At 48.1% G+C, this 70,530-nt stretch overlaps 3 protein-coding genes across 3 annotated transcripts; 1 reads left to right on the top strand and 2 right to left on the bottom strand.

Annotated features, from left to right (window-relative positions):
* Window positions 1–26,128: 26,128 nt before the first annotated feature.
* IGF2 (insulin like growth factor 2) lies at window positions 26,129–44,594 on the bottom strand. Its single transcript, XM_058863103.1, has 4 exons — window positions 43,819–44,594; window positions 36,066–36,228; window positions 29,160–29,326; window positions 26,129–28,712 (listed from the first exon to the last, which is right to left on the bottom strand). Exons 1-4 carry the CDS (start codon window positions 43,921–43,923, stop codon window positions 28,470–28,472), a joined length of 678 nt encoding a protein of 225 aa, XP_058719086.1. The 5' UTR covers window positions 43,924–44,594; the 3' UTR covers window positions 26,129–28,469.
* On the top strand, window positions 43,922–47,234 carry LOC131583434 (uncharacterized). The gene is made up of 4 exons (XM_058847546.1): window positions 43,922–44,005; window positions 44,481–44,614; window positions 44,773–45,471; window positions 47,159–47,234. Exons 1-4 carry the CDS (start codon window positions 43,922–43,924, stop codon window positions 47,232–47,234), a joined length of 993 nt encoding a protein of 330 aa, XP_058703529.1.
* Window positions 47,235–64,013: 16,779 nt separating this feature from the next.
* Window positions 64,014–67,189, bottom strand: INS (insulin). The gene is given in 4 exon segments (XM_058828528.1): window positions 64,014–64,150; window positions 66,401–66,610; window positions 67,122–67,168; window positions 67,170–67,189. Coding segments are annotated over 4 exon segments (414 nt in total).
* Window positions 67,190–70,530: the final 3,341 nt, after the last annotated feature.

The raw sequence follows: 70,530 nt of genomic DNA, 5'->3' as shown, positions 1-70,530 counted from the left end.
TTGTGTAAACAGATTTTGACAGAATGTGGGAAACTTAAATAAATATGGTTATAATATGGTATAAAAATCAACTTCAAATTTGAAGCAAACTGAAAGTGCATGGGTAAAGAGCCTTGTCACTCATCTTCAAAAAATATCCAAACCCAAATATATCCCGAGATATATTAAAACAGGTAAATATCATCTCTGAGTCTCCCAGCTGCGTCATATGTTTGAAGGCATATTTACACGAGAACTGTGTAAATACACAATGTTAAGTAAAACAGTTGCTCCAAAATGTCCTTTCACATAGAACATGCTCTCGTATGTGTTATTCCGCTCCAAGAAAAATGAGCATCCTACCAGTGGTGTTTTCCTCAGCTGGCCAGAGGTGTGGGGCGTAGCTCTTCCTTTGGGGTGGGCAATGATGTCATAGGACTGATGGAAACTAAGGATATTTTGAAACATTTACATGGCTTATTTAAGTTAGGGGGGGGAAAAAAAGGGTTCTTACTCCAGAAAGCACAACTGGCCACAAAGACGTTCTATGAGATTGGATACCCTGGGTGGTTTTCTGAGGCATGAGGCCAAAGGCCAAAAGAGCAAAGCCGCCCAGAAAGTGCCATAATTACCCTTTGGGGCAATGGCTGCATGAAATGGAACTTATGAATGAAGACAAGGAAAACCCATTAAGTAATATTATTGACATGTGTCTGACATCGCCAGTAGCCAATCAGCACTTGCCACTTGTGCTCTGGATTTCTGAAATAATTTCTTAATGGAGTAAGGGGTTTCCAATTCATAATGCCTTTCTACAGATGCTAGAGGATGCAGGTTTGCCAGCTATTCACGTTCCCAGCCTACATGCTGTTAGTAAATTCAAAATTTAGTTGAAGCAGGGCAGTAGTTTTTTGTTATATCAGTATTGCAAACAAGTTTCAGCTTCATGCAATAACATAAAATTGCCATATATCAGCATTTCCTAAGCACCTGTCCCTGACAGTGCCAAGCCACTCTGAGAATTACAGGGGGAAGAAATGAGAGAGACCATTTTCCATGTGAGATGTAGTGCTGCGGCAACAAATATACCTTTTGATTACATAGTGCAAACAGACTTCAGTGCCAATTTCAGACGCAAAATGAAGGAAAATAGGGTTCAGACGATGCTACAAGCCTGAAAAATGTGTCTGGACCACATAAGAAAGACATAAATGGAAGATTTGTGACTCCTGAGCTTTAGGGTCCAAACAGCTGCTGTACTTCCATGTTTAATAGCAAAGCTCTTTTACAGAGAAGTGGAATCAGAGTTGAAAGGGGATCAGCTGAGCAATGCAGCTGTAGAACCAAAGCTGGATGCCTCTTTACTGGAGTGTGATATTGTGGTCATGCAGAGTGAGGTAGTCCTGAAACCAAGTAATATCTCCCCTCCAAAAGCCCTTCTCCTCACCTGCGTCATGACATGAACACAGATCCTGTTGGGCTGCATGTGGAGAAAACATTTTTCTAAAGGACAGTGTATAAGCAAAGTACACTCCCGCTGCCTGGGCTTAGGGAGGAAATGGACTTCTCTCTCTTTGTCTGCACAGTGAGATGTGAAGATGCTGATGGCTCTAAAGAGTTGATTCTTTCATTTGAATTTTTTTTTCAACTCTGGGACTCTTCACCTTTAAAAGTATTTCTTTTCAGAGTTCAGAGCAAATCACTAATTTGCTCAATTTAAGGACATTGACTCTGCTTTTGAGAAGCAATAGAGTATTAGTAACTCCAAAACTCTGATATTAATCACAGCTAAAAATGACACCTCAGAATGTGTGTGACTGTTAATCTTTAGGAGGTATTTTGGGTGTGCATCTGCTGGATGAGTTGTACTTTACAACTTGAGATGGGATGGCCAGTGAATCACAGATGCTATTTCTGAGACTTTTACTTAGCCTTCCTTATAGATATGTTGCACCCATCTTAGCACATATCCCGATGGCTTTACTGTGTCTTTTTGATCACGGAATAAGGCTGAATGATCTGATGATGTGTTATGCACTAGGAGCAGCTCAAGCACAACCTTTCTGTCTTGCCTACACAGTTGTGGTTGGTGAGATGGCTGCAGATTGAGTTGCATGATATCTGGCGTTATTTGTGGGAGTTTCTGCTCTTCTCCGTGTGCCAAGCAAGACAAGCTAAGGTCTCCTTCGTGTAGTCAGTCATGAAAGGACCCAAGGAGGGACACAGCCCTTCAGAGCAAAGGGGATGTGGGTGTGAGACCTTCTCATTTGTTCCATAGGGATGCCCAAACAGACATGGACCCCAGATTTTCATGCCAAAACCCTTCTCTACCTTGCAGGGGCTACACAGTGAAGGGTGGCAGCTGCTCACCCTTCAGTACCCCAAAACCATCCTTCCACAGGGTTTCATGGAAGGGAAGGGTCCCTTGAGGGAGTAGGCTAGGGCTGACTGGCAAGGTGAGGAAAGCCAGCTCTCAGACCACCTCATGGTGGGAGGTGGACTTGTTTATCAGGAGAGCTTGCCTGGTGCCACCCCTTTTCATTTTGGACTGAGTCAACCCCCCAGACACCAATGAATGTGCTCTTGTAAACAAACACCATGGGTTATTCAGTTTTTGTTGTTGTTGCTGCTGCTGCTGTTAAATGTTTTTCTTCCTTTTCCAGATAAAACTGCCTTGCCTTCAGAAAACAGGACAACATAACCTTTGCAGACACTTGAGCAACTTTTGAATGTTCTCGGTTGGGATGGGAGCCTTTGCTTTCCTGGTGAAAGAGGCATGACCATGGGCAGTAAACAGCTCTGGGGCGGTGGAGAGGACACAGTGAAAGTGCATGAAAAATATAAAGACAGACTCAAAACTCTTCCTTTACCTCACCACCTTTGAGAAGAGGTGCAACAAGGCTGTCTAGTGGACTTCACAATGTCTTGTCTGTCTCTTTCATGTTCCCGCTCTATTTTCCTCTTTGTTAAGTGAATTTTTTCCTAATCATTATTCTTCTCTTCTCATGCTTGTGGAGCCCTGGTTGTACTGATAGCTTCCCTTTGCCCATGGCTGAGCATTAGTGGTTAACAGCAGAGCGTGTCCCACCAGCTGGCATATGGTTGGCCCTGGAACTAATGGATTTTGAGGGATGTAGTGTCCCCTTCGCTGTCACCAGAGTGTATAGGATGCCTCTGGCAGCAACACTAAATGCAAGTCTTTGGTTCCATTTTGTCTTTTCCTGCTCCCTCTGTTAGATCTGGTGGCCCAGGAAAAGTAAGCTGTGTCTTGCTCAGATGCCGGATGCTGTTCTGCATTGTGAAGAACTTAGCTCTTTTTCCCAAAATGCCTGTGCATGTCCTTTGTTTGCTTGGCCACAACATCAAATTGGAAGTGGTAAGGCCATGTCAAAAATCAGAGGGGATTTTGCCTTTTCACATCAAAGTTTGGGGGTTGAGGGTTATGAAACTGCAGATGACTAAACTGATCTCATGGGATATTGCCTTCCCTTGGGTGAACATGCTCCCAGAGGTCTGTTTCATTCATGCATTAAATTGAGTGATTTCACTGTCATTAACTGCAAAAATACAAATTTTTCTGTGCTTACTACCATAGCTCTGCCACACACTGGGAATTTTGGTAAAGAATAAATTACACTTTGCTTTAGGGTTAGCCAGAAAAGCTTCTTTGCCACCAGCTTTCCTTTTTTTCTTTTTCCAGGTTTTCCCCTCGAAGCCACTGAAGACCAAGAACCCCAGTTCACACAATGCTTTTGGCATCAGTGGACTCCTCCTTGCCACACATCGAGCAACTCTGCAGCAGCATGGCAGCTCTGCATCCTGGCACAATCAAGCGTGAAGGTGTAGGGACATCAAGAAAAGCAAGCTGCATGTTCCTCCCCTTTGGCTTGCCTCTCCTAGTACTGTGAGGCACAGAAGTTGAAAGTTAAGCTTTTGAGTTACCAGCAATTTCCACTTTGGTGCATTATTGACTTTGCTGCAGTGCTTTTATAAGCCTGTTTATAAGACAATAGACAATGGGAGAAGTTGCTGGGGTTCCCAGTGGACATATGTTGACAATAAACCCCTGTAACAGAGGTCAAATGTGTGTTCCCAGAATAACAGAGGGTAACTTGCTGCCTGAGGAGCGTCACACTGCAAACGAACCGATACAGAAGAGAAGTCTGATTGTTTAAACCACTGAGTCAGCTTGGCCCAAGAAGACTAATTTTCCAGAAGATCTGATCTCTTTACTTACTGCAAGGATGTGACAACATGTCTCTCCCACTGGCATTGCTTATGTGTATGCAAAGGTCCCTGTAGTCATAGATATAAAGCTGTTTGAAATGATTTGAAGTGTAAAGAGGCAGCACCACCCTGAACGTCATGTTCTTGACCAGGTGCCCCCGCTGGTGGAAAGCCTCTCTCCAAGTGAGACATGAGAGTGAATCAGACAACAGTTTCATGTGCGTGGGGTGGCTCTGCACAATATTGGTGGAGTGAAGAAAATATAAAATGCTGTGTCCTATTTTTAAGAAGTTGTAACTTGGCTTTACTTTTCCCTCGTATGAAGTCTCTTTGGGCGGGAAAGCATTTTTAACACATGGTTTGCAAAAAAGATAAAAAAAAAAAAAAGACTGACCTAGTGGAGATTTCATCTTCTGCCGGCCACTCCATCTCCTTGCAGCTGCTGGAAAGAATTCAGAGCTTCTTTTTTTCAGTGGCTGCAGATACACTGGTTGTGCTCTGATAGCCAGAGGATGGTAGGATGGCTGACTGAATTGGACAACCCATAGTCATTTGTGCCAAAGATGGGCTGCTCAAATTGTGCTTCATGTTTTGGGAGCCTGTCACACCAAGCTCTCCCTGGTGTTACAGGAGCTGTGCTGTCTGCAAGGTTTTGAATAGCAATGTGAACACATATGTGAGCACAGGGAGGACAGGATGGTCTGCACAGGCTCCAGAAGCATTTTGGCAAACAGAAACTCTCTCCTTGAAAAAACATGGGTGTCAATCTACAGAAAATACATCTATCAACAAAGTGATCCAAAACTGGCTGTGGGACAGTCCAAGTCTCCTCCATGGGCCATCTCCACAGCAGCAGGGAAGTTGCTAATGTGCAGTGACAACAACTGTCCTATGTTTAATGCTTATTTTTACTCTTCTTGCCTCAATTTTTCCTGGCACATGAATGGCTGAAAGCAAAGGCACCGCACCCTGGTGTGGTGAGGGATATTACAGTAGGAACACGTGCCAGGGTTACAATTAGATTCTAGGTCTCCCTTGATTTGCAGTGCAACAATTTTGTGACAAACTTTGTCTTGTGAACATCCAAAGCTCTGGGACAAGAAACAGGTGTTGGTTTCCTTTCATTCTGGAGCCCTTTAGTGAGCAGCAAGCAGTGGAGATTGGAAGCAGCTGCACTGCAAAGGTCATGTTGGTGGGCTAAATACATTTTATTTTTCAGAAGATTGTATTGCTAAAGCCAGTCACTTAAAGACCCTGAGACATGTAAACTAGGACCACATGGCCAAGCTAGCAGAGGACACAGCATCCTGGCCAATCCCTCACGCTATGCTCCATTCAGCTTGCAGACTTGGCCTCCAGTTCAAATGGCCACGGACCGGGGTTTGAAGAGTGACGAGGTTAACGGTACGTAGCAGAAAAACTGGGGGGATAGTGTTGCCAACCAAACATGTGACTTCAATATTTCCCAACCAAAATATTGGTTCTTCTTGGTTATTGAATCTCTGCAGCCAAATTCACAGCTCACCCATCCAGCCCAGTACATTGACATCTTCACAGCAGCTGGCTCATTTTGAGCAAAGTTCCTTGGGGGTTTGTTTTTTTATTATTATTTTCAACTGTCTGGCCTAGAATATATAGGTGGCAAAATAATTATTGCATCCCTGGAAAGATGTATTTGTTTGTGGAAATCCTCTTCTACTTTCATGAATTCCACTGCTAGTGGTAAGTTTTGCCTAATAAAAAGGAAGTTAGAAGTGACAATCATGACCTGGACATTCCTTTGCTGGTATGGTAGTGCCCTGAAGGTCTTGCTGAAGGAACACTTTATTTAGGTCTTTTAAATTATCTGCATGTCTGTTTGATGGGAATATTCACTTTCTTGAAGATTTTGCTGTCCAGCCACATAACACACTTCTCCACTCTGTGCAATCCATGGGAGAGGAAAATTTCTGCGATGCTATGCAGTCTAGTTATAGCAGGTAGCTGATGAGTCTTCACATCTTCCTTAGTTTTTATGTCAAATCCTTCACAAAAATTCCAGAATTCTAAGAGGAGTGGGTAAAGTACCTGTTAGAAGGTCAAACAAAGCAAGCAAATTAGCATAGAAGGTAAATACCATCTGAAGACCCAGCTAAAATACTGTCTTGAAAAGGGGTTACCCATTTTCATCTTGTCTGAGTTGGAAATAATATTGAGATGTCTCTTCTCCATTCCCTAGTAAAAAGGTAGAAATGAAAATGTTTTGAAGGTATTTAGGCATTAATAACCTAGGGAATAATAGAATCATAGAATGGTTTGTGTTGAAAGACACCTTGAATATCATCAGTTCCAAACCCCCCTGCTGTGGACAGGGACTCTTTCCACTAGAGCAGGTTGCTCAGAATCTGTCCAACCCAGCCTTAAGCACTTCTAGAGATGAGGCTGGAAGTGAAGCCCCATCGACTACTTCTCTACAACTTCTCTGTGCAGCCTGTTCCAGTGTCTCACCATCCTCCAAGTAAACAAACTTTTTTTAATATTTAATGTAAACCTGCTCTCTTTAAGTCTGAAGCCATTTTCCCTTGTCCTGTCTCTGCATTTGCCTCTAGGAAATCCTTTTCTGTCTTTCTTGTAGGCTTTCTTCAAATACTGGAAGGCTGAAATTAGCTCAACCCAAAGCATTCTCCCTTACAGGTTGAACAACCCAACATTTCTCAGCCTTTCCTCATAGGAGAGGTGCTCCATCCCTCTAATAAACTTGGTGGCCCTCCTTTGGACTTGTTCCAGTAAGTCCATGTCTTTCCTGTGCTGGGGACCCCAGAGCTGGATGCAGCACTCCAGGTGGTGTCTCACCAGAGTGGAGGGGAAGAATCACCTGCCTCAGCCTCCTGACTACGATTCTCTTGTTGCATCCCAGAACACAATCCCTTCACCTGCATCATTAATGAAGATATTAAATAACACTTGTCCTCATACAGATTCCTGAGGGACACTACTTGCCACTATGTCCATGGGGACTCTGAGCCATTGGTGCAACCATACAATCATCTTCTTATCCATCTAACAGTCCACTCATCAAATCCAGTTTAAAGAGAAGGATGTTGTGGGGGACTGTGTCAAAGGCATTACAGAAGTCCAGATAAATGACACCTGTATCCCTTCCCCTGTCCATTTCTGTAGTCACTCCATCATAGAAGGCCACTGTGTTTGAAAGGCAGGAGAAGCCTTGGAGAAGCCATGCTGGCTGTTTTGAATCACCTCCCCACTCCCCATGTGCCTTAGCATTTTCAGCAAGGAGTTTGGAACCTCTTTGCTACCATCTTGGAGGGGAGAGGTGGGCGAAGAAAAAAAATGAGTTAGGTCAGCACTGCATCATCTACTTTAGCCACAAGCATTACACTCACAGGTCTCTCTTCTCACATCCAAAATGGACTCCACAGATATTTTTGTTTCTGGGACACTGCTTTGGGCAGCAAGTGTGCTACCAAAGCCACTGATTCCACTGCCTTGTTGGATGAGCTGTCCTGTAAATGAGAAAAACAAAATCTTCCTCTACCCCACTAATGCTTTACAAAGTTGCTCGGGAAAATTTGAAATGCAAGAGGCAGCAGAAGTCTCATGTTAACTCACAGACTCCAGATATTATACAACCTGAAGCTTTCCTCACTGTCCTCAATAATTCCTGCCTACACTCACACATCCAAACACATGTGCAAAATCCAGGGTGATTTAACCTTTATTTTATCAAAATGGAATGTTTGATTTGCAATCAGCTAGGAAAAAAGTAGTTGCTCCTGATGGTAGCAATTACTTCAAACTCATATCATGGGACTGATATTCAGCCTCTTAGAGAAGAGGCAGAGGGGTCTGGTTTTGGATGACACCTTGCTGAAAACCACCCTTGGTCAAGACTCAGTTGTAAGGATGCCGCTCAGCAGTGACCAGTGACCTGACCTTCAGATGTCTATTTGAATTTTGCTTAAGAAAACACAAACCTTGGCTTGCTCAGCTTAGATGCCCCATTACTTTTAATGTAAATTAGCTGATTTGTACCCATCTATGGTATATTATCCCTGTAGCTGGTCATGATATGGTGATCCCCCTCCAGCTGATCAGACTATGCTGTTCCTCTTCTCTTCTATTAGTAGTGGAGAAAGTGAGGAAGACAATGGGTAAGGCTTTCTTGCACATATCAAATGAATATGAAATACTGTTTCTTGAGGAATTTTGCAGTTACTTTGAACTTCCCAAGTTCTGGCCTAAGCTGGTTCTGCACTGCCTGCCATGGGAGTAGCTAAACCTCGGTTAAAGCAGACCCTCCTTCCAGAAAACGGTGCTGGCAGCAAGGTTTCCACAGATGGAAACTGGATTGCTTCGTGGTCCATGATCCGTGAGATATTTGGGTGAACTGGTTCCTACTGGTCCTTTTGCTGCTGTCTCAAAATCATCTAGTTGCCTTCTGAGTTACTCACCATTTGGCTGGAGGTATCAGCCCCTCTATTCTGTCCTCACCTGTATCTCACCGTTGCCTGTTGGGAGTTATTATCTTTTTTGATGTCTGAACTGCCTGGGCGGTTGCTTTCTGAGATATTTTCAGTTCCTTGCCAACCAATCTGAAGGGGCAGCATCCTGCAGCAGGAGAGTGGTTCAAGATAGTAAGTTGTCCAGCTGGCTCAGTTGCTTTTGGAAGATGTGTGATCATGCTGTAAATAGAACCATTTCCTGTGCTTTTCTTCCCAGACTTTATCTTGTTTATTCATGTGAAAGGTACCTGGGGAATAGCTGTGCCTGGCCTTGGTTTTGTCTGTATTTCAGCAGTGTCATGTAATTACATTGGTGTAACATCAGAGTTGGAGGAAATTCATGTGGATGACCTATTCTTGATAGCCCTTTAAGTGTGGCCAGATGGAGTGTGACCCACTGGTGGCCACACATTGCACAGTGAGGAGCAAAAGTTACTGTGCGTGAATATATCAGAGCTCTCATCACAGCTTGCTTAAATAGATGGTTTTGCTCCATGAAGCATAAGGCAGGGCAACCAGCTAAAAAAGCTGTAGGGTGTTTCTTGGAGGTGTCTGGCACCCTGATCAAGTGAGGAGCTGCTCTCTGCCTCCTTTTTTCCAGAGATGTTTGGGGAGGCTTACGTTAATCAAGATGAGCTGCAAGCATGACCTTCTACAGCAGCATCTGCAGTGTGACTGCATGTGCATGGGATTTCTGCTCTAATCTCTTGTTCCCCCCAGTCATTGTGGCTTTGGAAAACTGCATTTCACTGTGCCAGTTCCCCATGTGTCACCTGTAGCACTTGGAGCAAGAAGCAGCCTTGCATAGCCATATCTAAGGCAATTATTAGCATCTTTCCTGCAAGGATCTCAAAACACTTAATACAGGGAAACTTTTTCAGGTTTTGTCAACAAGCTGCCTAGAGCCAAAGGACAAAGTGATCTTTACAGGAACACTTTCAAACCAAGCTTCCTGAATGCTTTTCCAGGACCTGCTAAGGAATAGTGCTTGCATCCATCAGTCTCATCTAGTTCTGGTTCTTGTGGCCACTAAGTATATTTTCAGTGTGCAACTGAGAACCCTCCACTTCAGGACTCAGGAGAACATTTAACTCATGACTGCTTCCATGTCACCATGTAGCACCACTAAATCAAGGCAGTATAGGAAGAAAATGTTCTGAGCCACTCAGATGGTAAGTGGGAAGCTTCACCAAATATTTAGCAAGGGCAATCCAAAGAGCCGAAGAATGGCCACCACCAGCTTTGGGAGGCAACAGTGGGGTGGTGAAATGCTCAGAGCTGCTGAAGGGTGCGCCAGTATTGAGGCAGTCAGGAATGCCTTGACCTTCACCCAATATGAGAGGCTCAGGGTTAGAAACAGGCTGGTTTATCAAAATGGTCCTTGTGAGCATGAGGCACGAGATAGCCTTCCCATTTCACTACCACCTCATATAAAATGTTTTTAAAGAAAACCTTGGTTTCTCACAGCAATTTAATAAAGCTGTAGAAAGGAAGATAGAGTCCTGCAGCATGCTGGGGAGATGGGATTAGCTGATATTCAATCACTCCAGCAATGCACTTGGCTCAACACCCCTCACAGCCTTACATGATTTCCAAGGCCTGAAGATCTCCTGCAGCTGGACCTATCATAGTGGTTTGTCCCAGGTGATCATAGCAAAACACAACTTCACTTTCTAGGATTAAACTCCACGATTTCTTGCTCTTAAGCAAGTTGCAGCTCTCTGGGGTCAGCAGCAATTCGGCCAGATCCTGCTTTCAATTGCATACAGATGTAAAATGCAGGGTAATGTGGTGCTCTGCTATTCCCCCTGGGCTGAGCTGCTCTGCTGGATGCTGTACCTTTCCCCACCAACTGGGAGGCCAGACAGATCCCCTCAAAACAGCACAGTGACCCACTCCCCAGTGTTGCACTGGGACATTGTGCGCCTCCATGCTGTCTGGCTCTTCCACGGCTGGGAAAGGCTTTGGATGGAATTCATTCATTGCAATCAAAACCCAACAAGTACTGGAAGAAAGTTCAAATGTATGTGAAATAGCTTGTCCAAAAAGCTGGCAAAGGAAGCTTATTTTTCCTGTCTTACAAGAAGTTATGCAATCAAGTGATTAATTACCCGTGGCACAGTCTGAGGGGTGAAAGATTAATATTCCTGGAGACTGCTGCTGTTGACCTTGTGTTATACCCAGCATGGGAATAGCCTGAGCTTCCCAGCAGAATAAACCTTGCCCAATGGTGAGATTGTCTTCTCACTATAGTTGAGTGAAGAGGTTAAAGTTTTATTTTTCTTCTAAATTCTGTCCATCCAGCAGGAAATAGTACCATCAAAAGTCTCCCGCCCATCTCCTGGAGAAAAAATAAAGCTCAAGTCTTTTATAATTCCAGGGCTGTGCCTCAGCCAGCTGCAGCAGTGGAGTGGGAGCCCAGCCTTGGCCATGGGCGCAGTTGGGAAATGTTGTAGCAGCATTGTATGTGTTAACAAATTTCCAGACAACGCTGGGAACCATTGCAGTTAGTCCTGGGGGGATGAACCTCAAATTCAGTCACAATTGTAAACATTGGTTCTTGCCTGCACAGAATGCTCATTAATGCGCATTGTAATATTATTTCTTTCCTGGGGGAAGAAATCCTGAGATGTGACAGAAGTTAAATCTGTGTGCGGTTGCAGCACTCATTCATTCATGCTGCTCATCATGTGCAGCCCAAGGGTGCCACGTTTCTGTGGCGTAGGAGGATGTGCCTTCTCCAGCACATTGCTCATTCCACCTTTCTTCCTCTGCGCAAACCCATGTGCAGCAGTCACTTTCTGCTGGAAATCCTGCTCTGGCTTGCTGTCAGCAATCTTAGCTTACACCAAAATTTATCTGGTTCTTTTCCTAAAAGGTTACTTCTCAGTAGCTTTTAACTTTGCCAAACTAAGTGTTCACTTCAAGATGAAGTTATTTAGCCAGGGAAGGGTGCAGTAATCGTTAGTCCTTTTAGTCACTTTATGTGCAAGGAACAAAGTGTACCTTTCCCTATATATGAAACCCTTTCCACTTTGTTATTAAGTGTTTTCAACACCATTCTTTGGAGTATATCTTATCATATCCTGCCTCTCATGGCTGAATTTGTAGTGTTAAATACTCTTCTAAGAAAACAAATGATCATTATTCAATTTTAAGCTATACTCAGTATAGAAAGAGGGAGTAGAAGAAAGAGCTTGTACAATTTTTCTTTCTCAAGTAGTGGTTTCCATCAAAGCAATTTGGCATGTGAAAGCTCCTAGTGAAGGAGAGAACCAAACATAAGAAAGGAAACAAGAAAAAACAGGGCGGGGGGCAAGGGGTTACTTCATGCGCATTAAATAAAACCTCCCATAATCTTTGGTCTTGTCAAAAGATTTATAGTGCTGGTGCCAAATAATTCCTCCCAGAAGGAAGGCTGGACAGAGAGGCAGAAGACTGGAAGCAGAGAGGCTTCCAGGGCCAGTGGGCACCTCTCAGCTAAAACAAATGGAAGAGATGAGACCAAAACAGTGAGATGGTGAATGGGGGCTGTGTGGAGAGCATAGAAACAGACAGTGTTAACAGCCTCCAAAAATGCTGTAACAGACTCGACTTGCTGCAAAGTGGAGCTCACAGCTCCTCACGTAGTCAAGGATGGCACTGGTGGTCTGACTTGTGTCTCACTGTCAGTCTAGAAGAGCGTGTGCCCATGGCCTCTCATCCTGCCACTGGGCATCACTGGAAAGAATCTGTCTCCATCTTTCCTCCCCCATCAGTTATTTATACATGGTGATAAGCTCCTGAGCTTTCTCTTCTCTGGGCTCAGCAGTCACAGCTCTCCCAGTTCCCTCCCCACATGATGTTGCAATCCCTTAATCATCTTTAGGTGTCTTTGCTGGGCTTGTTCCAGCACATCCATGTTTTATACTGGGACACCCAGAACTGGACACAGCCCTCCAGGGTTGGATCACCTCCCTGGACCTGCTGGCGGTGCTCTTCATAATGAAGCCCAGGATGTTTTTGACATCTTTACCATGAGGCCATGTTTCTGGTTGAGGGTCAGCTTGTTGTACACCAGGACACTAAGGTCTTTTTCTGCAGAGCTGTTCTCCAGCTGGCTGATCATCTCCCAGTCCATACTTCTGTCTGAGGTTATCCTTCTCCATGTTCAGGACATCACATTCCCCTTTAAATTCCTGTTGACCCATACCTCCATCCTCTTGAAGTCCCTCTGGATGGCACCACATCTATGTGCTCTGTTTCCCAACTTCCCAAGGTTGTCCTCAGACCCATCACCCAGATCATTAATGAGGAAGTTAAACAGTGCTGGCCTCACTATCAGCTCCTGGGGTGCACCACTAGCCTGGCCTACAGATGGGCTACATGCCACTGACCACAGCTCTTTGATCCCAGCACTTCAGCCAGATTTCAGTATCCATTTATGTCACCCATATTCCATGAGTTTGTCTGTAAGGATGTTACAGGAGACAATGTTGAAAACCTTGTTAAAATTGGCATAAATAACATTCACTGCACACCAAGCCACTCATCTCATTGTGGAAGGCTATCATGATGGCCAGGAATGATTTCAGCATATCAAATTCACCAGAGCATGAGGCTTTGAGAAACTGGAGAAAGGGAACCACACCTCATCTCCCTCCGGCTTTGGTTTTCATAATAGTTGGAGGGAAATTGGTGTTTTAGCTTTTGTTGTAACTAAGAATGTCTGTCCCTCTTCTGGGGAGTTTGGTAGGAAAGGCAGAATTTACTGTAAAAGCTTAGTTATGTGTGCTAGAATTTTAGTCTCTGCTTTGGCATGGATTTAGAAAAATAATAATCATTTAAAAATAAACCTAGCTATTGTATTTAACCTTGGCCCATGCAGCCAGTGATATTTTGTAAGACGTTCCAGCTATCCAAAGATACTTTTCACCAAAGCTTCCCTTCAGGAAACAAAATAAATTAATGATACAAACAGGAAGCAGCTGTCTTTTCCTAAATAATAATTAAAATGGGGTCCCCTTAGCTGTGAGAGGAATAAATGGGAGGGGAAAGACCTGAAGTATTGTTGGTTTAATTTTGACCAGCCTTCAGAGGACAGTCTTAGAATAATGACACAACCTGTGAGGCTGGGAGGACTTATTTTTTTATGAGCCATTTTTGGATTTGAAAAACAGATAAAGGTCTTCACAAGGGGCAGATGAGCAAGACAAAGGAATGTTGCTCTCTCAAGGCACACAATCTGTCCTCTTTCAGTAGTATTCACATGGAAAGAAACATTAATCATTGTAATCATCGATGCTGTTCTTCAGTGGCTTTCATCTGCTATCAGCAATCACTAGGAAATTCCAGGGTGTTCCTGGATGTGCTTTATATTTTGTTTGGGTTTTTTTGGTTTTTTGTTGGTTTTTTTTTTTTGTCTTTGTCCCAGACTGTTGACTTGACACAGTTCCTTGAAATTCCACTTTAAGAAGGAAGAAGGACAAGAGAGATGGAAATTCTTGTGTCTTTCCAGCTGGCTGAGAGGAGGAGGTGGTGGAAAAGAGTGTGATGGCTCCTGCTGTGCCACCAGAGCTGGGTATGGTCAGGGCTTCCAGATGTGGAGGACCTTTGCCCCTGTGGGCTTAGCAACCGAGACTGTGGGTGACCGCAGAAACATTGGCCAGAGGCGAGGAAACCATGGGAGAAAACTATGGCCAGGAAAACCACAAGCAGCACAAGAGCTACCACTTTTTATCTGTCGTTACCAGTGGGTGAAGCAGTACATTGATATAACATGGCAGCACTGGGGAAGGTGCATTTCTTAACAAGGTGAAATCATACTTTATTAAAAATTAGGTTTGAGTTTGCTCCATCTCAGGAAATAATGTCAGTGTGTGACGTGGCCCTGGGAGATGACTTGGGATGCACCTGCAGTTGGTGCTCTGCCATTTGCTTGAGCAGGTGGGACTGAGTGACAAGTGGCACTGGTTATGCAAGGAGTGGCTTAATGTCAGTTTTTATCTCTGCAACCAGAGAACCAATGCAGAAAAACCTGTGCCCTAAACCCAGTGAGTTAGCCAGAGCCATCTCCCAAAATACAGAGTGGGTGGAATAAACAAGGATTAAGATTTAGCTACAAAATTTCAAGAAAAGAGCCTTCTGTCCAGTCCCAAATATATCCTGGAGTTGCTGGATGTGGCAGGGATTTACAGGTGAAAAAGAAGATGGCAGGAAAATGGGTGACATGCCTTATGACTCCTTCTGGTATTTGAGGGTGCCATCAGACTCTCTTAGATCTTTAGAAGCATGGAAACTCCAGAAAGACCTCATGCCAGAGGCTGTTGCCCACAAAACACAGTTGGCACCAGTTTTGACTTAATTTTTTTTAAAACTGTTTGCTCATGGGATGGGAGGGCAGTAAGGCATCTGGACCTGAAGAAGATTTTGACATGTTCTGTTTACTCTGCACCCAGCAGCCCTAATATCTATACAACTTTTCCTCCATCTTTTTCTCATTGTATCTTGTCTGAAAAGCTGGTATTCTCTGAGTGATGTGAGCAGTAATAAATGTTCATTTTTAACTGTGCACAGCAGTCTCCTGCCAGGCATGTCTTTAACACTAAGGGGACAGAGCTAATCTTGTGGCAAAACTGCAACTGCTTCTTTTAGCAGCACAGAACTTAAAAGTGTAAAAAAGTTCAGCCAGTACTGTCCGAGACACTTAACAGCCTCCTAGGTCACAGGGACAACTTTTCCATGGAAAAATTTATCTTGAGTTACTTTCAGATAAAGATGGTGTACTCACAGTCACCAGGGAAATTCCCATCGATGTTCCCTCTGTGAGAAGGGAAACCTGTTATGGGCCTCTAAAGGAAAACATCACATTTCAGCATGAGGTTTTTGTGATTCTCTAATGGAAGTATAGTCCTGTCCCTGCTGTAATATCCCATAGTAGTTAAGATACAGACTCTGCATCTTTCCTGCCATGAGGCACACTGGAAGAATAACACATGCCAGGGATTCTCCTTCAGATGCTCTGAAGGAAGGCAGGTGAGCTGATGTGTTATGGGCAAGCACAGTTGTTCAGACAGAAAACTTCAAGGACTACAAAGGAAGGAGTTAATATTTCCCTATTAGTATGGAAGTGCCTCCACAGGGTCCCAAGAAACTGAGGAGGTGGCAACGTGGTCACCTTCGGTTTTGCAGATGCTTGCACACAGCACTTGCACAGGTGAGGTTCCTAATAGTGGTAAACTTCTAAAACTTGGGTGAAATTTCCAAGAAAAGACATTTTAATCAATGTTTAGATTCACAAAGCACACACACCAAAAAAGGAATAGTATTAAAAGAGTGACATATGTCATTTGAGGCCTCTTGACTCCCGACAGTATGTGTGCCCTCATTTTTAGTATAAACTAAATTAATCTATTAAGGTACAGGAAACCTAATTTCAGATCTGACTCTTCTCAGGCAGACACTGGAATACCAAAACAGGCAGCTAGGTCTTTATTACAATGTACAATTCAAGGGAAGTGAGAGGTATTATTCATGCGGGTGTGACCTGATGGCCATGCTGATTCACTCTTCCACTCCAAAGCCCTCCCTGTACTTCCTAAGCCTTGCAGTTCTTGGCGCCTGCCCTTACAAGGGTCCTTATTTGGTGAAGAGGGCTACATATTTTGGCCTACTCTCTTTCCTCCCTGCTAAAAGTTATTGTTGTGGAAATGGCTTACAAAGGGGTGGGGTTTTGTCTCTTTTTTTATTTATTTTTTTTCTTAAACATTAGGGTACAAGCTGCTAAGAATAGCTTCTGCCATTATTTGAGCAGCAGCAGAAAGTAATAGGAGTATCAATAATGTGAATGTCACCTGAGGCACGAATCCAACTACACCCATTGTGACAGTAGTCCACTTTTGGAGATCTCCAAGTGGTGCTTGGCTAATTTTGAAACTTCCTCAGTGGGGATCCACAGTTGGTGTGACAAAAAGGACGGCAAAGTCAGGACCATAATTCTGCATCAAGTAATCCCTGCAGTGCTTCAAACATGCTGATACTTGGACATCATTGACCCTAGCAAGTTTTGAACTGCAAGAGAGCTAGTGTTTTTGTTTCCACAACAGATGGCTTGCTATGAAATCCCAAAAATCTTCATGTATTCATCTCAGAAGATAGTTCTTGTTGTAGCCATGCATGCTTCTCTCTCTAATTGTCTGGGAGAGAGAAGAGGTTCAGCATATACAGGTATATGTATTTTCCCATGTTCTTTCTTTTTTTCCAGACCATTTTTTCCTAACACCCCTTCAGAGGTCACTGCCATTCTTCTTGCTTTTAGTTTACAGCAGTTTCTCAAAGCCATAGTGAGAGACCCAGGACAGGGGAGCAGCTGAGAAGAGGTGAAGGGAAGGCTAACAAGGCCACTTGGTTGTTATTCAAAGACTCATCTTTCAAATACTGTTTTTCAGGGAAGAGAGGGGTGAGAAAGGCTCTGACTGTTATCGCTACAAATAAAGCCTTTAAAACATATCCCAAGTAGGATGAATAAAGTCCCAAAGCAGTTAATCTGAGATATGTGCAGATTTGCATGTCTTGGCAGCTTCAGCAATTCTTAACACAGATGTCAATAAGGACTCAATTTCCATAGCCAAACCTGGTACCAAGTGTTGACCAGAGCAGAATTATAATTCACTGCAAACAAACAGTTGGGTTCAGAATAGTTTTGACACGCTTTGCTAAGATAGGAACAGGGCATCACGGAGGTGAGAGAGGTAGCGGTGACTGACATTGATACTATTGCCAAACACTTGATAGCAATAAAACCCCGAGAGCGAGCATATTTCAGGCATACAAGCCTTAAGCTGTTCAAAAAATCTGTCTGCCAGCAGTCAGGATCTTCAGCTGCTCAGCCAAATGCAGCCTTGGAAAAAGGTGTGCACAGTGCTTGAGGTGTGGTGAACAGTGGGTGAGGGTGGGTGCTTGAGGGTGGTGAGCTTTGGGAAGGAACTATGCAAGAACCCATTTTGTTTGTATATGAAGTTACATAAGGACATAAAAACAGCTCTGCTGGATCAGACTAAAGGTCTGTCTAACCTAACATCCAGACCCAAACAGAGCCTGTGAGTGGAAGCCTAAGGAGAGTAAGAACAAGGGCAAGCATATACAATATTTCCCCTCAGTGTTCTCCCAGACTCCAACTATTTTCAGCTCAGGAACTTCCTGAGCCAGATAGAGTTTCTATGTATTTAGTAACTCTCAGAGGATTTCTCTTCCGTGAACTCTCTTTGAATCCATGCAAGCTTCTCATATCCACAACATCCTTTAGTAAGAAGATTCACAGATCTACTGCCTGTTGCATGAAGAGCCATCTCCTTCTGTTTGTTTTTCAGCCTGTCTTCTACTAATTCATGTAATGCTTCCTGCTCTTGTACAGGAAGGGACAGCAAAGCTTGATCCACCCCTGCTCCCAGACCACTCACAAGCTCAGGAACCTCTCTCATATACCTCCCAGTCATTCCTGTTCCAACCTGAAGGTACCTGGCTGAGTTGAGGACACTAAACCGTAAGGTGGATCTTGTGAAGGACGTGGGCTGTTTTATCGTCCGGCCTCATTTGCCTTCAGACTCCAGAGGGCCTAATTGTATCTTGCAGATGTGAATGAAAGCCTCCAGCTTGCTCAGGGCTTGAGTTCTAGCTCTAATGCTGCAAGCACCATGCACTGGCAGAGCTTTGAGAATATAAATAATAGCCTGCACTCAAATTCCAGGCAGGAACAGTTCCTAACCATGCCGTACACATGCACAAGCCATTCCTGGAAGCTTTCCATGATCCCATCCTCCCTTACACCTCCCCAGTTCTGCCAGCAACCCATACTCCCAGCTTCTCTTCCAGGGGTCTTGTGAGGTTATTCATGTCTGCAAGCTGCACTTTGTAGACAAAATTGTGGCTTTCTGGCAGTGACCAGCAACTTATCCTTTTCTGTCATTGTGCTGGCATGTAAATCCATGGTGAGTGCCCAGGGAAACCAAGAGCCTGCCACCTGCATAAACATTACAGAGAATCTACCAAAAGCATAGTGTGCTCTCCCCTTTCTGTGTGTGTGTGTGTGTGTCACAGTGACCTTTGAGCACACCATCTAAAATAACCCCATGCATGAAACCAAGAATAGAAAGAAAGGAAGGATGCATTTTATGTAAATGTAGTCAGAAAGTCTGCAAGACAAATTGCTTGAAGTGGTTCGAAAGATGAAGAAATATGACTCACTTCCAGAAGGAACTGTTTTTGCTGGGCTGGACTGAGAGTAGCGTTGTGTCTTAGGCATGTACATGGTTGCCATTAGGGCCTTCCTGACATCCACAGAGATGGGTTGGGCACCCTGGAAACTGTGTGATGGGCATACAGAGCAGGTGTGCTTCATGGACATGAACGTGAGGGAGCTCTGCAAGCAGAGGATGCACTTGTTTATCTGCAGTGCAGGTTTAAACATAATATTTCCAACCAGTGGTACTAACATAAGGATTCTTGTCATGCTCTTGACAGAAAAAATTCTGCAAAGCACCTTTTTCTAGGGAATCAGAAACCGCCTGAATGGTTCAGAGCAGTGCTGTATTTAATTAAACACTGTAGAGGATGAGGTAAACGTGTTCAGAGACTAACAAGCTGCTAGCAGAAGTCTCCTCTGCCCCCCAAGTTATCATCACTTATCTCCCCCGAAGCATGAGGGTTTAGTGTTGTTTATCAACACTTCCCCTGCGAAACACAGCTCTGTGTACCCTTATTTGTCACACAGGCAGCATTCTCTTCCCAGTGTTTTTCTTTCACTAACTCCTTGCAGCAACGAGCGATTTCACTGAATTAATCTGTGGCTGTTGACGACATCGGGTATTTTATTTCAGAGCAGCTTTCCTCTCCATGCGTCACTGCCTGCTGAAACCAGGGTTGCTGCTGCATGTAGGAGAGCTGAGAGATGTTCTTCATGTGCAGCTCCATGGCATGCCCCTGCCCCACTGTGCCAAGGGGACAGCAGGGGCAGATCCTCCCTCCGTGGCCAGGTGTGCAGTTCTGGAAGCCTCTTTGGCCCGGGTGCGTGTCTGAGCAAGACTTATTGTTAATTGCCAGCTGACTTGAAGCAAACCAGAGTCTGGATTTTCCAAAGGCCTGCATCCATCCACATCCATTGAGGACAGGAATGCAAGTTCACCTGGAAACTGCCTTTCCCTTTTATGTGAACACATTTTTTGTGCCGGTTAGGTATTTCCCATCTCTAGATGTCACATTTTTTCCACTGACTCTGCAGGCAGCGCCAGGAGTTTCAGCGAAAGCCTAAATCCATCAGCGCACCAGGAAGCGCAGGAAGCCAAACACCGAAGCTTCCCATCCCATTTTCAGCAGAGGGGTCAGAGCTGTCTGTGCCCTGTGGCGCGACGGCCGATTTACCGCCGTCCTCCAGAGCCGGGACAGGAAAGCGCTCGCAGACGCGCTCCATCCCCGGCGCCCCCAGCCCTCGCAGGGATCCCCGCCCTGGCGCGCCTCTCTCAACACCGGGGTTTTTCCTTTCCCTCTTCCCTCTGCCACCTCTGAAGATGATGGGTGAGCCAGGCTCTCCCGCACATGCCGGGGCCGGTGGCAGGGTGGCACAAAGCCGGCATTGTGCACGCTCGCTGCCCTGAGAGGCGAGCTAATTGTCTTTCCCAGCTCGGAGCAACAATTTGCTGGCAGCCAGACTTGTGTCATTATATAACTGGAGATAGCCCGACTTGTAAACGGATCTCCAGAACATGTCTCTCTTCCCTTATTTTGGAAAAACAATAAACTCGGGGCTGGCTGACACCTTGATGCTGCTTGCAAGGTCTCTCCCTTAAAAGAAGAAATTCGTCCAGAGTATCACCTCTCTTATCCGAGGCACTGGGAAGTCAGCAGGGGAATCCCAGGAAAGGCAGGAGCATTAAAAATGAACCTGGAGATCTGCAGGGCTCCTTCAACTGCTCCTCATGCAATGCAGCAGGCTTTCCTCCGACTGGGAAAGGAGCTGTGCAGGAAGGCTTTCGAGAATAAACCTGGAGGATCCCAGAGAGCTTAAGAGGAGGAATTTGATTTTGCTCACTTTCCTTCCTCCCCCTGCCCAGCTCTATCCTATGCTAACCGGCCGGCCATAAGCAGGTGAGAGAAAGACAAAAGCCATTCTCACCTACTTCCATTTGCATTTCCATGCATGACTTCCAGGATGGTGAGAGATGCCCAAAGGCATCTTCTCCCAGTGATTGCCGGAGTTGAAGCTGAAGGGCATTATGTTGTCAGGGTCACTTGTGCTTCTTAGGCTCCCTTTCCCCTCCTCATTGTGGTTGCTCTGGTGTCTGTATTCTCCTTGGGAAAGAAAAAAACTGCTCTCCCTTTCTGAGTTTCATCTTTCTCTTCTTCAGCACATGGTAGTATTGGTGGACAAAATTTATACTCTGAAAAACTGTTTCTCACTGACTGCAGGAAGCAAATTAATCTTCAAGTTAACTTCAGTGCTGGGCTCCCCAAACAGCCATTTTGCTGACTGAGCCTGAATCAGGGAATAAGGATGGGGCATCATTATTTATTAGGCTGGAAACTCTGAATTTTCTGTGTAAAGACTAAAAAGGCTGAGAGAAAAGGGCTGGTAGAGCCTGGTCAGAGCCTGCCTAAAAGCAGGTGTCTGCATAAGGACTGCATCTGAGTACCCCAGCACTAGAAATGGGCTATAAACCTTGTAATGATTCCTCCTTGTCACACCTTTCCTCTGCTCTTGGTGCTAAGCCTGTCTCTACTGTTTCTCTCTTCTGCCTCGCTTTCCCTGGGCCTCCAAAGCTCTGATCATCACATCCCTCCCCCAGAAAGAGGATAGAAAAATACTGGGAGACTGCTGGTCTATTATAACTTGGCAGCTGCTGTCTCTGCGCGTCCATCTTCCTCCACTCCTCTCTCCCCCACTGCTTGATTCGATTTCATAAATAAATACCCTGCGTATTGACGTCAGTGTAGGCCTTGAGAAATAATACTCCTGCCGCTTTCTCTGCTACGCACCGGGAACAGAGGGGACAGGGAGGAGGAACAGAAGCAACAACCTCTTGGAAGATGAAGTCTTAATATTCTCTTAATTGCTTTCCTCCCCTTTCAGCTATGCCCCAGCTGCAAAGAAAACAAAGATTACCATTATCAGTGTGCCCTTCTGCCTTGAAACAGGACAATCAAGTATCCAAAAGTCCTGTTCCTGGTGATTTTTTTTTTTTTTTTTTTAAGTGAGGGGGATAATGGGGAGAAATCTGTCCTAGTAGCTGGAGGAGTAAACACCACAGGTATCTGTACTCCTCACATGGAGCTGAAGAAAAGTGTGCCCAAAATGCTGCCACCTTGGTGAAAGTTGGTTCCTCCATCCAAGGAGAGGAGACAAAAGACAGGATAGCCATTGGAATAGGTGTGATCTGGTATTTAGGGAGTGGCTTTATCTGGTGTTTAGGAAGTATCTGGTATTCTACCAACCAGAAGTGAAAAGTCACCATGGGTCTGCCAGTAGAGGCAATGAGACAAGAAGCTTGGATGCTCTGGGGGAAGATATCTATTAACAAATTATTTTTTAAAATAATATTTACTTTCAAAGACAAGCAAATCATGTAATGCAATAAGCTCCCTGGCCCTTGACTGCCTTTCTAAATCAGATCCTTTCAAGTTTGACACAGCTGAAGGATGTGGTCTTGTACAGAAGGAGCACGACCTTCATTTAAACAAGCTGGTGAGGGGACAGGGAGGCAGAGACTGTGCCAGTACTTCTCCCATAGAAAGGCATACAAATACATAGTTTTACATTGTAATCATTGGTATCATTTCTCCTCAGGGACTTAAATTTGTGAACTATGCTCTTTTTACAGCAGGCCCACTAAAAAGCATAAGCATGTTCAAGAGCAAGGTGAGAGAGCATTGAAAGGTCAGCATAAGCTGAATTAATTCCTGGTAATTTTGAAAGGTGAAACAGGTATTTTACTGCTGGTGACAGGGTGCATTTTCTGCACTTACCTTGGTTGCTCTACCTGTGAGTTACTACAGTATTTGAATAGTGTGTTTTTCCATGTAGAACTGTGATATGATTAATACTTTCTGGTGAAAGCTGTGTATCATGTTGCCCTTTGCAGAACACACAAAGACAGATGTTCTACCATGGGGTTCTCCTCTGATCATTGTTGCATGCTGTGCCTGTCCTGGAAACCCCAACCCAGAGCTTCAGGCAGCCGGATGAAGACCAGAACAACCCATTTTGCATGCCAACTTTGACCTCCCATGCTTCCCAAATAAAAAAAACTCCTTAGTTCAGAAATTTCCTGCCTGCAGGCTATTGCTAGTCCCTGAGCCAGAGCCTGGCAGGTTGGAAACTTAACTTTCAGGCTGCTGTTGGCAGGTACAAGAAGAAGACAGGGAAAGAGGCTCTCGCAGGGCTCTCTGCAAACTCTGACATGATTTTAATGAGCAAGTGCATTCCTTGGGTCATGCACAGCTGGGAGCGCAGCAGCAAAGCAAGCCAAGATTCCTGTGAGGACTCGTGCCTTTCCAGCAGGTTGAAGTTATGTCTGCCACTGAACACTGCCTGCTGACAGTCAGAGCATCCCTCAGCAGCCTGGGGGAGGGAGAGCCAATGCTGGCACGTTGGTGGCACTGACAGACCCCTCTGAGGAGACAGGATCTATTTATCTTTGAAAACCAGATTTCCCCCTTTGTCTGCACTGGGAGCGATGGAATTGCTGTGCCACCCCAGCCTCAGGGGCCCTCTTTAGAAAATAAATAAAGTGGAAGGGGGAAAGGTATCAGCTGCCAGGAGACTGTTAGGAGTGGTTTGCTTTATTGATGCTATGTTACAAATGAAAAGCAAAAAAAGTGCAGAAAGCATCTGAGTCTTGCCTACTTCTGAGTGCTTGAGTGAAATAATCCATGGTACAACAGTACCTTTCTCAGGTCTCCTCAGAGCCACATAAAAAATCAGTGGACAACTGTAGATGCAACAAAGAAATCAGTGATTTTAAAAAACAGCAAACATGGTTTTTCCTTTACCTGGTGCAGCTAGGTCCTTCGTTTAGTGCAGTGAGGTACACCACTGAAAGACTGAAAGGTATCTGAGAACAGGCAGGATTGAGAGGATAAGGCTGCTCCATGATACAGAGGAACCAGTTTGGAGGCTCAGTTTATAGTGATGACACTAGTACAAGTCACTGAAAGCTGGGTAACAGCTCAACTACATTCTGGATTTAAAAAAAAAAAAAAAAGAAAAAAGAAAAAAAAAAAAAAGACTAAGAAATCATGTAAAATGGGGAAGAAAAAAGTATCTTTTGGTTAGTTGTGTTTTTTTCTCCTGTGTCTCCCTCTATCCAGACAAACCCAGAGACACTGACTTATATACCTTGAAAATCCTGTGGCCAGCTCCACACAAAAATTTCTCCCTCTTTCCCAGTATCCCTCTGTGTGTCACCTGGGAAAATGCCCTCCAAAGAGATGTTTTATGCAAAAAAACATTTGTCCTTTGCTGCCTGCAGAGCTACATGATAATGCTGAGACCCAGGGGCCAGAGCTGGGGCTGGGCTAGGATGCAGGGTTAGCTTTCCCAGTTGTTCCTGGGTCTCTAAGAAGCATTTAGGACTTCTCTGCTGAAACTATCCTTTGCCTCTTCACCCTCTTGCATGTCAGCAGAGCAGTGGGTAGAGGTCCCTGCACCAGCTGGGCTGGTCATGGAGGTGCATTAAAGCTCAGACATGCCAATTGTGCCTCCCCAGGGATCACTGCCCTTCAATGCTGCAGCCTCCCATGCTCCTGCAATCCAAATCCTGGAGCTGTGCCTGTGCATAGAGGCATCATGACAAAAATCAGAGCCAGTTCTGTCCATCCATCTGATAAAACATGGCAGGCTTGGGTTTGTTCTCAGGCCTGCTGAGATTCCCAGACTAAGCCCATGACTTACCTGCCACCTTGCAAAGAGCCTTTGCAGGCAACAGAGGATACTTGAGACAAAGCAAAGGTGCAGCTTCCTCCAGGCTCCCACCCTCTGGCCAGGATGATGCTCAGAGGCAGCTTCTGCATCTTCTTGCAAGTACAGACAGTCCTTGACAAGCCAAAAGGCAAGATTGCACATTTTGGAGTCTCTTGATTACCAAAGAAATGAGCTGCTCTGGTCTGGCCCCATGGTAACTCCTGACAGGATAAGGCAAAAAAGAGGGTTTATGAAGAGCAGTGCTTGGAACCATCATCATCACCCTTATAGTGCTCCGAGCTTTGCTGCTTTGCCTCCTGGGGAATGCAGCAAGATATTTGGCTGAAGCTTTCCCTGCTTTGTAATCAGCTCTAGACACCCCCCATTGCAGTGGGTTATACAAGGATCAGGAAAGGACCAACGCTCCCAAAAGCAAAATTTCCATCAGTGACAACCAGAAGCCACAATGAAATCTGTCCTTACTCTTCATAGGGACACATTTTAATGTGAAGGAAACCTGTGCCAGGTCTCGGAACATGGTCAGAAAGGCAGACACATCCTTTCTGCTCTTGCAATAAAGTACAAATCCAGAGGAAGCAGTCAGCCCTTTATCTGTACAAGACAGACCCTCCCTGACCAAACACAAAAATCCCAAAAGGAATAACTGTGCAAAATTTTTTGTTGTTGTTTATTGTAAATTTAAAAAAGAAACTGGTTTAAAACATGTGGTTCCAAGGGTCTAAATCAGCAGTTCCAATTTTGAGATGGAAAACCTTTTCCAGCCCAAGTCATCTGGGGCAGGATGTAGGCATGGGGAGGTCCTTGCCTCACAGCATAGCAGAGGCCTTGGCCATGCCAGTAAGGCTGCACAGTCAGTGTGGTGTCAGAATGATTTACCAGATATGGGATGCTTGGGTTGTTTTACTCAGTTTTACTCACAGTTGCTCTACTACCAAACTGGAACTGCAGTGTTTTACCTCCTATTTGCAGTGGTGAATGATGTTTGTATGTGATGAATAACAGATCTTTGGATAGAGAAGTTATATCTACCCCGAGAAACCAGAGAAGCTCCATCTATCAGGAAACCTACCTAGACACAACATTTCTTTTTTCTTTTTTCCACATCTTCAGTGCCCATGCAGCTTTCAGGTCCCGGGGAACAGTCCAACCTGGTAAATGCTAAGCAAATCTCAGCAGCTGCTGGGAAACAATCCCAGATCTCACCAAGAATCACTGGGCAGATGACTGGGGGCTTCAGAGGGGCATCTGCCACAGGACTGAGGTTTCACGGTTGTGTTTGAGGGTACCACATGCTCTCTTGCAGTTTTGAGCTCCAAAAGAGAAGCTCCAGTGCACTCTGTTCCTCCACAGGGAGTGGCTCTTGGCATGGCCTTCTTCCCACCCAACTCACACCCCAGGAGCAAAAATAAATGAAAAATAAAAGAAAAAGTCAGGCTTCATATTCTGGATGGATATTTATTTGCTTAACAGGTTTTCTTTTTTTTTTTTTTTTTTTCTTTTTTGGTACAAAGCATCCAGGAAAGCTTTTACTTCTCTTTTTAAAAAATAAAAACTAAGTTTTCTTTAAAAAAAGACACATGAAAAGGAAAAAAAAAAAAGTCAATTATTTGCAATTTCTGTTTTTATTCTGCCTTCCCACCCCACCCACTTCCCTTCCCCCTCCCTAATTTGGACTGATTTTCATTATTTTCCATATATATTTAATAAAATAAATAAAGGATTTTCTTTGTCGTGTATTGCAGTGCCATTTTTTTAAACAAAGGCTTCATGGCTCAACATTGCAAGGTAATAACAAACAAAAGGATTATACATTAAAATCCTCCCCCTCTCAAGACTCCCCCTAGCCCTCCCCTCCAAACCACGAAATAGAATACAATTCAAGTAGTCTTTTTTTTTTATGTTTTAAATGTATGGATATATAAGACAAAGCAAGTACAGAACTGGTTAACAGAGTGTCCCCATTTTATTAGCAAGTGAGAGTATATTAGGGAGATGTAATTGATTCCCCCCCTTTTACGGTTCCTAGACAGATAATATATATTATTTTAAACCCAACCTATTTTACAGCCCTCTGCCCACCTCTCAAACCCATCTGCTCACCGAGTCCCGAGCCTCAAGCCAGAGGCTCGCCTTTCCCCCCATCCCGTGCAGCAGTCCCAGCCCCGGGGCAGGTGCAGCCCCTCCTCCTGCGGGCCCCCAGGAGGGCAGCGAGGGGCAGGGGGCACGGGGCAGGGACGCGAGGGTCCGGCGAGAAGGACGCAAAGGGCAAGAGAAGGAAAAGGAGATGGCAGGGCATGGAACTGCTGCCTCTGCAGGGGCTTGGTGTGAGGGCTGCCTGCCCACCTGCTGGCCAGACCATCGGCACCCGAGCAAGGATAGGGAAGAGCAAGATTCCCCATGGCTCGGGAAGCCAAGCTGCAGGGAGTCCAGGGGGTCTCCAAAGCCGGGGGGTCCGTGCAAAAGCAGGGCGTTGAGTTCTAACTGGCAACACCTTCACCATTCAAAATAGTTTGTCTCCAGAACAGTTCCCTTTTAGTCTAAGTTGCGGTGGTTGTGTTGTTTTTGTTTTTGACAAAAAAAAGGATGCGTGTCGATGTATTCTGTGTGTGCGTGCATCTGTGTACATGAGTAACAGCCAACTAGCTCATATGGTCATGACCAAGCTATATTTCAGAAGAGAAAAGAAACACATTTATCACACTTTTCCTAAAACGAAAAGCTAAAATTTCAAGTTCAGTATTCGCTATCTTGTCCTTCCCTCCCCACCCTCCCTTGCTATTCCTGGGTTTTTTCCCTTCCAACTTACTTTAGCACCATAACACATTTTAAACATTACAATCCCTCTTCAGATACTACACAAAATGTCCCATAAAAATAGTGCTTTTTTGCCAAAAAAGTTATATAATATATTATATATATAAATCAACTAAATCCGTGGCAAATGTGCAATGCAGACGCCTCCTCCATTTAAAGTGAGCATCAGCTCACTTTTTTTTCTTTTTTTCTTCTTTCCCCTTTCCTTTCCCTTCTCTCTTTCTTGCTTTCTCTCTCCTCTTCCTCTCTTTCTCCCGTCATCGGTGATTTCAAAAAAGGTGCAAGTCGATTTGGAATCTTGTAATGAAGCACACACACAAAAACGCAGATGGGGGCTCCTCCGAACTTCTTCTCAGGTACGTTTTTCTTTTAAAGGTGCAAAAGAAAGTTATAAAAATAAGAAAAACCATAAGAAAAAAAAAAAAAAGAAAAAAAAAAAAAGAAGAAAAAAAGTGGGGTGGGAATGAGGCAAAAAAATTTTATCCCTCAATGTTTCTCCCCGTTCTATTGTTTGTTTTTTTTCACTTTATTGTCAAGAAAGACACGGAATGGACGCTTCTCGAGAAAAAAAAGATTAAAAAAAGAATTTAACTTCATATCCTTTTTTCCTCTTGCTCTTTCTTTTGTCTTCTGCCGTTGGCACTGGGGATGACACGCAGCACCCGGCAGCAAAAAGTTCAAGTGCCAAACTGTCCCTTTGCAAGTACAGGTTTGGAAATACTGGGGGCGCGGGGGAACGAAACAGGTGTGGGAAACGAAACAACCCTCCCCCCCACCCCAAAAGGAAGATGCCGTGGGAGCGGTGCTACTTGCCACCGCCGCCGCCATCCCCTCCTTGCTGTGTCAGTTGTTTGGTTGGGGCCGGAGCGGCGTGAGGGTGCCCCGCCGCCCCGCTCCTCGGCTCAGCGGCCCCGGGGACGGAGGGGCTTGGGGGTCGGGAATCGCCAGTCCTCCCGCCCTCCCCCAGGAGATCAAAAATCGAGACAGCTGGTCAGGGTTCATTTCTGGGGGCCAGCCGTTTCCGGGGAGGCTCGCGCTGCTGGGGGCCTCTGGCTGGGCAGGGAGATGAGGGGACGGTGCAGCGCCTTGGCTTCCTCAGCTGCTTGCAGCCCTTCCGCCTGCCACCGGTACTGGCGAGCCCGCAGGATGTTGGGCGCGTCCCGCTGCCGCCGCTGGGAGCTCTTCTTCTGCCACACGTCGTACTTGGAGTACTTGCCGTGCGAGGGCTTCTGGAAGCTCTCCTGCAAGGAGAGGGACAGCAATATTAGCCTCCACTCAAGCCTGCCCGCTCCCCAGCGAGGGATTCCCTTCTTGGACATCCATCCCTCCCATGGAAATATTGCCTCATCCCTGGAAACAGTCACAGAAAGGTTGGACAGGGCTCTGAGCAACCTGATCCAGTTGACGCCTATTGCAGGGCAGTTGCACTAGATGACATTTAAAGGTCACTTCCAACCCAAACTATGCTATGACTCTGTGACCCAGGCCACCTCTGGTTCCCCACCTTACAAGAGCTGACTTTTGGCAGGCCCTTTGGCACAACTTCCCAGTGGTGGCTGTCTCTCAAAAGCTCTGCAGAAACATCAGACCTTGCAGCTGGGGTTTGTTTTCTCCACCCACGGCCTTCCCATCTTTCCTCTCCCTGTTTATTTCAGAGGAGGGCCACCATCCCTGTGCAGCCTCCTCACCTTGTTGAGTGCCGGCACGCCCACCAGGGAGGTGGCAGAGACGTCACGTTCCGACTTGACGGATTTGGCGCAGTACGTTTCCAGCAGAGCCAGGTCGCAGCTCCGGAAGCAGCACTCCTCCACAATCCCCCGGTTGATCCGCCGGTTATTTCGTCCCACCGGTCTACCTGCAACAGCAGAGACCCTGGCATTAGCCACCAACCTGGGCTGGACCCTCTCCTCCAACTCCTTGTACGCATTCCTCCACCACCAACCACCAGAGACTGCTGGGCTCCAGATCCTTCAAAAACAGCAGCGCTTCTCCCAAACCAGCTGGCACGTGCCCACAAACCAGCCAAGTCTCACGTTAAGACTTTCCCAGACAAATGCTATTGATGCCAACACGTGCCTCCAGCAGCAGTTTAGAGGCACTTTAAATGACAAGGGTTTATCTTCCTCCTGTATCTCTGGCACGGGTGGCCTTCTCGAGCGCAGCTGAGGCGAGGAAGCTCAAGCCCAGCCTGACCGCCAGCGCTGCGCCGATTAGTGCGACCGTCTCCGATGTTGATACTGGCAGGGGAATTTTATTAGAAAGAAGCAGCACAGCGTTGTGGCTGCCAACCTCCCTCCGCCGGATCAACACTCAGGCAGGTGAAGCGAACCAAGGCGGCTAAATTTTACCAGATGGGACAGCTCTGAGACAGCTGCAGAAGGAATACAGGCTCCCACACCCGCCAAGAATAGCTATTAAACTTAATCTTTTAATAAGGGTTCCTCTCCCATTTCTGCCTGCAGAAAGATGCAAAAGCCCATGTCTGGTGCAGCAATGACCAAGCGCATTTCATATCACTGCTTAATGATGGCCAAAGTGCTCCAGAGGAAAAGCGTACACCAGTTTTACCATATTTCCTCTCCATCTTGAAATAAAACAGACAGGTAAAGTTGAATTTCTGATGCAAAGCAAATTGGCTTGGGAATTGTGCCCTTCAGAATGTAAACTGGCCCAAAACAAAAGGATTTTCTCCACGTTTTTGCATGTAGCACATTATGCTGTTATGGGATTTGTAGCCAGGCTTCTGCATGCTACCACGAGCACCTCTTCCCAGCACAAGGTGTTCCAAGGAAGGGAAACAGAGGCCAGCAACAGTGGGGCTTGCAAACAGGATCTGGTACCATATCCCAGCCAGGAGACTTAGGGCATAGGGAAAACTGAGAGTGGTGTAAGTGTAGTGCCTGACACTGCTCACTATGGCACGCTGAGCCCTCACCTCCCAGCTGGCCTGCAGAAACACATGGCTGTCTACACTGGCCCTGTGCATGACCCACGATCCTCACCCCTTGCACTCCTGATGAAGCAGGCACTCAAGTCTTAGGCCTTGGTGAAGACTTAAGGCTGGCTTACATGGAACTGACCACTTTCCCTGGAGGGTGTCCCACCCTGGATGCCCACCCGAAGTGCCTCAGGAGAAAGTGCAAAGCACAGTTCTCTATGCATACAGTGCAACCCCACGCATGAGAAGCAGCCCCAGATGTGCAATACAGATGTGCAAGTGGGATGCAGTCCTGTGCATTCAATGCAGCTCCACATGTGCAACGCAGACATGCGTATTCAACACAGTCCTCCATGCACAACGGAGCACCACGTGCTGACATGCAAAACACCATGGAAATGCCTCACTGCTGCCTCTGTAATAGCCTTGCCAGGAGGGCACCTTCTCTCTGCTAAAATCAGTCATGTTCCTACAGGCCAGGAGCCCTCTAGTCCATGCTGGTGCATTTCCACCCTGCTCTGAGGTCACACACACAAACACAGCATCAGCATGCTGGATGATGGGGCAGCTGACCCATACCATGAGATCTGCCTTCGGGAGTAATTTCAAATGTTTTATTTTCCACATTTGTCCCCCTTGTGCCACCACCCACTTTTTCTCTAGAAGAATTTCAGGCATGACCTTTAATCAGCCCCACAAGGAGATGATAAGGGTGGTTCCCCCTTGGCAAAGGTTCCCCAAAGGGAGCCCTGTCAGGAGTTTAATTTTCTCTCTTGCAGTCAATAAACACACTGGATTGGGCTCTCCCCTGAAAGGCAGGGCAGATGTGTTGCATGTCCACAGCTCAAGTGATGCCAGAGTAGGCAACCTGGGTGGTGATGGCCAAAGGAGACAGGGACAGGAGCCAGCTTAAGGCCAGCTGCATGTATTCTTCCCTGTGCATACAATGCCCCGGGAGATCCATGGGAGAGGTGCACTCCACCAATACCCTGCACTGCGCATGGCCCCTGCCCAACTCTTATCAATCCCAGTGCTCAACTCAATCCATGGCAGGCTGCTGAAGCATTAAGCTGCTCCACAAAGACATCCTGATATGGGCAGAAGGAGAGTTTAGAAGGGAAAGAGAAAAAATTCAAGTCACCCCCTCTCGCTAGCACATCCCCTAAGGGCTACATTCACACTCCCGCTGAACAGAAGGTTGCACAAGTGATGACACACATGGTTTGAGGAGAAGTTGAGGCTTTCAAAGGTTACATATCTCCTCTCAAAAACAGAAGTTTCCCACTTGCAGTTATGTGTTTGTATGGAAAGAAGAGAGGAGGAGAAAAACAATGAGGAAAGTGGGACTATATTCACTGCTTTGCCTTCAAGGGCTATTTCTGGCATGGGTACGCACAGGAAGATCATGTCAGTGTGTGTTTGCACATGCCCAGGTGTGGCACCACCAGGGTGAGCTCCCAGCAGGGACCACCACAGTGACACAGCCTGTTCCTCCCTGATTGCTGCCCCTGCCTGGCTGTCAGGCACACACGTGGTCCCCAGCCCCAGTGTGCTGCCCTTTCCCTCCTGCACAAATCTGCTGCAAGCTGTTCCCCTCACTGGCACCACTGCCAGCTCCACACTCCAATATTGGAGTGACTCTCCAATAGGGCATGTTTCCCATTACATAATTGTCCGTACAGACCTCGCCAAATACCACCACAATGCTCCAGGAAAGAGTTACTTTAGGAAAAAAATAAGCAAACATAACAAACAGGGATTTAGTCTCAGAAAGTACCTGGAGACAACAGGACATTGCTGGCTAACAGCAATATTGCTGCTGACCTGGATTGGGAACAGCATTTGTTCTGTAACACAATTTACACAGGGACTAAAGGTTGAATTTCCTGCGTTTTGCCCATGGGTGGCATCTCACCGTACCGCCACTGCCAAACCCAGGGAGGGTTTCATCACTCTGTCCCTTGCCCACAGGGGAGATCTGTGTGGGCAGCAGGCTGCAGCATCACTGGGGCACGCGAGCCACTTCCCATCACAGCAACGACCGCTTCCTCCTGAGGAAATGCGCTTCCTCTCAGCCTTCAATGAGTGGCTAGGCTCCCTTTTCCCCAAAACTGTGCTTCACCAAAACATTCTACAGCGCTGCTGAGGGCACGAGTCCTGAGATGCAAAGTCCAGTGATGCAAAGCCAAATGATGTGAAGCCCTCCAGCTGCCTGGGGTTATTCCTGCCTAGGTATGGGCTCTCCTGACAGGGCATCCCAGAAGTGGCACAAAGCCAAACCTATTTCTGGGAGAACCCAGAGGCCACGTACCTGCAGCTCAGCTATGCCTCTATGCAGGAATGGGGGAATAGGAGGGTGCCTTCCCTAGCCTAAACACCCCACTGCTCCTGGCTCCCCACTCTCACCAGGGCCCAACAGATGCTGCGGGGAGGGGTGCACGGTGCTGGTGCCACCCTGGCTGGGTCCCCTCTCCTCCGGTCGATCAGGCGGTCAGCCGAGTGGAAGGGGACTTTGGGTGTAAACAGTCCCCGTGCCCCTGTCGCAGGAATGTTGGGAGCAACAAGGGGGCCTTTGTGCGGCACCGGGCCCCGTCCCAGTGCCCCCGGCCTGGCCCTCCCCCACCCCGGCACCGCACTTTCCCCCCTGCTTTTTCCTAGTATTATTCGGAGGAGCGGCGGGTGCGCAAGAATGTGCCCCGTCAGCACAAGTGGCTGCAAAGAGCTAAATTCTTATCAGCTGTTGGAAAGGAGGAAACAGGAGCTGTTGTTTACAGAGAAGTCGTCCGCCTCTCCCCCTGCAGCCCCTTCTCCCTCCCTGCCAGCACTGCATGACAGCAACTTTAGGGCTGAGGCTTCCTCTCGGCCTGCCCTGCTTTTCACTCCAGGCAGGACTCAGCATCCCCCCATGGGCTGTGCCACTGTCCCTGAGTGGGTGCTGGGGAGCGGGGGTACCAACCCTGCCAAAGTGCCATGGCAGGAAGCCACCACCTTGACAGCAGCTGCCAGCCAAGCCAAAAGCCTTGAAAGTCACAGAGAGGAAGCATCACCAGTGCAGAGCAAAGGGTGCTCAGATTCAGCTGTAACCTGCCCACGCATGCCTGGGATAGATACAGAGCTGGCATCACCATGTCCACCGTGTCCCACGGCTAGATAACCTCAGTGCAGTTCTGCAGCCCCAGCTCCTGAAGACAGCTTTAGCATTCTCAGCCCCAAGCACCTGCCAGCCGTGGTGCTTCCCAGGACACCATCCATATACGCATCCCCCTTGCACTGACACAAAGATTGCTGCTATTTCACAGACAGCTTCGCTAGCAAAGTGCTCTCTTGCAAGAATGCAGAGCATCACAACTTCTTAAATACTTGCTTCAGAAAAAAAAACAAAAAAAACAAACAAACAAAAAAAACCCAACAAAACAGATTTTCATACAGTTTTTTTCCAATATTACCAGTCAGATGCTTCAAAACCCTTGTCCAGCAAGCAGGCCCTCAGGTACGCACAGAACAGTCTCCCCGAGTCATTTATTTCCCATGTGAACAGCTGCTTTAGCACAGGCTGCTCATCATGTCACACTTCCCATGCTGTGAGGTGCTGAATACAAACCCAGGCTCGGTTTTAAGATGTAAACTCATGATGGTGCAACATAACTGTGTCCTATTGCATTTACGTGGTGACAACAGTGTAGCCATGTGGGTTTTGAAGATGAACATGGTCAGAAATAATCATTTATGAGGTCAACTGATGGAGGTAGAGAGGGAAAAATTAAGTGAAATGAGGATGTCCAAAACCTTAATCAAGTAAAGGCATTGCCCAAACATCTTCATCCCTGCATGGCACAGGCTGGTCAGATCTTGAAAGCGTTAAAATACTGGACTGTGCTTCATCCCCAGTACCTGGGCTCACCAGAAATATTCAAAAAGGTCAAGAGGTGAAGGGGGACAGGAGAGGACAAAAAGAAATAAAGCAAGAACCCCCTTGCAAACACCCGACTGGCCATTTGGCACCAAGAGACTTGTCTGCCTTCAAAAGTGTTTTTATTTTGGCCTGGGCAGCTGGGTTATTTGAGGTGAAAGGAGGTCAGTTTGACCTTAAAACAAAAGCCCCATTCCCTTTCATCCCCAGAGAGAGGGAGGAGGGAAGAGAAAGCAAGGAGGGAGACAGATGCTCCTCTACATATAGAGGGAGAGGAAGAGCTGTGAGAGCGGGAGAAGCACTTGCCTCTTTGCCATGCTGGTAAGGGAAGGGGGAGATGAAAAGAGGAAGGGCAGCTGACACACAAACCCTCGCTGCTTGGCTCCATCACAGCAAGGAAGTGCACCCAGAGCACCCCAAAAGCGCCGCCTGCCCAAAGCGCCATGAGAAGATCCCGCTGTTCAGCCGGGATGGGCAGGGGGATCGCCCCAAGAGAGCTGCAATGTCACCTGCAGCCCAACCACCTGCCCAAAACTGACCCTGGAGCCCTTCCCAACCTCAGCCCCGCTGTGGCTGGGTGTGGGATACCTATGCCTCTCTCTACTCAATATCAGCAGGCAGCAGGAGACAAGTCTGGTAAAACAGCCACGTTGGGAAGGGACATTCAGGTTGGAAAAGGACATCTGAAGTCGTTTCCTAACTTTGCAGCACCCTGCTGTTCCCTGCACAGGCAGACTGGAACAAGCAGGAGGCTGGCTCTCAACTCCACTCCTCAAAAAAAACACCCCGTTTACTTGAAAGTGTCTTTTTAATTCCTTTTTCCAAGGAAGAGGCAAGACTGCCAAATGCACCATGTGCAGCTGGTATCTCCATCCTCTTCCCCCCATTTGGCTTTGCATCTTTTCTGTAGTCAGTCACCCTGTGGCTCAGTCCTCAGTGGGGAACAAGACACAGTGTCTTTCCCACTCCCAAGAAGAGCAGGGGACCAAAACAAGGTATCACACTTAAGGCACCTTTGCCCATAGATTACTGAGCATCTATTATCACTGGTTTACTCCTCATCCTCCCTGTTTACCAGCTAATCCACTGTACTGCCAATGGTTCAGAGACCCAAAGCATCCTGGTGGAAAGCCCGCTGCAGTCAGCTGGTCTGAAGCCATCTGCACACTGAACACAACAGCAGTGCTGCATTGTTCTGCATTAGCTGCACTGCAAAGGGGTAAGACATCACTCTTCAGAAACAAGTCCACCAGTGGTAGCTGGGAGGTGACGAACCTACATCACAAAGTTTTGGGTGCTGCTATAACCAAGCAAAGCCTAGCCAGGAGGAGAGAGTGCTCAGCTTCCTGCCTGCTGTCAGGATGCAACACTCAGGCAGCAAAGTTTCAAAATAAACCAAGACCCAACCTCAGCAGAGCACTGGCTGCAGACACCCTCGTTACTGCAATGACTTGCCCTTATCACCAGCGAACCAGCCACAATCGGTTCCCCAGACACATTTGACTTTCCCGAGCATCACATGTGGCACCCATGGTACCAGACAGTCCCCAAAAACAGTGCCAAGTGGATGCATGTCACCCTGAGCATGTCCATTGTCTTGCTCCTCTCCTGGCCTACTGCCATATACAAGGAAATCATGAAAAGCACCAGGCTGGGAAGCCCCTCCTTTCCCTCCTGGCCCAGCTCTGCTGAGGCGAGGTGCGGGGGCAGCATCCTACCCACTGCTGGCAGCTGCCCAGCACTTACTGAAGTAGAAGCCCCTGTCCCCGCAGACGAACTGCAGCGTGTCCACCAGCTCCCCGCCGCAGAGGGTCTCCGCCGTGCCGTAGGCGGCGGCCGAGTCCAGCGCGTAGGCCAGGAAAGCCAGGAGCAGCAGCAGCATCCGCCTCGCCGCGCACATCCTCTGCACCTGGGGACAGAGAGACAGCGTTAGCACCGCGGGACGGACCCCCTCTGCCACCTCCCCCGGCCCGTGCCCCCCGCCCACAGCACGCCGGGGAGTGGATGACCAGACATGTCGGGATGCTGCTGCTGCTGCAGGGAAGGACTGGCAGCGCTGCGACAGCCGCTGGGGTGAGGCCAGCTCCCTGCGCTCGGCCCGCCAGGCAGCAGCTCTGGGCGGACAAGGTTTGCATTGAAGCGGTTTTTCCATTGGAAAATCCCACTTCAGCCTACCTCTAAAAGGCTTTTATTTCCCCTGCTCTTTCAACGGTGTGATTTTTTTTATTTATTTTTCCCCCCTTTTAAAAGGGAATTAATTCAAATTATTATCAGTAGACATTTGTTTTTCCTCTTCTGATGACAGGTTTTCATGCCCTGTCTGCAAATATGGCTGTGCAAAGTGAAATCAAGTGAAGCTTCAACCTGTCCTAGAGCTGCTTTTGAGGAAAGCTGGGAAGAACAGCTTTTGTCCCGGGCATGTGGGAGAGATGAGGCTCAAGCAATCAGGAGGCTGATTGCACAAGCTGTGTCTGCTGACAAGAATTGGGACTGAGATGACATCCCTCAGGAATAATGCGGTCCCGTGGGAAACACACCTGAGGCATCACCAGGGAGGGGCAAGGCAGTGTCAGAAGATCATTAGAACAGAAAATCCCTGGATATTTGCTAACTAGCCCAAAGATTGGGCTCCAGCAAACAGCTTTACCTCTGTGTCAGCTTCTGCAGGTGTAAGCAAGGGTGCTACTGCCCCACTGGATGGGGCAAAACCCATGAATGGTACAAGGCATTTTAGTGCCTTGGTGATGAGCGTCACAGTACACATATAGCCAAATAACACTGATTTTGACCAGACAGGTAACCTCAAAATGAAGAGAAGCATATCAAAATAGCAGACGGTGTGGCAACCCTAATCTCATAATATTCAACCAAGACACTAGGTTTCACATCCAGCTTTCATCACCATAGCATCTGAGCAACTCGAGAATAATATCAGTTAATGAATATTACCTCACCCCCCCGGGATGCTCGGAGATGGAGCTGAAGCCCAGGATAGATTAAATGACTCGCCCAAGGTCACAGGGGAAGTCTGCAGCGCAGCCAGGAAATTAGCCCAGCTCCCTCGGGGCCCCGCTACGGTCCTGCCAGCAATAAAGACACCCTTGCTCCCGAATTTTTAGTAGCACGTAGCTCAAATTGTCACTGCTAGAAATGCATCATGCTTACAAGTCATGAGCTCTGCTGAGCAGCGGGAGGACAGCGATCAGCAGCAGGAAAAGCCAAAACAGAGCTTTCAAGGTCTGGGTGGGCTGTGAGGGACGTTCCCCATGCTTGAGTTTTGATGGCCATAGTATTGCTCAGCCTGTGCTGGCAGAGATCAGGCAGACTGGCCAAAGCCCTCCAAAGCTCTGAAAAAGAGGCAGCAGCCCTGGGAACAAAGAGGTCTCAAATCAGCAAGTAATGGGACCAGGACCAGCTTTTCCAGTAGCAATGGTCCCTTCAGCACACTGCAGGGGCTTAGTTCTGTATTACAGTAGGAGCAGAGGGATGGCACCAGGCTCTGACACCATGCTGCCAAGATGCAGTGTTTTACCACCAGCCTCTTTTCATCTCCATTTTTTAATCAAGTGGCTCACAGGTGTTTACTGGGCCTCCCCAAAATAAACACAGCATCACTTTCACTGCTGGAGTCATGCCTCTGGTGCTGCAGCATCAGGAGCCAGATCTCCAGGTGACAACAGACCAACCACCTTGCTCCTGTCCCTTTTTCAGACTTTTTTTTTAACATGCAGATCCCAACTGCTGGTGTCCCCAGGTCTCAGGTAGTGCCAGTGCTCACTGCCGGGCTGATGGATTTGTCACCAGCCAGCGCTGCCATCCAAGGCTCTCAGATGGGACTTCAGGACACCCACATGATCCCGTGTTCCCAGTTAGGCTCATGCTGGCTGTGGGCACTGTGGCTAATGAGCAGGCTGCCTGCTGGCCTCCCCAAGCCAGAACCAGCCCTGACACAAAGGGGCTGATAGGTGGCACAGGTGACAAACACCATTTTTCCTCCACATTCATTCTAAAGAAAAGGGTGAGATGCTCTGAAGCAAGGGGAGAGCGAGATTTTGTCAGTGGGTGATATTTGACGCTGGGGAGACCTGATACCTTCTGTGGAAAAACACTTGTGCTCCTCAGAAAATACCTGCTCCTGCACAAGCCACACTGCAAGCCCCTGGCAGCCTTCCTGCCTCCACTGAAAGCTCCTTCCAGGTGCCCACACATCTTGTAACTCTGGCCAGGAGTGACACAGCAGCAGGAACAGGGAGAGCCCCAGTGCTGTCAGCCAGAGCACGGCTAACAGAGAGGTGAGAAATGCAGCTAAGTCCACCTGTGCCCAGGTTACCAGCCACCAGCCCTTCCCTCTGCTGTCACCTTGGCATCTCCCTGCTCCTTCCAGTAGCTGTGTAATGAGATACCAGCAAAGCAAAGAGCATCTTTATTTACTACCCAGTGCTGCAGTTTCTCTCCAGCCTGATGGATCTGCAACCCAATGCCATAAGCCCTTCCCTCTCCCTTTGGCCCTACTGACTCTGCTAATGAAAAGCCCCCAGACTTCATACAAAGGCTACAGAGGTTCCCAGGGTGCCATCACTGGCTCAACATGTCCCAATAACCTTCCAATTGATCATTGCCTCCCTCACAAGCAGGGACAAGCAGACCCATGCAGGAGAGCTTGCACACACCTCGCCAGAGCAGGTGCTGCTCCCCAAAACAGGGCATCATGGCACAGCTGGGTACATGTAGCCCACAACCTGGTTAGTGCAAGCACCATGGCAGCTGCACAGGTTGCAGGAACTGAATGGCTGCTCAGCATGACGAGCCTAAGCCCTGTGAATACCTCCAAGACCTCATTCTCCACTGGAAACATGGGACAGCACAGCTTTTGGTTTCTAGTCCCCAGCATTAGGACAGGCATGGTCTCTTCAGCTGTTGAACAGGAGCAAATTCACACCAATGGCTAGAAGAACCTTCATATTTTGTTAGAAAGCCTCTCTTACATGAAATGGAAGAGGAACAAGGCAGCACAACAGAAGCCACTTCCCCAAAGGACAAGGTCCTGTCTCTGCTTGACGAGAGGCTACAGCTACCAGTGTCCCATTCTTGCCAAAGCACGTTCAACCAACCACACTGACTGCTGCTGTTCCTCATGTGCCCAGGCAGAGCCCAAAGGCTTTAGGATGCAGTGGGAATGGCAGCACGAGACATGCCAGATGCCAAACAACCTGAGCACCAAATTCCTCCTAAGGAGGGCTTGGACCCCACACAGTGTGCAAAATAGTGATGCAAGAGGAATTTCTTGGTTGCACAGGTGACCTGTACCATTATGGGAATCCCACCCAGAGCTCCTCTGAATAACCCACATCTGGAACGTCATTATCAGCACAGAACAGCTCAAACAAGGTATCAGCACACACTGTTGGCCTCTCCCTCCCTGGAGAGCCTCCCTGGCTTTGCTCTCCATCCTTCATGCCCCTCTCATGTCTTTCCCAGCATCCCCAGCTCAGCCACAAGCTGCCACGTGGAGCATGTTCCTGCCTTGGAACTCCCGCATATTCCTGCCTTGCAGCACATGCCACTGCACCCATGGCCAGGGACCCCCAAACACCTCTTGGCAGCCCCCAGCCAGCAGAGAGGTCCAACAGAAAGGGTTCTCTCTGAGTGGCTGTGGTGTGCTGGGAGTGAGCCCAAGGGCAGGTCTGCAGTGGAGTCACCCTCCCACTCGAGACCATTAAAGGATTTTTTCAGGATCTGCTGCTGAATCAGCTGGATCCACAGTTTCTGTCCAGCTGCTGGGGAGTTGGGGGCCAAGAGGCCACAATGTGCTAAAAGGCCCAGTTGCCAAGTCTCAGAGTACAGCTCAGGCATCCCTTGCATCCAGGCTTGTGCTGAGCAAACCAAACCATGATGCCTCTTGGGCAACAAATATCTCCCCAAAAACAGAGACAAAACCTCCTGTCTGACCTAATTCCTTCTTCAGTCTGGCCTTCATTGCAATTTAATATGAACAGAACAACGTAGGAGGGAATTGACAGATGGCCCAGTCTGTAAAATTTGGATTTGGACAGCAAAAAGAGAAAAAAGAAAAAAAAAAGTAAAAAAAAAAAAAAAAAGTCTTGCTTCTTTGTGGAGCAGTGCACCATTTAAAAGGAAGCATGGCAAAAGAAAAGTCATCAGCCCAGACCCAGTGGCACGTGCCAGAGGGGAAAACCCCAGTTTACACAACCCAGCATCCCTCACACTCCACCCTTTCAACAGGAAAAAAAAATAAAAATAAAAAAATAAAAAAGAAAGAAGAAAAGAGCAGACTGATGTTTCGCTACTCTGACAATTGCCTGTGAGAGATGTTGAACATCTGCCTCTCTGCATTACTCCTCTCCGTGGACAGCCCCAGGAGAGTGGGGAGCTGACCCGGTTCTGAGCGTGGCAATCCTGAAGGAGCAGGATGTGGGCATGTGCCAACCTCACAAGTGCCAAGTGAATGCTGCCCCTGCCCACAAGGCAACCCAACCTCACACGAGGCGCTGGGCCATGATGCCCTGAGGTGCCAAGGAACAAAGGGATAATGGAAGCCAGCGTGAGAGGCAGGTGCCTTGGCAGCTGAAAACCACCCAGGAGCTGCATCTTGGGCAGAGGCACAGGGATGACGTGCCCAGCAGTACCCAAAGGCAGAGGAATCACCTCATGCAATGCCACAGAAGAGCCTCTCTTTTCATCTGAAAGAGAAAGGAGATTTCCAACCACCCACAGCTTGGAAGAAGCAAGCATCAAAACACAAAACTTTTGACCACTGAGCTGTCAGGTGAATAAAAACTACTCAGGAGAACCAGGGGTTTTGCTGTTTAGCTCAGGCTAAAAAAAAATAAAATACCTTCAGATTCTTGGCACCTGGTTTGCATGACATTCATATGGCTGAGGCTGGCAATACTGCTGCTATTTTTAGCCCTCACTTTTTTTGTCTTCACTGCTTGTCCCCATCAGCAGCCCACTCTGGCCCACGCCGGGGGTCACCTTTCTGCCTTCCATCCCGTGAGCCCTGGGAGCACCTGCCACCTCTGCCTGTGGGACAAGGGCTGGGGCAGGCAGGGAAGTGCTGCCTGCACCCCATGTCTGTAAGTGCTGCAGGAGAACCACTGGGCCTGTGGAAAAATCAAGCTGGAAGAGGTGAATGGGGTATTCAGTACCATTTACTCACCCCACTGGGGAGTAAGAGTGTATTGCATAAATTTTGGTATGCAGCCCAGAAATATTTGATTTATTGTATTAAAAAAAAAAAAGGAAATGCAATCTTGCTTAACTCTTCTAAAGACAGCTGGCAGGACCCAGTGAAGGGATTTAAGTTCGTTTTAGTAGCCTCACTTAACTCCTTTCTTTATTGTTCCTCTCTCCTTTCTGCGTTCCCTTCCAAAACCTGGAGTATATCAGGGAAAGTTAACAGCAAGTTAAGCTGTTAAATCAGGAACTGTGGTGACTGGAGTCTACTGGCAAGTGATATTCCCACAACACGTTGAACTTGCTTTATGTCTTGGCAGAGCAACTTTAACCCTTTCGGAGCCAGGCCGTAACGCTAAGGCAGACTTCCTCTCCTGGTGCCCCCCACCTCTCCTGACCCCTCACACAACCATGCCGAGGGAGGCCAATATCGCTTTCCCCACTAAGACACCCGTCAGCTTTTAAAAGCAAAGACAATCCAAAGAAGGATTGGAGAGGTCAGCCCCAGGACACGAGCTGGGAGAGGGTGGGCCACTTACAGTGCTCGTATGCACTGCTGGAAACACACCAACTCCTCGGTCCCTCTAAAAATAAGACCTCACCTGCTGTGTTTGCTTTATTTAAAAAAAGAAAAGTACAGAAATGCTTTTCTCTGGTGCTCCATGATACAAGCTGGGCTTGTGCTGAAGCCTACAGGAATCGAGGGGAAGACACGCACTGACAACTCCGGGTTGACTGGTCAAAGCAGCAGCCCTCCAGCCAGGCTGAAAAAAAGATCACCTGTCAGAAAGAGTGCTGGGACACACACGCAGACACATTTTGGCTCTCAAATTTCATGCAGCGGTGGGAGGGGACCCGCGGTGTCAAATCTTTTATCCCTTAATGAATTTGCACAGGAGCTGGGATAGCCCCTTTGAAAGGCTGAGTGAACTTGTGTGGGTGTCAACAACACGGAGCAAGATTTACAGCTCTGACCCATTCACCCCCACCAAAATTGTCAAGTTGGGTCCAAAACAGCACAGTGGAACTCAAATCAGAAGTGTCAGTCAGTTTTATACCTCCAGATGTCCTTAGCACAAAGTCAGCCTTAACAAAACCCCACGACCCGGGCTTCTCAACTCCACTCTAAATCAAGGCAAGAGGAGGAATAAAAATCCCAACACGTTGAACCCTGCAAAGTAAAAGGGGGGGAAAAAAAGCCACCCACATACACACACAATCTGACAATAAACAAACTCAAAGAAAAACAGGCCTCGGTCTCCCAAGCACATCCCAGCATTTGAAAGAAAACTACAGATTTTGTATAGGAAGCTTGGGTTGAAAGCCGAGGCTCTCCCGAGGTGTCTGTTTAAAACCGTCTGTTTAAAACCACCCACACAAACCTTGTTTTTACACTTGATTGCTCCACACCACCCTAGCGAGACCTGGCGTATCAGCAACCCGGGTGAAGTACCCCTGGCTGGAGGCGAGGCAGCCACATCTGCTGGTACAGTTACGCTAAATGTGAGTTCCCTCATGTGCCCCAATTCCCTACTGCTCAACAGAGTGCTAAAACCTTTCCAAGTCGCGCTCTTAAAACGATTACTGTAGGGAAAAGCAATTGGGAAGGAAGAAGAAGGGAAAAAAAAATAAAATAAAAATAAAAATCACAGAAAGTCGAAGGCTGCACGCCAACCATTAACTCTCACTCCATTTTGGCTTCGCTTTCTTGTTTTTCCTCTCTGTATTTTTATCCCTCCCGAGACCAAACACACCGCAGTGTTTTGCAGAAGAGAGTTTAATAATCTCCGCTCTCTCCGGAGCCGGAGAGCGGCCGGTCACCGTGGCCGCCCGGCGCGAAGGGAGCCCGGCGGGCAGCCGGGGGCCGCGCAGCCCTGCGTGACCTCGCATAGCCCCGGCCCGGCCCCCGCACACGCGCGCTGCCGCCCCTCCGCCGCTCCCCACGCGGGACCGCGCCGGCTCCGCTCCCCGCCCGCCCGGCCCCGCGGGCAGCATCCCCGTGGGCAGCATCCCCGCGGGCAGCATCCCCGCGGGCGGGCGGAGGCACCCCGGGGATACCCCGCGCCCCCCACCGCAGCGGGGCCGCCCCGCCGGCCGCGGCTGGGCCGGCGCTCGGGGTCCCTCTAGCGACACGCGTGAGGACGGCGGGCAGCGGGGCCGGCGCGGCTCTGCCCGGCGCGGCTCGGGATGGCTCAGCGGTGCCCGGGGCGGCACGGCTCGGCACGGCTCGGCTCGGTGCTGCCCGGCGCGGAGAATCCCACCGTGTTCTGCCCGCGGAGGAGCAGAGCGGAGCGGCGCTTACCTTGGCACTGCCGCTGCTACTCTCAACTTCTTGCGGCGGCGGCGGGCCGGGGAGGAAGGCGGGCTGCCGGCAGCGCTCATCCGTGTGTGCCCCGGCGCTTGACATGCTGCTCTCCTGCCCTGGCAGCGATCGCGGCTTTGGCTTGCCTTCCCCGCGCCCTGGCACGTTCTCCTCGCCTTGCCTTTTGGTATGTCAAGTCCCTGCTGGATTTAGTCTGAAGGATGTTATTTTGTTACGATCAGGTATTTTGTTATTCTAGAGAAAAAGCGAGCGAGCGCTTTCCTTTCCTCTCCTTTTCCTTTTTTTTTTTTTTTTCCTCTGGGTTGTTTTTCGCCCTTTTTTTTTTTTTTCTTCCCTTCTCCTTCTCTCCTGCTTTGGCTGCCCCTTGGGTGGCTCTCACTTTTGTGTTTACTGAGTGCTTGGTCGGGGCGAAGGGGCCGCTGCCTCACTGCCCGCTGCTCCCGGCTGCTGCCCCACGAGCGAGGAGACAAGCAGGCGCTTCGGCTTTTATACCTTTTATACCCCCCCCAATGGGCATGCTCTCCCGGCGAGCACCAGCCCGGCCACGCAGCCAATAATGTTGCAGAGCGGTCTAACCCCCTCTCTTCCCTCCCTCCCTCCCTTTCTTCCCTCCTTCTCCCTCGTAACCCTCCGGAGTCCAGCTCGGGAGGGAACAAGGGATAGAAAGTTTCTGCCGCACGCTTTCTTTGCGTGCTGTTACCCGGGGTGGGGGCTTTACCCCCTCTGCCGGCCCCGGGTGGGAGGGGGGCTACGCGCATCCCCGGCCGCTCCGCAGGTGAGGGGTAGAGCTGTGGATCCGCGCCCCGAGCCCTTGCCCAAAATAACGGGGGGCACCCCTTGAGCGCCTCTCGCTGCGAGGTGGCGAGCCCCGAGTCCCGGCGGGGTGGGAGAGGGGATATCGCCCAGTCCGTCCTCTCTCGGGTCCCCCTGTAGGTGCACACGGGCACAGGTGTCCGCGCCGGCCGCCCCACAGCTCGGAGGAGCTCCCGGCAAAGGCACGGGCATTCCGGCCCGGCCGCCCCGGCCCCCGTGCCTGCCCCGCTCGCTGCGGGCAGCGAGCCCCGCCTGGGCAGCAGCGAGCCCCCGCCGCCACCCCTGCGTGTCCGTGTGGACAACATGGACGCTGCCCCTCCGCACCCGGATCTGGCACCTCGCACAGCACCTTCCCGCTGCGGTTCCCGCTGCCTGGGTCGCCTCTGCTTCCCGCCGGCTCCTGCAGGCGAGCACCGCTGCCTCTGAGGCAAAGGGACTTTTCCCAGGCTTTGCCGTGCGTGTGCAGCGGCGCGGGCAGAAGGCGCTCCCGCTGCTCTGCGCTGCTGCATGCCGGGCACGCCGGGCTGCACCGGCCGGCGCTCGCCCGCTCCCGAAGATCTGCTCCCAAGTACGGGCCGGGGAAGGAGCCCCGCTGGCTCTCAAAGGCGGCCCCCGGGCAGCCTCCGGTGCCCGCACCCTCATCGCTGCCCCGGAGGGTGCCTCTCTGCGGGGACACGCGTGTCAGCCTGCGCACCCTTCTTGGAGCAGAGAGGAGCGGGGCTACCCGAGACCTGAGCGGCAGGTTGGCCCACCTCAGGTAGCGCTTACCACAGCTCATGGTGCGAAAGGGCAAGGATGCAGCAGCTCTCACCCCAGCATGCAATTAAAAAATAATAATAATAAAAAAAAATCCTTATTTTTTTACTTTTTTCAAATTTTTACTTTATTTTTCCCCCCAAGGATAGGAGGCTTGGTGCATCTCTCAGCAGTCAGAATTGCCCTAAACGTGCCCGAGAAAACGTGGCAGGATTATTTCTCGCTAGGCTTTGGGCATCCTTTCCTTTCCTCCCTAGCATCCTTCTGTTTGCTGTGCTGTCCTCTGGGATGTGTCGCTGCGCATCACGCCCAGCAGTCCTGCTGTCAGGGCTGTAGGCTGCAGCCGAAACATCGGCACATCTGGGGGATGCTGAGGAAGCAGTTCCGTGCACATCAGGCTCAACCACAGGCATCAATTCTCAGCTCCTGCACTGATATTTAAACTTGTAAAGAAGTGGCCTGGACCTCAACGAGACTGAGGATCTGCCGGGATGTGCCAGGACTCCAGACTTCTCCTTACCTTGGGCTTTTGGAGTTTCTGCTAGATGCCCAGTAAATCCGAGTTGTGGGTCGTCAGCAGAGGTGGTCTTAACAGAGAGCAAGCCACCTTTCCTCCCTGCAAAAGCAGAACCCCATCAAAGGACCCAACCTTGGCAGGGGGGTCAGCAGGGCTGTAAGCTACTGTTAATAGCTGAAGGAGCCCAGCTCCCTTCCCCCAGCTCACCACAAGGACCTCCTGAGAGTAGACAAAAGAAAGCTTGGAGGGTTAATCTCCCTGAGAAAAACAAGTGATTTTCCAGTAAACAACTGCAATAGCAAACAATGGGGGTGAAAAATAGCGATCATAAAAAAGTCGGTTTGGAGGAAGAGGCGACCCACCAAGAGAGGTGTCCTTTGGCTGGGGAAAAGCACGGCAGCAGTTTGGTGAAGATTCAGCTGCAGCAGCAGCAGCAGCTACAGCAAAATAAACCCCACAAGTTGCCACTGGATCTACTTGTGTTTGTGCCTTTTGATCTTTTAATTGCTTCTTAGTTATCCTTCAGTGCAAATAAATAGTGCATTGTGTCAAGAAAGAGGAGGGGGGCGGGGAAGGGAAGAAAGAGACACAAAAGAAAGAGCTGTCGCCCAGAAGAGAAAAGGAACAGGTTCTTTCTCCCCACCTTTAAAGGAATGAATATATCTGTATGGTGGGGAGGAAGGGGATAGGATTAGAAATCAAAGCGAAATTGGAGAGAAGCACATTAAGCCTCGGGCATCCTTACAGTAGGAAGAAAAGAGTAAGGTGGTAAAACCCTTGGGGAGTTTATTCGGTGAGTTATGAGAGGATCCACGAGTGTAATATTGTTAAAGGTCAGCTGAAACCTAATTTAAACTAGGGATGTGTGACCTCCGCCCTTCATTTAATACAGTCATAAGGAACATTACACTGCAGATAGCTGGAACAATAGCTGCCTCCACCCCAAACTCCAGCCCTTGGCATTGCCTGCGAGGAGGGCCGGCAAGGGGGAGCAGGAGAAGGACCAATAAAGCCAAGGACGGAGCAAACCTGAAGACAGGGAGGTGGAAATGAGGGACAGGAAGACCTCTAGAGTACAGCACTGACCATCAAGGGTCTTGCAAAATCCTAGGAAGCATTTTGGTTTGAAAGTGGATGGGGCTGCAGCAAAGCATCACCTGAAAACGTTGAAAATACAGTAAAAATAAAACACTGCCTCTTGCATTTGTCTGACCCCCCTGGTCGTCTGCGCAGTTCAGGAGAGAAATTGCAGTTGTGGGTTTCCATTAAATTTGCAAGGAGCGAGGACAGTGTTGACAGAGCAAAGTGAACCAAAGTAAGCTGAAAGTAAGTGAAACTAAGTGAGAGCTGAAATAAAAGCAATATCTGAATGGTGCCCTGAAAAGACCAGGGGATGTCAGGGACTCAGAGGGAAAATCTCTGCTACTGCATCGGCTCGGAAGCATTGGGGCAGACTGCAAAGCCTCCCGGCAGCACTGCCCATCTGAGCTGATCAAAGCGTCTCGTGGGTGGCCACCAACACGTGGCACTGGGCTGGAAAGCTTTCCAGGGAAAGGGGGAAGAACCGGAAAGCTTGGGCCAGCCTGGACCTAGCAGACAGGGATGTGAGCTTCAGCAAAGGCAGAGGAATGTAAATAACTGCAGAAATGCAGTGGTCCTGGGCCAGGGTGGATGTTAGAGATGCTGCTAGGGAGGTGAGCCAAGCAGATACCTTCAGGGAAGGGAACATTTACATTTATGACTTTTCCCTTCCTCTCCCGCTAGAATCCAAAGAGAGAAGAGGTCACCTAATCCCAGCCTAACCTAGAAACCCTGTGATGATCATTTGCTTTATTTCACAATTACAGCCCAAATGACCAGGTGGGCAGAGCAGGGATTTGTGTTGTGATGGTTCAGGTGCTGTGCCTGCGGCACTACAAAGGTACCCCAGTCTCTATTCTCATATGTCCCCCTAAATTCTCCTATGTTAAGAATGAGGACAGCCAGGAGAAACCAGACTGCTTTACTGACATGCCCCACAGATTTGGGTTGAGATGTCCAAGATGAGCTGAAAGGAAGGTGAGGGTGGGCTTTGGGTCACTGAGGACTAGAAGAAGTACTCTGTAGTGACACTGGAGTGGGAGTAGCCAGAGTCCTCTATGCAGCTGTTTAATGGCTGAGAAGTATCTGTACTTGGCCCAGAGCATCTTTCAGTGGCTTTAAGAAAGTGATACCTTTTGCTTTGTACAATCCAGGAACCTGACAATAACACAGTGTCCTTGCATGCTGAGATATATTGATCCTGGGGCACACTAAACTGTTGGAACAGGAAAGATTCACTGGCAAAGAGGGATGTGATATATGGAAGGTCTCTGCAAAAAAATTGAAGTCAAAGAACTAAGAGTGAGAGAAGTAATTCACCTGGGGCCCCTGGTCAACAAGATAAAAACAAAAACAGAAGCTGGGCAGGTCTGTTTTAGGACTCCTGGCACACCTGGGTAGTGAGAACCTTTTGGGGCCATGCTCCCAGCCCAGAGGGTTTCTGCTGCAGGATTGTTTTATGGGCAGTGAAAAAGCCAGTTGCCCTTAGGCACCTTTTTTGGCATGCTCAGAGAGAAAGAGGGACTCTTATATCAACTCCTGCCTAGATCTACGGATGCCTTGGAGCACTTACTAAATTAAGGTGTTCAGGAGAGGTGTTGGCATTTGCTTCCTAAGGACCTGGAGGTTGCTGAGCAAAGTAAAAATGAAGTTATTCCACTGTAAGTTATTGCACAGTGCCAGAGGAATTTGTGACAGTGGTAAAAGGCACTGTCAGTGAAAACAGGGTAGTGTTTTCACCCCTGTTTATATGGAGGACAAATTATGCATTTTTTTATGGACTAGACAGACTTGATATTCCTGTAATGTCTTTTAAAATTCAATGTCCCCAGTGACTAGAGAAAAAGAGCATGTGGGGTAGAGAGGTGTCCCTGTGGCCAAGTGTGAGAGAAGAATTGAAAAGGCGCAAATGACATTCAGCAGGTGAAGCTCAGTGGGTTTGCTTGTTGGGATGCTGTCTGCAGCATGACCCAAAAGAAGGAGGACAAGGAGTCCCAGGGTCTGATGATCCCAGAAAGGGAGAAAAGTCTCCTTTCTCCCCATCATCTGTGGGACAGCAAACATCTCTTGTCACCTTGGTTGCCAAGGAGGACTCCATACTCAGCTAGCAGCTTCCCGAAAGGAATTTCCAGGAAGGGTAGAACAAGGTAAAAATGGAGAAGTGCCTGCCCTCTCCCCAGCTTCTTTTCATTGCAGAGGGAGCCCACAAGGTTCCAAGTTTTGTCTGATTATTTATGTCAAAAATGTACAACAAACAGAGTAGCAGAGAAGTAAGATGTGTCTATGCCTATATTAACAGCTAGGCACATCACCATTTCCTGTTTTCCTTCTCTTTTTAAGCATTTCCATCAAAATACCCATTGTAATGTCATGGGGAAGAAGTGGTCCAAGATTGTTTAATGACCAATAAAAGCTCCAGCAGGTACAATTAGCTCTTCCAGGCATCAGAAGACGAAGTTGGCTCTTTGCAGTATTGTACAAATATGGGTCTGTCTACAGAGCAAGCTCAGAGTCAAAACATCCTGCAAATGAAATGTTACAGGAGACTGCAGGAAACCCTTTGGACTGGGAGTTCTTTGGGGTGAAGACTGTGACCCATCACTGTGTCCCCGCAGGGATGGCCCAATGAGAATGTTCTGGGAAGGCAGCAGTAGTAGGACACATCCCTGTGTTTCCCAGGGAGGAGCTGAGCAGTGGGAAGGTGGTGTGCAGGGATGCCATTTACCTCTGAGCAGGAGCACACCATGTCCTCTCAGGGACATCTCATCTTCCAGCAAGGCACCCTCATACACACTACTTTGTGTATTTTTTTATTACAATATTTGAATTTTAAATATGACACAAATCAAAAAAACCACACCACAAGTGCTCTGTTTGCACTTGGAAAACTCAGGGATCACCCTTAAAAATGTTTTATCATGCTCACAGAAGTATCAGTATGAGCTGGTCAGTCTGACTGCATATTGCTGAATTCACGAGAGAAAACAAGTGAGCTTTTAGTAAGATCTTTTGTAAAAAATGAGGCACAGCAGCTGTTTCTGAGATCCTCTCCAGCAGCTCCAACAGAACAGCCATCACTGGGTGGCCGGTGGCAGTGCCAGTGATGGGCTATGCCAGAGGTGATTGCAGTCCTTATATGTGCCAGTATTCCTTTGGTGCAGCTTCTTGAAGACGTTTCCCTTGGCCTCGTTGTGCAATCAGCTCAGAAAATGCTGCCCAGGTGATCAGGGTGGGATTCCCAATCCCCTGCCCCTATGGATGCAGCTCATGAATTTCAGATGCACCCTTGGGAGGTGCATGGTTTGAGCACCCTTTCAATACTCTGCAGAAAATCAGGCACAGGAGCCAGCTGCAAACACCACCATGGGATGGGTTGTTTTCCCAAGTGCCCAAGGGAGCTGATGGCATGGAGCACAGAGGGTGACGCATTTTAGACGATATATGTGGGGCCCTTATTTGCCGCAGAGAGGTGGAGTGGTGCAGATATGTCTCTGTTGTGTAATTAATGGCTTTGAAAAAAAAACCCTGAGCCTGTTGGCTAAGCCCAAATACCTCTGAGGGGTTCTGGAATCTCAACTATGTATCTTTCAGGCATTTCTTCCTCTTTTTTTTTTTTTTTTTTTTTTTCCCTTTTCTTTTTTTGCATTGCTGCTGTGCTTCAGTGCTGGTCTTTGTTTGCAGCTCTCATTGTCTTTGGTGGAGAGTTGAGTGGCAGCATCTCCATCTCCTCCAGGCCAGGGCTTCACACCTTATCAGGGATCACCTCTTCATGCTGGGATTTCTTGGGTAGGATAAATGCTCTGCCAGGCCTAGCGACTGATGCCCTCATGTCTGAGATGAAGACCCCAAAGTAGGATGTGGGGCTGGGGTCCCATGGGCTGCGGGCATGGGGACAAGGGGCAGTATGGGGGTCATACCTCTAGCCTTCCTCTGCTACTGCATCCACACATCATGTTGGGCAAAGCACTTAATTTCTCTCTGGTTTTCATCCCCATGCACCAGTTCATGAAAGGGATAAATCTGTCCCGTGTTGCCTCGTTGCCTTTGAGGCTGGGACTTCCAGCACCTACAGCTGGCAGGGGCTGTATGGGAGTTTGCAATAACTTACACCCTCACCACATTCCCATTCCTGATGCAGGTGACACAGGGACACCCTGTGCCCACCCATGCTTCCAGCATCCCCTCCGGACCACACCGCCCTTGCCCTGGGTGATGGATGCCCAATGGGGAGGGAGGAGGTTGTGGACAATTTGTTTTCTTGCTTAAACAGAACTGTCTCTCATAATCATAGTGAAGGAGGGGAGGCAACAGCTCTTGGCAAAGCAGCTCACACTAAGTGCACTTCACTAGGAATGTTTATATCTGCTGCTGAAAAATTCACTGAGTGTGGCAGTAGTGTGGCGTGGTGCTGGCAGAGCCAAACTGGATACTGTGCCCTGAGCCAGGTCCCAGTCAGGGTGGGCCTGGGGATGTCACCAGCTCATAGCTATTTCACCTTCAAGGACAGGTCTATAGCTGGGGTTGGCATCTCTGAGTAGCATCACAGGGCAAGGGTATAACACAATCCTGTGTGATGGGGAGGAGGGCTTTTTATGGCGCCAGGTGTGTTTCAGAAAGGTTCTGGTGACAGAAGCAAGGATTTTCCCTGAGACCCCAGCCCTTCTGAAGCAGGAGACCTCACACAGGGTAGGACCCTTGAGACTGCTAAGCTAATTACTAATTGCTTGGAAGGTAACCCTCCCCAAAAACCAGTGCACATAAGTTTTTCAAAACAGCAGGTGGTATGCTTGTGTAGCACGTGCAGGCATGTGTGTGTGTGTGTGTGTGTGTGTGTGTGTGTGTGAGTATGTGTCCAAATGTATTTTTGGGCTGAGGGGGAAGCAAGTGCTTGTCTGAGTAGGTAGACCCAAATGTCAGGTGATTCAGATGCTACCCCCCTATTTCCTGCACCACTGCAGTGGTGTCACTTGAGTCCCTGCCTCTCCATCAGCCAGAGATAATGGGCTCCAGACAGGCCCTCTGTGAAGCCAGCATGGAAAGGGTTAACTGAATTCCCAAGGCAGGTGGGAGCACAAGTCAGACTGGGTGATATCGCAGACATGTTATTTGAAAAGCTAAGAAATTGTGGAATTCCTCACCTAATCCAACTTCCCCACAGTTTAAAGAAAACTGCAGTGAAAGATATCACCACAGCCAAGGGAGACCCCCCACGAACGTTTCCCTGCATAATCCATGTGTGGATACAGGCTCCATCAGCCACCTCCTGTGGCACTGGGATTCTAACCTCGGTGTCACGGGATGCACGCCCTCAGTGCCTTGACCTGTAGGAGCTGGAGGTGACTCCCTGCCTGCCTGTGACACTGCTTGTGTGAAAGGCCCTCCCTAACGCTGTGGCAGCCCCTCTGCCTTCATCTGAGCCCATTGCAAGGACGTGCTGCAGAGGCAGTGGTAGCAAAGACTAATTGAAGCACCTGCATGAGCAAATGTTCAATGAGACAGCACAAAACTTATTGGAAATAATGCTTTTGACTTCAGCTGGTCCCAGTTTAGGGCATCCCTAATTATGAGAGGTGGCTGTAGTGAGTCCTCGTAGCTGTGCAAATGCCTGGACATATCTAATGATCAGCAAGTGTAATGACAATGGTGGAAGTCACTTCCCTATTCTGGATCTGTACACCTCCCTTCATTTCTCCAGATGGGTCTCTCACTGAGCCACTTCAGTCCACCAGGCAATCTTCATGCCAAAGAAATTTTTGTTTTGCCTGAAAGTAAGTTGCAGAGATTTTTGGTTAGATTTTTTTTTTTTTAATGTATTAAAGGCAACCATTTCAAATATGTAGAGATCACACGGCTGTTTTTTAGTCAAAACAAGCACAGTAACCACAAGAGGTGCCAGACTGGAACAATCTCTTCTCCACGAACCTAATCCAAAGCGGAAAAAAAAATAAAAATATGTTTTCCAGAGATAGAATGAATTCCTTTGTCTCTACATGTGATACACGGAGAGAGAAAAATCCTGCAATGGATAGCAGGCATCCCCTTTCCTTTTAGAGGAAAATTGCTCTCCTCCAAGAAACCTCAGTGTCCGAGGTGGGGAATTATTTCAGGGCAGACATGCTGGGTCCCACTCGGGGATCCTGTCATTGGAGAGGATGAGTGCATGCAACTGCTGATTCCTATGAGCTGCTTCGGTTTCCCTTTTGGGGGAACCTCACAGTGAGTCAGCCCAGGGGCTTCGGGCTCATTTGGGCAGGCTGAGTACTACCCTCGCTCACTAATTAACTTACATGAGCATCATCTCATATTTGTCTGACTCATGGGGTGCTTCAACAGCTCCCATGCCAATCCATCGAGACCCCACTCACGCAGGGCAGCAGGTCCTGCCTGCCCTAAGCCAGAACTCTCTTGGGGAGGGCAGTATCTGTGGGGAGGCCTCACTGACCCCCCCACAGGCAGCAGTGCAGTTGGGGTGCAAACCCTCTCCCATGGCTGATGCTTTGTGGCCGCTTTCCCCCACCCACGGCCGCCCTCGCCGTTCCCAGAGACCCACATGAGAGCAGTAATAGCACTGTCGGGGTATACAAAGTAAAAGATGACTCACTGCTAAGCCTTTGCTCCCACCTTCGGGAGGCAACCAGATAGGGAGTAATCTCCTGGGGAAGGGGGGTGGAATTTAAGTCAGTCTGATTTTTTTCCTGAAAACCTTTCATTTAGTCTAAACAACCAGCTTGGGATGTTGGCACTTGGCTTTTAAATTAAGCATGCTTTTCTGGGCATGATTCTGCCGGGATAGCAATGGCTGGAGCCAGGTTCTGGTCATCAGAGTGGAAACAGCCCCAGATTCCTGCAATAAAATGGAAAACAGCCCTTGAGCTTCAGTAACTGCTTTGAAGGGTCTGCCCTGGCTGATGGATAACTCATGGGGGGTGAGATCCAGGGAACAGTGATAGCTTGCAAGTCGTCTACGTGACCTGCACAAGGCCACTGAGAAAGCTGGGCCTGAAGAAGCCACTTCCACCATGCTTGGAGGGTTTTTGTGGTGGTTCCCATCCTCTGGGCTGCTCTTATCCCTGCCACAGCCACGTGGTCTCTGGTTACCAAGTTGACAGCCTCTATGTCCTACCTCTCTCTGCCCACTGTGTTCTAGCACCAGGATTGATCCCATGGTGCTTTTGCAAGACCATCTGATGGGGGAAAGAATCTCCTGAGGTCTTAGGCCCAGATGGTGGATGGAGGTCCCTTGCAGGCAGTGGCATCTCTGCATCCCAAATCCAGCTGCTCCAGGCACAGAGTTAGCTGTGGGGTGGGAGGTGGAGGTACAGGAGGCTGCAAGAGCTGCTCAGACCAAGCACAGTGGGCCACAGAGTGTGGGCACTTTCCTTGGTTCAACCTGGCTGCGCTCCACCTGGCTCCAGTGTTCAGCACCTGCCTGAGAAGGCACTGCTGACACATTCACCCAAACAGCATCTGCCTTCCCACCTGCCTCTTCTCTGGCGTGGCCACAGCAGAGGCTGTGGGGAACCAGCCTCCCAGACACAGCCTTTTTCTTTCATAATACAAGCTGCTCCAGGGCTCTCTGACAGACAGCCCTGTCCCCCAAGGGCTTGCCACCTTGCTGCCGTTTGTGACTTTGTTGGGAAGGTAAAGCAAAGTGTGCAAGCCAGGATCCCGGGTGCAGTGGGGAAGAACAGCTCTGCTATGAAGCTGGGAGACCTGCAGTCCTGACAAGAGGTTTCTGTCAGGAAAGCCCTGGTGTGCTGAACCTCACTGTGCCCCAGTGAGTGCCCAAGCTGGAGCCCACATCTCTGCTGGGCTGCCCAGAGGATGGCTCTTTACATAGAGTTGAATAAAATGGTTTGCAGCATAGGTTGCAGGGGCACGGTGTGGCATGCAAGGGGAAAGGCACCACACAAGAGCTCCCACCACCCTGCAGGATGGAATTTTCTCTTTTGCTTCTGCACCTGCCATCAGGTGTTGTCAAAAAGGGTATTTGCATTAGCGCTTGTGGAGGATATTACTGACTAAGACTGATTTTAGAGGGCTGCTCATATCTAAAAGAGATTTGCTGACAGCTTGGTTGTTCATGCTGATTTTGAGTTAATCATAATAAAAGTCCAAATGAATCACTGCTTGAGCCATTTTGCATCGCCTTTTTTCCCCTGTTCCTTCATTGAACCTATCACAGGATTGGCCCTTCCATCTTCATGAAGGCTTCCCAGTCCCAGATTGCTGTGAATGAGACAGGCTCAGCTTTTGAAGGAGTCATCCACATCACAAGCATGTGCCATCTTTCAGATTTATTTTGAGTAACTATTAGCTGGAAATACCAGGCTGTCTTGGGTTAAGGCATCTCCACCTACAATCCGGGACCAGCTCACAGCACATGACAGAGTTGGTGGGACAGACAGTGTCCTCTGCTGCAGAGCTGCATGGGATTTCTCCTGACTAGGGAGGAAGATTGAATTGGAAAGCAACTGCAGGTAGGAGGGAATATTTCCTTCCTATGGATTTAGTCTCCTCATTTGATCCCAGCGTTGAGAAGGGAATAGTAAGATGCACAGGCTGGTGACAGGGTTCCACATCTGGCTGGTGCCACATCTCAGCTGTAAAGGGGTATGGCTGAAAAAGGGAAGGGTTTCAAGCAGAGACCTTCTCAGGCCTTGGCTCTGTTCCACTGAACATGTGTCATCTTCCATTGATTCAAACACTACAAATCTTTTCTGTTGACAGCTGGACTGTGCCTCTGAGTGGTTGCCTCTTGCCCACCAAACACCACTCCAGTCCAGATGGATATTAAGTCTCAGAAGGCATTTGGTCACTCTGCACCACCAGGACTCTTCTCAGAACCACTGTCTTGGTTGCCACCAAGTCTCAGCATTTTTGGGTTTTTTTTTCTGATATGCAGAGCAAGCTTCCTTGCTCTCCATTAGAAAAAGCGGGTTTCAGACAGGTCAGGTCATTTCTGCTGCTCTTTTCTGCTTCTTACCCCGGCTCCCAGCTCTCTTTCATCCCTGATGTATTTAGTGGTGAAAATGTGTCCCATTGTCTTTTATCAGGTTTGCAATGGGCTTCACATGCGGGTGTTAATCAGCCCACGATGGTGCTCACCATGCACAACACCTTCCTAGCACTCAGTGCTAGGCTTTCCCCACTTAAACCTCACCCTGCAAGTGATTTAATGGCATTTATCTCATCCACATCAGAATCCTCTCATGGGCTTGTCCTAACACAATCCAGAGACACCTGACTTCCCTACATTGCTTTTAGCTATTGATCTGCTTAGAGACGAGTTGCAAAATTGCCCATTGGTGCTTGAAACGCCTTCGTTTAAAAAGCTGGGGAAACCATACGGTTAGGAAAGGACCAGGCATGAGTCTTTGATGGTGTGCATTTTGGAAACTAATTATATTTCTAACACTGTGTGTGAGTGGGGAGGCCCCACCACCACTGAGGCATTTCATGGAGAGTAACTTAGGCCCTTTCCCTAACATAAGGGACTGCTACAGATATTGCCAGATGTTAAGTCTTCAATTCACTAAATTGATACACATTGCTCTGTTTAGCCTAAAATCAAAGATATGCTTAAAATACATATTTGGTGGGCAGAGCCAAGCCTAAGTTCCCCATAACTCCCAGCGCACAGACTGCCTCCTGATTCCAGCACCTATGTGAGGCACAAGGACAATTGCTTTGGAAATGGAATGCTATAGGAGTGATTCCTTACTAATTGAGATGCAGCAATTACTTCATTTGGAAAGCCCCAAGCCCAAATTTAACAGGCCCTAAGCCAGAAGTGAATGAATGGGGGAATTTCACTTGGCAGTTTAGAACAGGCTCTGCAAAACTCCTCAAGTCTAAAAGGCTCATGTCTCTCACTGTGGATCCTCATCTCTGGCTCATCCAGTACCCAAGGTTTCAGGAGGATTCATGGCAGATCTGTTTCCTCATCCTCTCCCAGCTGAGCATCACCAGGCTAGCAGCTGAGCCAGGGTGAACCTTTATTTCAACACCCCATCACTCTTGCCTTGGGTTTAATACATCTTCTTGGCACTTCCCAAGCTGTCCCTGCACATCCTGAAGCTCTGAGCACTCCCTCTGCTGGCTGTAGCATCATTTCATAACCCTCAATAGGGCCTCATCCCCTGTGGGGGGGGCTGGCAGGGGTAATGGCTGTCCCCAGCAGCAGAATAGCTGCTCAAAGTTGTGTCATGGCCAAGGATGAGGACCGTTATCCCATAAAACGTGATGTGTAGGAGTGAGGATTTGAGCACCAGCCCTGTGGCAAGGCTGGGTGGGGAGATGTCCCAGTTTGACACTTTAACGTTTCCATTCAGGACATGTATCTGTGCTCTGGCAGCCCTTCAGTGCCAGAGCGTGCCACAAGAGCACAGGTTCTTTGCACTGGAGGTTATTGCAGGCCTAAACCTTGGTCTGCTCAAAAAGTTGATTTGTGACTTGAAAACACAGGCCCAAAACAGGTTGTAAGTCCCATCAGAGGAAACATTGGGCAGAGTGCACAGAAGGGAGGTGGACTGCAGAGTGACAGTGAACTGGTACTGAGGGTGCCCTGGGCTGTGAGGGCCAGGCTGGTGGTCCCAGCTTCAAGAGCCGGGAGGTTCAGAAAGGCAACCAAAATCTTCCTTGACTGAATACCACCTTTAAACAAAGAGAAGAGCTGGAGCAGCATCAGCAACCCAGCCCATCGTCACTGTAGGTCTCTGGCCATGCCAGGAGCAGCCTGTGGGTTGACAGACAGTTTGTTTTCGTTGCTCCAGACGTCTCCTTGCTGGCCCAGCTCTGCTGGTCCCATGGCCTCGGTGCAAAGTCTTACTCCAGCATCACATCTCTAGGGGGTTTTTCTCCAACACTGTCTGTATTTATCTGTTTTTCTGCCCTATTTCTGCGGGTCCCTGGTAGCCGTGCCACTGTGCCCTGGCCCAGACGGTGCTGCCAGGCAGCTGCAGGCAGGGGTGCGGGATCCAGCTGTGGGCCGAGCTGCAGGCAGGGGTGCGGGATCCAGCTGTGGGCCGAGCTGCAGGCAGGGGTGCGGGATCCAGCTGTGGGCTGAGCTGCAGGCAGGGGTGCGGGATCCAGCTGTGGGCTGAGCTGCAGGCAGGGGTGCGGGATCCAGCTGTGGGCTGAGCTGCAGGCAGGGGTGCGGGATCCAGCTGTGGGCTGAGCTGCGCTCCATCCCCTGGCGGCAGCTGGGACTGCAGGAGAAGGGAAAGCCGTCGCAGGAATCTGGCTTTAAGATTCCCAACATTTTTGTGTTGCCCTATTTCAGTGACAGAGCTACGGATAATTGCTTTGCCCTGAACAGATGTGAAACCTCGGGATCTTTTCCAGGTTGTGAGGACACTGAAGCCCAACAGGAGAGGATGAATTACTCAGGAAAGGTTCCAGAAACTAAAACTGCATGCAGGCTAAAGGGGGAAATTGAGATGTTAAAGTCTTTTTGGAGATGAAGAAGGCAGTGATGTGAGGTTAACAAGATACAAGGCAAGTGGCTTGAAAGTTACTCCCAGTCCTGTGTTCTTAAATGGGATGCACAGAGAAACGGGGCAGTCAAAGCAACAGCTCCACAGGATGAGGAAGGGCAAGCATCTTGAGAGTGATATCTGGGCTCTGTAGTCAAAACCATAAAGGAAAAATGGGCATGATGTCAGTGCTCAGTGCTGCTCACTGTTCCTGGGGTGAGGTCAGGGATCTTGCAGGGCAAAGGAGCTGCTGCTAAAGGAGTGCTTAACAAGAAGGATTTCAGCCTTTGGTGGTCCTCCCACAGGCTTAAGGCATAAGCCAGGCTGAGCCAGATGACCCCTGTGCACCCTGGATGCAGGGGCTGAAGGGTGACCTCATCTCCTCCCTGTCACTGCTTCCAGACCTCAGAGAAGCACCCGTGGTTTGGTGAGACAAAACGCCGTGGGAGCGCAGGTTTGTACATTGAGCACCTGCCTCAGAACATCTGCACCAGGATTAGCACTGGAAAATAACTTGTCCACATGTCATCAGAATTTCATGGGGACGGGTTTTTTCCTTATTTGGGGTTGAAATCCATTATTTTTGGACAAGGTGCCAGCTTTTGGAAAAATGTGGCCAGGTTTAGGCTGCAGAAATACTAAAAAAACAATTTCAGAAGCCAGAGAGGAGAAGGCTGTGGTGTGCAACCTGGATGTGCTTTGACTAGGTCTTGGTCTTTTTCACTTGGTGATTTCTTGTTCTTGTCACTGAGATCAGTAGAAGCCCAGGGGTCAAGACAGCATTTATTTGGGAAAAGATTTTAAAATCTCCCAAAACACGTAGGAAAAGCTTGAAACTTGGGTGTGCAAGACCTGCTGGCAGGCAAGTCTGCAGAGCCCAGACCCTGCTGAGTCTCAGTCTCCAAAGTTGAGGAGGTTCCTGATAAGGGGAAAAAAGCGTAGATTTTTTTTTCCATTGAAATTTTCACAGAATGGTTTATCGTCAGTGTAGGGTGGGTGGTGTCATTTATACTTGATTTTCCGTTTTCTGATTAGAAAAGAGGAAGCTGCATTATTTTCTGACAAAAAGTTACATTTCAGAAGTTGGCAGTTGTGTAAAACATCCCCACTGCCAAAATCCAGCATTACAAAGCCCAAAGGACAACAACCTGGAAACCGAAAGCCAAATTTATTTCTGTTATCCATTTTCTTCCAAAATCTGGAAACATTTGTGGGAAATATTAGTGTGAGCAACCACATGCATTCTGGAGATCCTGGCAATCCTGGCATGTACCAGGCATGAAAATAAATAAATAAATAAATAAATAAATAAATAAATAAATAAATAAATAAAGTGGTATTTCAGCTGTCTTTTTCCAGCAACAGAAAGGAGGTTGGAGGAGTTCAGGAGGTTTGTCCACGTTTTCTTGACAGTCCTGAAGATGACTGGGAATGGAGGGAAAGGATTGAGGTATGGAGGGAAATGATTGAGGCTCAGATCATTTCCTTGTGTGCTCCTACGGGCTTGCTTCGCTTCCCGTTATTGTCCTGGATCTGCTCCTGCCTGCTCTGCCCAACAGAACTGGGGGGCATGTGAGAGCCAGCCTGGCACTGGGCTTGGAAAAAAACAGACTCCTTCCTCCCCACAGCATGCAGGAATAATTCTGCCAGAGACAATGTGCTGGCAGTGACTTTACAGATCAATTTATAGCCTGACCTAAAGTTTTCTTCCTGCCCAGAGTGAAAGGAGAAGGAAGAAGGACTATTTTTTGTTCAAGATAGGTGTCTTTGGTGAGGTTGATCTAAACCAGAGTGAATTTGAGGTCTTAACACTGAATCTGCTCAGTGCATGCTTTCCAATTCAAGTCATTGCTTCAAGTCTGTTATTAGGGATCACTCTGCAGATAAGGAGAGAGGCTGTAAGCAGGTTTTAAAATTTCCTAAAATGCTGATAAGATGGTTAAAAAGAAATAAATGCCAGAGTATAGTCTGACTACTTCTTAAAGTGAATCTCTTAAGTTCCCAGTGCAACAGAGAGCTCTCTATCTGTGGTTTCCTGGAAAGGAAATAATACAGTCGGATTAGCTGCGGGAAAGTGGCAGCCTTCCCTTCCTCTCCAGATAAGCTGGAGCAGCAGAGCCCATCCAGCAACCTGGAGGACATGATCTACCACCCATTCACCAGGGACCCCAATGGCCAGTGCCCTGCAGAAGTTCCTGTCCATTCCCATTTCTGTGCACATCATTCCCCTTTCCTCAAAACCGTAGGGCTGCCCTTTTGGACGAGGGCTCGTGCTCGTGGCAGACAGGGGCAACTTTGGTCCTTTCTTTTTCTAGGCAGTGTTAACAACTCAGCAGCCCAAAGAATTTGCCTTGCAATCCCCTCTGTGGCTCAGCTTTCTATTCTTTATTCAAGCAGCATGAATGAACCGAAGCCTTTATTTGCATTCTCTTCAAATTGCCCTCTACCACGAGCATGAGACCTTTGGAAGTTTGTTGCAAGAGTAGCAGAGCCAAGATATTTCACTCAGGCATGATGCCCCACCGCTACTGCAAAAATCACTTCAGAGCAACTGCTGAGTCAGAATAAAGGGGACTGGATGTATTTGCTTCCCAAAGATCACAATGCAAAGCCCTGGCAAGAGGAGGAGCAGAGAGGGAGGTCAGTGGATGCGGCATTTCCTGTCCTTGAATCATTTCTCCTGCAGGAATTCATAAGATCTGGCATCTCCCAAGCACATCTGAGAACAGGGAATGGCCTGGGCAAGGGCACAAGGATTTGAGGGAGGCTTTATAAAGAAATTCCATCCTGGACCATCATTAAAGATGTTGGAAAGGACCTTAAGGACACCCACTCTTGGGTTTGGGTGGGGTAGGGGACTAAAGCTGCCTGTCCTGCCACAACACAGGGTCAACAAGCCATCTGCATCATGTCTGTAAGCCAGGGAGCCATGTGCTCCATTGTGGAAGATACACAGGGCTTCCTTCAGGCTTTCTTCCCTGGAATTCCAGAAAAAGGGGAAAAAGTAGCTTTGTTCTCCTCTGGCCTTCACCTTACCACAGCTTTTAAAAAGTGAAGAGCTGGCCCTTTATATTTTCAGTTCTGGAAAGCAAAAGTGCAGAACTTTTTTTTTTTTTTTTTTTTTCTTTCTACAGTTTTAAAATTGTTCTCCTGCACCTCCTGGAGAGCAGCACAGCTCACCCTAGGCCACTCATCTCCAGGACAGCTCTTGCTTTGCGGAGGAAGAAAGCAACAGCACCTGCATGTGCTCTGCAGAGAGCTCAGACAGCTTGGGTCCCTAAAGCTGACATGGGGGTCATCCGTCCCTCCCTGACCTGGGTGGTCACCTCCTGGAATCTTTCACCAGAAGCAAAAAACATCCACCTTTGGGTAGCCCAGACCCTGGTGGTTGGCCTGTGGTCTGGGGCAATTGGATGCAGAGGGTGAAGAGCAGGCACCTGAACCTTCTATGTCCCTTAATTTTTTCAAATCCTGCCTTGCTAAAACCAGTCTGGTCCTGCGGGGTGTGCTGATCTTGATGAATCAACATTTTCCAGCAGAAAAAGTGGAATTTGCAGTTTCCCAACAAGTCCTAATTGAGAGCATTCAGAAAAAGCAAACAAACAAAGGATCAGACCAAACAATGGCAGAGGGCAGGAAATGAGCTGGGCATCTCTGAAGAGCTGTCCTCACCCGAGCAGAGCATTGCTGCCAGGTCAGGAGTGCCAGCAGATAAACAGTGCTGTGCCAGATGGAGGAACCACCATGGATGGATGTCCTTTCCCTCCAGAACATCCAAGCAGACCTGAGCACCTGCCTTTTAGATCAGGGTGGTATCTCCTGGATGGATGGAATTGCTGGTGCTTGGCTGCATGCCTGAATATGTTGGTGGCCTTACAATGAGCAATAGCACTGCTTTTCTTTTTTATTTTCCTTTTTTTCTTTCTTTTTTTTTTTTTGTTTGTTTGTTTGTTTTTGGGTTTTTTGTTTGTTTTGGGGGTTTTTTATTTGTCCTGATCTCATGGTTCACCAGGACAGGTAGGAGAATTGCTTCTGGGGAGTCTCCCCTAGAAACCACTGGAGCTATACACTGTGAGGTTTGGTGAGAGCCAAGTATCTCAGGGACGCAATATATCTTGCTCTGCTTTCATAACCACATGATTTTGGCCCGAAGCTGCTTGTCACATTTGAAAGCTTTGTTGCTGGGAGTATTTTGTGGGGCCCAGCAGAAAGGGTGATGGAGAGGGATGAAAAGTTGTTCAGGGAGAGTAGGACTGGCTGAGTAGCCCCAAAGTTCTGGTGTGGCACCTGCAAGTCCTGTCTTGGGCTTTTGGCTGAATCAAGGGAATTTGTATGGAAGGTCACCACAGGGAATCATGAGTGCTTTCTGATCTCATTTTTTATGGCTGTATCTTCTTTTCAGCACCTCCTCCAGCTGCTCTTCCAGCCTTTCAGTTTGTGGTGGTTTGGCCAGTTTTGTGCTTGTGATAGGATGAGGAGTAATGCATCCTGGCAGGGATGAGATGGCAGCTTCCATCTGGGCAGCTCCACTGGAGGCAGTCGGAACTGGTTTGGGAAATGAGGCTGTTAAAACCACAGGCTCCTCTCAGACCAACTTTCAAAATCTGTCAGCAGCAGAATGCAGTCCTGCTGCTGTCACCTCTGCCAGGCTGAGCCCGTTCCCCACAGCCCCTCTTCATGGCTTTCAGTAGGCTGCCATGGGAGCCCTCGGCAGAGGGAACACAGCCCTTCCCTACACTCTGGGACACTCTGGCCAGCTTGCACTGCCGGGCAGATTTTCCTCACAGAAAGGGGCAATTTGGGACCAGAAAGAGGTTTGCAGCACCAGGAGCAAGGATACTGCCCAGCACATGGCCAATAGATTCAAAACTCCTTCTGGGTTAAATCTGCTTTCAGTACATGGCTTATCCTTGTGAACAAGAAGCACATCCCACAGCAGGGACTCTCCCTGGGCCTCCCATGGGCAGAAGTAGGAACTAGACACACCTTCTGAATTGGCCATGATGGTCATCCATGATTTTTCTGAGTACAATGAATAGGTGACATAATTCTTTGCTTAATCTTTACTGTTTCCATTATGTAGCTGAGGAAGTTCGGTCTCCAGCTGCCTGGCTATATTTGGGCTGTGAACTGCAGGAAGTTGATTGGCATGACATTGTTACAGATGTAATGTTTCCCTAGCAAGAGAAGTCTTGTTCAAACCTCTCTGCCTTTTCCTTCTTGTTCTCCAGGCACTGGGGGTGCCAGATGCTCCATATACCTGCTCCAAAGATGTGTAATACCCCTCCCCTCCCTCTCTCCCAGGGAGTTCGTTTGTATGGCAGAAGGATAATCCGAAGTGATGGCTGAGAACTTACTTTTACCCAAGTATGGACACTGACACTCTAAAGTAGACAAAAAGATGTGGACACACGAACCAGTGCAGTCCTTCCAATAGATCCACAACATTTATTCAATTGCTTTGAAGGTGCAGTAGCATAAGTGCATGTTTCTGCCCACAGCCCATGAGCTCCCCAGCGACAGCCCTGCTGCTAATTGCAGTAGTTTTCCAGCTGGTAGAGGGAGCAGGTGTTGTGGCAGCATTGCTCAACAATCCCTCGCTTCACTTTCTCAAACTCCTCCTGCTGGAAGGGCAGTTCTCCCAGCTCACCGTGCAAGGGACCGCTCACTGCCAGGGAAGAAGAAGAGAAGTTGTGGGACATCACACAGCATCAACCCTGCCTCTGGAGCCCTGCAGACGCCCCTTTAACAGGCACCAGATTTTTAATCCAGAGTCACTTGGAAAATGGGAGGGAAGTTGCACCAGTGTCCCCAGGTTGATGCTGCTTGTAGTGCCTTCAGGCTCCCTGCTTCCTCTCCCAAAATAATCCTATGGTGTTCAGAAGATGCCAAGCTGAGTGGCTATCTATCAGCAGTGTGAGGGATAAAGGGACACAGGGGCTTTACTGGGGAAGCTGTGTGGAGAAGAAGACAAATCCTGCACCCTCCCTGGGGTGAGCAACTAGTAAGTGAGATGATAAAATGGGATTGTCTGCTCTACAGAGAAGAGTTTGGGACTGTAGAGCCCTTTAGTCAGTTGTCCACTCTTCTGGGAGCCTGGGCAGACAACTGGGATGTCCATGGGATTGTGGAGACAGTCCAGTTCTGAGGCTGGGTGCACTTCCTAGCTGCTCCTGAACAGCCTGATTCAGTTGGCTGCCTGGATATAGCCCCAAGCTGACAGCAAAAGCATTTGTGTGTGTCTGTGTTCACAGCTGGGGGCAAGTTTTTAGAAGCAATGATAAATTAGGGTATTTGGACACAGATAAAGCTCAACAGAATATCTTATTTGCTGGTGAGATCTAGAAAACTTGTGCACAGATCTGCTCAGGTTTTGGTTGCCCAAGGAAAATATGGAAAATGGCAAATAAATGGCAGTGAGTTTTTCCTGCAGGAAGAAAAGACTCCTTAACAACAAAGAGAAAATGCCTGGAAAGTGAGAATGAGATGTGGTTTCTAGGGCGATACAAGTACAGTACAAGATGCAAAATCCCCAAGCCCCCAAAGCGTGAGGCAATGAACAAGGCACAAGAGTAACACAAAATCATTATGCTAGTGTGCTAGAAGGGAAATTTGGGAAAAATTTGGTCCAATGTTAAGTAGAAGAGGAAATAGCTAGTCAATGTTTTGTGATTTACTTGTCTTCATCCTTCAAGCCAGCTGTGAGCAGACTGTAAACATAACCAGATTGTGTGACAAAGAGGTGGTGGCTCAGGCAAAAGTCCTGAAAAAAAAGGTAGAAAATCCCCAAATACTTGCATTCTGGTTGGCATGATTAAAATTCTCTGTACAGTATTTAGGTAATTTGGCTAATGAAACCCCCAACCCATTTATGGTGGTCTCCAGAAATGAATAATCAGGGAATGGAGTAAATGACATCCCAAAGAAACCATGGCAAGCACTCTGATAGGGCATTATCTTGTTTTACCTTACAATGACCCCCTAAGACTATTTCACAGGAAGGTTACATACACAGGAGCGGGAATTGGATATGAAGGAAAACTGTATGTGATAGGAAGAGAAATGGTGGGAGAGATGTATTGTAGTCAGGGCATGTTAAGTAAAGGTCGATCTTGAAATGAGAGGATTGAAATGAATGCAATTTGGACAGGGGTCTCTTCTTCATCTATTGACAGTCTTGATTAGAAGCTTGGAATGCTCAGTGTGCTTCTCCAGGCCTCACCAGTCAGCAAGGATGTTGACAAATGCAGAACTGCATGTTTAGAGATCTAGAAAATACAACTTAAGGAGGCTGTATAGCTGAGGAGAGGTCAAAACTAGACATGGGAACAGTATTCAAGTATTTTGAATACCAGTCATAAAGGCGAAAGGACTAAGCTCTTCCCCATGTCCCCTACTGAGAAGACAAGAAATAATTTACAGCAAGGGACGTTCAGGTTAGATATTGGGAAGAAACACTCAAGAAGAAGGTCAGTTTAGCTTGGGAATGGGCAGCTCCAGAAGGCAGAAGTTTTCTCTCTGGAAGTTTTTATGAACGTACCAGACAAACATGGTTAAGAAATGGAATGGGGACAACTGATCCTGTCTTGGGACAGAAAAAGGCTTCTTGAGTTCCTCCCACCTTTATTTCCTATGAATACTCCCAGGCTGGTGTAACAGCCACACAAAGAAATAGACGAGTTTGAGCTTTCAGGCACAACTCCTTTTGCCTCATAAATCCTCTCTCCCTGCATGCCCTCTCATCTGCCTTTTTAACCTGAAGAGCTTTCCACTGGCAACCTGATGCTGTTGGTATGCCAAAGGTATTCCTGGCATTCCCCATGGAGGACGTTCCTGGTGTCCCTCTTAAAGATAGGCGGTTGCTGCATCTCGCATCACATAGCACACACAGATTGCTTTCACGGTCAGCCCGGCTTACCTAGAGGCTGCTCAACATCCCGCCGGGCTTTGGGCTGGTAGAAGAAGCCCCGCTCCCCACACACCAGGTACAGAGCTTCCACCAAGTGGGAGCCGCAGAGGTGCTGGTTGACAGCCGCGTGGCTGCTCCCGGGGCCGGAAAAGGCGAGGAGGGCCAGGAGAGGCAGCGATTGGATCCAGAGAGCCATGGCAGGCAGGCTGAGGCCTAGGGTTAAGAGGCAGAGGAGACACAGGAAAGCCTAGGAGGTAAAAAGAGGTTGTAATGAAGCATCTTATGTCTTTCAGCTCCTCTGGCATGGAAATGAGACCAGAGAAGGAGATGGACTTTCTAGTTTGAGAAGGAAGGAGAGCTTTCTGCACCAGGATTTACAAAGTGACAGTAAAAGATTACTGACTATAACCATACGTCCATCTCCATGCTCCATCAGTCTCAGGCTCCCTGCCCTCCTGCCTCAAAAGGTTGGTAGAGCCATCTCAGCAAGCCCCGTAGCGTACATGCCCTTGAGAGCCAACATCAGCAGACCCCTTCAGAGGGAAAACCCTCTCTGCTCATTCAGAAGGGGCTGTAATGTGCAATGATGGCCCAAAACCTGCACAATGTCCTCAAAGACCTGAGGAGGCCTCATTTTCTTGGGTCTTGTCACTGCCTGCTTCATCAGCTTAAGAAGACAGGACTGCACAACAAGTAGAAAATGGAAGGGGGGCAATCCAACTTACCCAAGAGGTGGCAGCAAGAGGTGGAGAGAAGTTCACTCTGAGGGATGAAGATGGTTGGTAGTAATGTCCCCATTCTCTCTTTCCCATATTTATATGCTTTACGTTAACCCAAGTGACACAAAAGCTGCCAAGAGCCCCTCCTCCTTGATGACACTCTAGCCAAAATTTTTGCTACTTGTGCAAATTAATTTCCCTCTGCGTAGCATCCACAGGTCTTTGTGCAAGTTAATATAGAAGCAACTGTTTGCAGTTTCCATCTCATTTAGTCTGCTCTTTTCGCTTCCCCAAGCTCTGTCCTGAGCCATCAGTGACCCTTTTAGCAGGAGATAATGGTGCTGTTACAGCTGCAATGGCTACTAATGACATTAATGCTGGCAATAGACACTGTTGGCATTGAGGTGGTTCAACAGCTGTTTCTAAAATGTAAAATTAAAAGCAAACATGTTAATCTGTTTGATTTATATCACCTTGGAAAGTATGCAGCAATGGGACCAAGTGGTTGGTGAAATCATGCTACTGTCAGGTGTTAGGAGAAGGAAAACACATTATTGAGCTCAGGCTCACTGGCCACGCAGTGCACAGCGAGAGACACGTGTCCACAGCTTGGGCAGGGGGAGGAATAACCTCTGCATTTTGCAGGAGACCTTGGGTGGTCGTTTTGGCTTAGCAAAGGGCCAGAGTTGGAGCATTTGAAATTGTGTATGAGAAAAAAAATAAGCCTTTTCCCTTTCTCCCACTGAGGTTCCCTCCTTCACCTGCCCCTTCAAATTCCTGTTTGGGATTAAGCAGAGTAAAAGCTCAGTCTCAGCCATGTGCAGCTGGGAGCTCTGAATATCTCAGCTCTTCTTCCTGGGGCTCTGTCCAAAATGGTGTCTTAACCACCAAGAAACTGGTAAATCCCAGTGAAAACCAGGAGATACCTGATTATCTCCATTCTGGCTGGTAAGTTTGCTTTTAAAAGGAGATGGTGGGTCAGCAGTGGCCCACTGGCTCTTATGGCTCTGGTTTTGGCAAGAGATCTAGCTCTTGCTCTTTTTCACGGCATTTTCTTATTCTTGACTACCTTTGTGTTCAACTTTTCTGCCACCAATAGCGAGCTTGCACTTTTTTCTGCTTAAAGTATACTTTCTTTTTCTTTCCTGCTTTCATTTTTTTTTTTTTTTTCTGCCTGAAAAGGCCCATTTCAAATGCAGGGGATGAGGTCATCTTCAAACTTCCCATTGCTCAGACTTTTGGGACTGCAAGAGCTCAGGACCACTGAGTAGGAAACTTTTTCATCTGCTTGAACTCTCTTGCTTGCTTAACTTAGAATAAGCCTGATTCTCCACACACAGGACAAATCAGAAGGAAGTTCACTGAAATCAACGCAAGGCCTTGAGATTCGAACCAGGCCTTTGATTCCTTGAATAGTCAAAGCAATTCAATCCATCAAGGTTTAGGAGGTAGGAAGTGCTATATGCCCCTGTCTCGGCTTTGAGTGTGAAGTATCGTATGTTTGCTAAATGACTGTGATTGCAAAAAGGCTCCTGAGAAGCGCTAAATCTCTGATGAGCACACAGGGACGGGACCCATTTGCTCAAACGGATGCAAGACAAGGTTATCAGTTACATCCCCTGCCATGTCGGTCTTTCAGCCCCCTGCTAATAAATCCAAGTTGTGATGCTCAACTACAGTTAATAGCATTTCTGCACAATGTGTAACTCTATCTCTGCCTCTCTTCCCCTCAAAAAAGATATTGGATGTACTTGAATGACCTAGTGGTATACCCATGGAGAGGGGCTCAGGTTTCAGCAAGATAGGAGTTCAGGGAATTCACTTACTGAGACCTTCTTACTACTGGGTAAAGGTGAGGAATTAGCAGCTACATCAGATAAAACCTGGTATTTTACCCCAACTGAAGTAGGTTGCCAAAGCCAGCAGCAGGAGTCTTGTGCGACTCATGCTTCCTCCAGAGCAGGGACCATGCACCTGGAATCTGACAAAAAGAAGACAACCCTCAGAACTGCCCTCCAAATCCCCTTGGCAATCATTTTCCTGCAGTCATCACACTGCTCGAGGTTCAATGGACCTCAGTCAAGTGATTGCCTTGGAAAGGCTCCTGAGCAGGGTGTTCCCCAGGTTAATCACATGCTGAGATTTGCCATTTAGGGCTTTCCTGCCTGCATTTTTTGAATGTCACCTGAGCTCACCTGAACCCACATTTTATTGACAGAGGGACTTTGTAAGGAGGCTCCTCCATCCATACACTATTGTCTCCCTTCTAGGCAGCTTCCCTGCCGGTCTCTTCCCTTCCCTGAGGCTTACACCACTGATGTCACAAAAAAAGCCACTTTATTTTGCTTTGAAACTTCCATGTTCTTAGCTTGTTTCTTCTCTTACTCTCGGCTAACCAAATCCTGGAGGTAGCTTCAAAAAGCTCGTGGCATTCCTGCAGCATGCCGCAGCAGGGGAAGGGCTGGCTGTACCCGAGCATTCAGGAATTCCTCTTGGCTCACGGTAGTTTGGGTACAGAAATAAGCCAGAAGATTTATTGGAAGGAAAAAAGATATCATACTGGCTCAATGTTCAGCACAGGCTATTTTTTATTTTTTTTTCAAAAGTTTCCTACTATGATTTTTTCCCCCTTCCAAAATATGATCACTTTGATTATTTATTGGAAAATGTATTTTCTTACCATAAATGGTCCTCTGGAATATGAAAAAGTGCTAGCAGTCATATAAATGGATATAAAATGGATACAAACTGCGGAAAGTTTTGTCTTAGAGGGAAAACTCCCTTGTCAGCAGCAAACTGAGAGAGGGGGCCAACAGGGGAGCCCATTTCTAGATGGAAAAGCTTTTTCTACAGAAAAATCTCCCCTTACTCCTTCCAGGCTGGGCTTCTCCATGGCTTTCATGTCATTAGGCAGTGATGAGCCAGGCAGTCATCCATTGTTTCAGCTGTGCATGCCTCCTGTGATCCCCCCAGATGCTCACATTGGGCTCACTTGGCTGCAGGGAGGAAGCGGCTGGGTGGGAGTGGGCTGCTCCTGCCCTTCGTGCTGAAGCACCTCCAGACGTGACTCAAAACCACCTCCCTTCCTCACATCTCCCCCAAGCCTGAGCAGTTGCATCAGTGGGAACAAGGTTTAGGCAATCCTCAGTGTCATGTAATTGAGTTTTACAGTCCGCTGCCAGCACAATAAAATCTTTACTACTGTAGATGTCTCACATTTTCAAACCCTGTCCTGAAAAAATAACAAGCCCACTACGGGGGAACTAGTTAACAATTACAAGTTTGTGCAAGTCTTAGTGACAGCAAAGGTCAAGGCTGGAGGCAAGCGAGTTCCCAGCACCCAGGGACCCCAAAATGCCACCCACATCCCCCTTGCTGCTTGACTCCTCCTCCCTCTGGGGTGAATTTAGGGCCTTGTGA

This window comes from Poecile atricapillus, chromosome 1, assembly GCF_030490865.1.
Source record: "Poecile atricapillus isolate bPoeAtr1 chromosome 1, bPoeAtr1.hap1, whole genome shotgun sequence".
NCBI lineage: Eukaryota > Metazoa > Chordata > Aves > Passeriformes > Paridae > Poecile > Poecile atricapillus.
This window is presented reverse-complemented; position numbering and strand designations above follow the sequence as displayed.

Coding starts and splice junctions, on each gene's coding strand:
- LOC131583434 (XM_058847546.1), top strand. CDS start 43,922: ATGCTGCTCTCCTGCCCTGGCAGCGATCGCGGCTTTGGCTTGCCTTCC. Junction 44,006..44,480: donor TCTCCTCGCCTTGCCTTTTG/GTATGTCAAGTC, acceptor TCCGGAGTCCAG/CTCGGGAGGGAACAAGGGAT. Junction 45,472..47,158: donor AGCAGCTCTCACCCCAGCAT/GCAATTAAAAAA, acceptor TCGTCTGCGCAG/TTCAGGAGAGAAATTGCAGT.
- IGF2 (XM_058863103.1), bottom strand. CDS start 43,923: ATGTCAAGCGCCGGGGCACACACGGATGAGCGCTGCCGGCAGCCCGCC. Junction 36,229..43,818: donor GTAGCAGCGGCAGTGCCAAG/GTAAGCGCCGCT, acceptor CTCTGTCCCCAG/GTGCAGAGGATGTGCGCGGC. Junction 29,327..36,065: donor GGACAGGGGCTTCTACTTCA/GTAAGTGCTGGG, acceptor CTGCTGTTGCAG/GTAGACCGGTGGGACGAAAT.